The 72089-nt window shown below is 38.4% G+C and overlaps 2 pseudogenes; both read right to left on the minus strand.

Moving 5' to 3' along the window:
* Positions 1-12853: 12853 nt before the first annotated feature.
* LOC149229527 (uncharacterized) lies at positions 12854-14127 on the minus strand (annotated as a pseudogene).
* Positions 14128-21965: 7838 nt separating this feature from the next.
* LOC149229528 (uncharacterized) lies at positions 21966-39374 on the minus strand (annotated as a pseudogene).
* Positions 39375-72089: the final 32715 nt, after the last annotated feature.

Here is a 72089-nt window from a genome sequence, read left to right on the forward strand (position 1 = left end):
CATGTTAGTATTTCATATAAAAGTATTCAACAGAAAGCTATTATGAGTTTAATGCCAACATGAAGCTATTTATCGTCATAAGAATCCTCCAATCGATTCTCGAAATGTGTCTCACAATGGTCCCTATTTTCACTCCATTATTCACCAATATCTTCACATTTTACCTTCATGTCACCTCCATTCCACCTCCACATCATTCCATTTACTTCATTATTGGGTTATAACTATGCTTTTCCAAAGTTTATTAATTCTTAACATTTTTAAGAGAATTTATGGCTAAACTTTAGAAAATAAGATGCTTATACTTATACCTAACAATTAGAATGAGTTTGTTGACATGTGTAGGCACAAAGGAAGCTTCCAGGGCATCTTTATGAGGCCTTGAATGATCAAATTCGAATTTGATAAGATAAGCCTCATGGAAAAGATCATGGAGAAGATCATGGACCTCATGGAGGAAATCATGGAGGATAGGGTTATGTGTCTAGATGGTTGAGAAATGTATGGAACTAAAAGAGAGATTAATGGATCATCATTATGAGTTTGTTATCTCCTCTCATTGTATAAATAGGAGTACCTCCTCCATTCCAAGGAGAGGACTCTTAGAGCATTGTATCCAATTGATGATGGAATAGAATAAAGCTTCATTTTGCATATATTTCTATTATGTAGTTATAGATATAAGTTTTACATATATTTCCATTATGTAGTTTTAGATTTAATTTTCCTTAATGTAGTATATGGAATAATTTGTCTTGTTCTTAAGAGAATTGAGCTCACTCTAAAAGGATGAGAGAAACATGTTATTTCATATTAGATCTTATTTCATTTATTTGTCTAGATGTTTGAGGATTTGTTTGTGATTGATGAATGAGTTTTAAATTAGAATGTAATCAGCATATGAGAGGACAACTAAGGGTCTAAGTTAGGCTCTCTCTCTCTATTTGATTTGTATGATAATTGGAATTCATTCTTTTGCTTTTATGTTTCAAGTATCATATGAGGAGATACCAAGAGTCTAAGTTAGGCTCTCTCTCCAATGATTTATATGGTAATTGAAATTCATTCTTTTGTGTTTATGTTTCAAAGTTATTTCATTTCTTATGCTTATGAATGAATCCTAGTTTAGTTTGGATTAGTACATGAGAGGACAATCAAGAGACTAAGTTAGTCTCTCTCTCTACTTGAATCTAAACAATAACTAAGTTCATTCTCTTGTTTTCATTTCAAGGTTTTAGTTTTATGTAATTAATGATTTCTCTATGATACTGTAGGGAAGGACAACCAGGACCTCCTTAAGTTAGGAGCCTCTTCCCTTGCATATTATATTGAATCGTAAATAATTTAGTTAGACATAGGTTAGTTGCCTACTCCTGCATATATTGTGCTGGCATCATCACAAGCTTACGAGTTTCCCTGGTCGATAATTTATGCAGCAATTTAAGCCCAATAAATTGCCCAACATTTTGGCGCCGTTGCCGGGGATGGTGCTAAGGGATTAGGCATTAGGAATTTAATTCAGTACTAGTATTTTTCTTTAGACAAAATAATTTGTGAGACCTGGTGACAGCAGGATCTTCACAAAGGAGTTTAAGTTTGAGTTTTCTAATGTTTCAGTATTTAGCTAGTTTTAAATTCAATCCTTTTTGAAACCCCCCCTCTGCATGAATAAAAACGAATCAATCGATTAGTATGCTCTCTTCCTGCGCTTCGTGCGATCAGGAAGATCAGAAAATCTATTGATTTCGTTCGAATAAAAATACTCTTGCTGGAGAACTAATGTGCAACATGACAATAAAGAATTTTGTGAATGAAAAAAACATCTTTAAATTTTTTAGATGAAATTTAGTTTTTTAATTTTAGATTTAAAAAATAAAAAATAAAACATTTAGTTTGTTAGTTTTAGATTTTTAAAAAATAAAAAAATTAATTTTTAATTTTAGATTAAAAAAGAAAAAATCCACAAAATAATAATACTATATGTATCATAACATATATTATTATTATTAAAAAAAAAAAAAAAACTAACCATTTTGTTTTTGTTATTTTTAGATATTAAAAAAAATTAACCATTTTCTTTTGTGTTTTAAAAAAAAAATAAAAAAAATAACCCTGTTTTTTCTCTTTTTCCTTGTTTTTTGAGATATTTAAAAATGCAAAACATTTTAAAAAAAACAACTTTTTGAAAAAAAATGCAAAATATTAAAAAAAAAAAACTTCTTTTTGGAAACTAACCATTTTTTATTAAATATAAGTTTAATTTCATTAATTTTATTTATTAAAAAAAAGAAAAAAAACTTAAAAAATAATGAACGTCATGGCCATCACAATTTAAACCTGTTCATTTATTGAATAAAAAAGTCAGAGAAGAATTGCAGTTTGACCATGATTTTGACTCGATTTCTGGCGGAATTCTTGGACTTTGCAATGATGCTACTGCTGGTGTGTTCTATGCTTATGATGAAAACCCCATATTTGAGATATCTGTGCATGATGAAGGCCAAGATATGTGGCAGGTTTATTGTTGAAGGAATATGCTGTTGCTTTAGAGCACTGTAAGAATGCACTTCAGAGAGACCAAGTATACTTGGCACAGCTGTGATTCTCCTGCAGGCTGAAGCTGCCTTCTCTACTAAAGATTTCATGAGAGCAGCATCCTTTTATGCCAAGACAAATTATATCTTGTCATTTGAGGAATTTCTTGTTCATGTTATTTATCGACAGATTCTCTAGAGCTCCCAAAGCTGACGCTTTTGATTCAAGATTACCTGAGATCATTTCGATAAGGGGAGGAATTGCTCCTTCATCTCCCAAGAGCTTTATATTTTGATCAGTCAATTTCATACTTGCAAGTGCTTTTGCCATTTTCATCTTTGATTCCGCTGAGCCTCTATAAAGACGACCAATTAGTGGTTCATACCAGTTTGCAGCAGCTATCTGCACTATATTATCATCATTGTCACAAAGCTGCTGCAGGATTACCCGTGCTTTTTCTGCTGATCCTTCGATAGTGCCATTTAGCAGAGTTACGAGAAGCAGTATGGCACTTTTCTCTTGACTAAGCTACCTGTATATAGATACATTATGTTCCGGCCCATTGTGCAATAGCTCAAAGAGCAATTCAACAGCTGCGTTTGAAAGTTTTGCATCACGTGCAAGGCAGCGTACCACTTGCTCTAATCCTCCAGCTTCCACAAGTTTATCCTTATTCTGAGCATGACCAGTGACGAGAGCTTTCAAGTGGAGAAGCAAAAATAACACTGCAACCAGGGTTTTTAGGGTTTTGTTGCAGAACATATAAGGTTTAACCTCCAGCACCTGAAGATTATCGTTCGATTCCCACGTTCGAAGCTAAGAATAACTTTGTGACGGGGCCACGATCCTGAGCAAGATGGAAGTCTTGCAGCCCGATGCAAAGATGCTGGTGGAGCTTTCCAAGTCCCAAGACATCGTGGCCGACAATGGCACTACGACGGTCGTGGTCGTTGTGAGGGCGATCTTGATCGTGTGCTGCCGAAGCTCAAAAATTTGTGGTGTCAAATCCACACCTCAGGATTCGATCACCACATTTCAGAGGTCGACATTATGGGAGGAGACATTGTTGACAGCATTCGCAGATTGGGAGAGCGAAGGTGGCACCGTATGGCCAAGGCCTAGCACAACCTGCAGAGATGAAATTCGTAAAATCTCCACTTGTAATATTGTTTCTGCTTATCACTGGTATTTCAATGGTGCACGCATTTTATCCATCAGGGGTATTGACTTCATTCGATACTGAAACTACTGCACCTGACCGATACTGTTGTCAAGCTGCGATTTCTACACAACTCGGGAGACCAACGGGATCTACTCGAAGGCAAGTTGTGGATAAAGCCCTGGACGATTTGTGAATTGCGTTGCTTCAATCCATGCATCACCAGGTTCTGTGCTGCGGCCATGGGTATGGATGACTAAGGAACTTAGTAAAGAACCCTGACGGGCAGCGCCTCCATATCCCTTCACCTGCCAGCATGCACGTTTTGTTTGGATTTTGTTTCCATTTTTAGTTTAAACTGGTTTTGTATTTATTGTAATATATTATATTTTTATATTTGTTTTATGTATATATATTTTCATTTAACGATTGGATTTCTTTTGATTTGGATTTGTATATTTTTGTTTGTTTTGATTTATAAAGGTTGGATTTCTTTTGATTTATATTTGTATATTTTTAGTAATAATTTTTATTTTTTTTGATTTGTTTTGATTTACATTTATATGTTTTTAGATTTGTATTTGTATATATTTAATTATAATTTCTTAATAATTGATTTGTTTTGATTTATATATTTAAGTAATGTTTGACTTGTATTAATATATATTATGATTTATTAGTATATTAATTATATTAATATATTAATATGTTATAATTATATTAATATGGTTAAAAAAATCAAAACAACATTTTTATTTTACATTTATTTTTAATTAAAAAAAAATGGATTTTCTTTAAACAAAAAAAATAAAAATAAAAATAAAAAATAAAAAAAATACTAACTTCATTTTAGTGATAGTTTATTTTTAGGTTTTCCTAAATAAATTTGGTTGATTTTACAAATGGTCTCATTCATCAATCACAAACAAATCCTCAAACATCTAGACAAATAAATGAAATAAGATCTAATATGAAATAACATGTTTCTCTCATCCTTTTAGAGTGAGCTCAATTCTCTTAAGAACAAGACAAATTATTCCATATACTACATTAAGGAAAATTAAATCTAAAACTACATAATGGAAATATATGTAAAACTTATATCTATAACTACATAATAGAAATATATGCAAAATGAAGCTTTATTCTATTCCATCATCAATTGGATACAATGCTCTAAGAGTCCTCTCCTTGGAATGGAGGAGGTACTCCTATTTATACAATGAGAGGAGATAACAAACTCATAATGATGATCCATTAATCTCTCTTTTAGTTCCATACATTTCTCAACCATCTAGACACATAACCCTATCCTCCATGATTTCCTCCATGAGGTCCATGATCTTCTCCATGATCTTTTCCATGAGGCTTATCTTATCAAATTCGAATTTGATCATTCAAGGCCTCATAAAGATGCCCTGGAAGCTTCCTTTGTGCCTACACATGTCAACAAACTCATTCTAATTGTTAGGTATAAGTATAAGCATCTTATTTTCTAAAGTTTAGCCATAAATTCACTTAAAAATGTTAAGAATTAATAAACTTTGGAAAAGCATAGTTATAACCCAATAATGAAGTAAATGGAATGATGTGGAGGTGGAATGGAGGTGACATGAAGGTAAAATGTGAAGATATTGGTGAATAATGGAGTGAAAATAGGGACCATTGTGAGGCCCAACACCAATGACCAAACATAACCACACAAACACATGCATATGCCATGAATGTAAAAACTAGCAAGAAATCATACATGCAATTTGATACCTGTAAAGGAAACTAATTGTAGCTCTTGATCCAACTATCCCCTTATGCTTTCCTAGCCTTTCTTTGCCTCCTTTTGCCAAATCCAAGGTATGCCAAAATCCTCCAAGAGTGCTCTAGGAAACTCTAAGTTTGAAAGAGTATGAAAGAGAGATAGAATAGCATGAGAGTGCCAAACAATGAACTGAAAAAAGCTACGAAATGATCCTCATAAGACTTTTTATCATTAGGGCCTATATTTTCTTCATTTTCCTTGATTTTTCCTCCAATTTTCCTCACATGAAATTATGTCTCCTTTCACCTTCCTTTTCTCCTAATTTCCATTATTTTAATAAATAAATGCCAATTGATTTCACTTTTCCTTTGCCATTTCCTCTGCCAATTTTCATAGCCATTATTTAATCACAGGTAATCTGAATCACTATGTTATTTTTCCCAACATTCAGCTTGGAATACATGTCCCATGACCTTGGTCTTATTTTTACTTTATTAACTTTGTTACATGGATTTTTCACTAGGGTTGTTACAAAACCCTCCCCCTTGGGGGAAAACCCTCCTCTGTGTTTAATAACACCTATAAATCAGCAAACGTGTGTTTCCTATGGATATTTATAACATAGCTCGATGCAACATTTACATCATATCCATCTTCTAAAACCTAACCAACCTATCATGAACACCATACCACTTATTAGAGCTTTATAACATAGCTCGATTTGGTATTTACATACATATGCATATATAGACATAACTAAACAAAAACATCAAAATATATATCAAAGCACATCCACTCAACCATCGAATAGAGAAGGATTCATAGCCCGCATTAGATCAACCATCTCCCTTGTAGCTTCATCAGGCCCAAACTACTTCCACAGCACTTTATCTTGCTCAATGTGAAGCAAGAGCATCTTTCGCTACAAAATGCACTAAGGTTCTGACTGGAATTGTCCTTCTAGTTCCACCTATAATACAAACCATTCAATCGCATGATCAACATATTTCACACACTTATTAAAAAGAACACATGGAAAACATCATGGACTTTCACTATCAGAGGTAGTGCAAGTCGGTAGGCTACTGGTGCAGTCCTCTCAAGAATATTGAAAGACCCACAATATTAAGGTGCCAACTTGGTACATGATCCAATATTAAAGGATCACTTCTTATTCCTGGTGCTCATGTACAATTGTTCCCCAACTTGAAACTCCTTAAACACCCTATGATGATTTGCAGAACTCTTTTGCATGTCCTATGCTACCTTTAGATTCATCTTGATTGCCTACATTTCCTATTCCATTTCTTCTGACATATCTACTCTAATCAACACCCTACTTACTGGATCAATCCAATTAATAGGAGTATTATAACTTTTCTCGTAAAGTGCCCTAAATGTACTCATCTTCAAAGATTCTTAATACCCATTGTTATATCCAAACTCCACCTATGGAAGAGACTCTTCCCACTTTCACTGCTAATGCATAACATACATTCTCAACATGTCCTCCAAAATTTTGTTGACCCTCTCTGTTTGTCCATCTATTTGCGAATGACAAGTTGTGTTGAAGGCCAACTTTGAACCCAAGCCTACAAACAAATCCTTTCAGAACCTAGAAGTGAAATTGGCATCTCTATCGGATATAATCTTCTTTGGAACACCATGCAACCTCACTATATCCATGAAGACCTGCACTACTTCACTAGCTAAATTTATAGACTTCACTGGAATGAAGTGCGCTAAATTTTTCAACCTGTCAATCACAACCATGATAGAATCATGGTGTCTAGATGTCCTCAATAAACTTGTAATTAAGTCCATGTAAATGACCTCCCATTTCGACTCTGGAATCAAAATCGACTTCAATAAACCACCTGGATGCTTACACTTTTCCTTTTCCTATTGACAATTCAAGGACATTGCATCAAACTATGCCACCTGTTTCTTCATATTCAACCAATGGTACAACTTCTTAACCATTGTCAATGTCTTCTAATACCCCGGATGACCTGAATATGTATTAGCATGACATTCCCTCAATATATGATTATTGAGCTGACTATTGTATGGCACATAGATCTTGTCCCTAAATCTAACCAAACCATCTATAATGACATGATAGTCCTTATCATGTTCATTTGTACCTTGTTGTTATAACATGTGCTTAAGATGATTATTCCTTTCATCCTGTTATCCTTCCTGTAAGATCTGATCATGTAAATATGTCCCATATGAACTCATAACTGCTATGTGATTTCCATATACTCTTCTACTAAGAGAATTTTCAACCCTATTCTCTTTCCAAATAATGTACCTGATATCAAAGTCAAACTCACTAATGATGGCCAACCACCTAGCTTGCATGGAATTTAGATTGTATTGGTCAAATAAGTATCTCAATCCACTCTGATCACTCATCAAGAAAAACTTCCTGCCGAGATGGTAGTTTCTTCACATATTCAATGCATGGATGATCATTATCAACTCAAGATCATGTGTCACGAAATTCTACTCATTCTCATTTAGTTTCCTTCACTCATATTACACCACCTATCCTTCCTACATCATAACCCCAGCAAGTCCTCTTTTGCAAGCATATATACATACCACAAACTCTTTATCCAGACCCACAATATTTAGACTTGGAGCATTTGTCAGCAACTCCTTCAACTACTCAAAACTCCTTGCACATTCCTCTGTCCATTTAAATTTATTTCCTTTCCTCTCCAATGATGTGATAGGATGGGAAATCCATGAGAAGCTCTTGATGAACCTCTTGTAGTAACCTACTAGCCCCCAAAATGATCTAACCTCATCCACATTCTAGGAGTTTCCCACTCCATGACAACTCTTACCTTTTTGGAATCCACTATTATTCCTTCCTTGGAGACAACGTGTCCCAAGGAATGTACCTATGTCTGAAATAAATTTGATTTACTATGATTGGAATACAATTGATACTCTCGTAGAAATGTCAATACCATTGTTAAGTGTTCTGCATGCTCTTCTTGCTTCTTAGAATATATCAATATATTATCAATGAATATAAGAATAAACTTGTCCAAATACGGATGCAATAAACTATTCGTCAAGAACATAAAAGTAGATAGGGAATTAGTCAAATCGAAAAGAACTACAAAAAACATATAATGCCCATACCTTGTCTAGAATTTTTTTTTTTAATTTCCTCTTCTTTAATATGTACGTGATGTTATCCTAATCTCGAACCAATATTTGATAACATTATTGCTCCCTTCAACTGGTAAGAAAAGTTATCAATCCTCAGCAAAGGGTACATGTTCTTGATCGTCACCTTGTTCAGCTTCCTGTAATAAATACACACCTTGATAGTTCCATCCTTCTTCTTCAGAAACAACACTGGTTCACCCAAGGCAACACACTTGGCCTTTGTGTATCCCTTGTCATGAATTTCCTTCAACTACAACTTGAATTCCACTAACTATGGTGTGCTCATCTTATAAGGTGGCTTTGATGTTGGTGTTGTCCCTGGTACCAACTCAATAGAAAAGTCCACTTCCCTGTGAGGTGATGACTCTAAAAAATATATGAGGGACACATCCTAAAACTGGTGCAAAACCAGGTACCTCTTCAAGACATCCACATCTTGAACATAGTTACCTTTATCACTAGAAATATGTAGTGCAAACAAGACACACCCTTTCATGTGACTACACTTTTCCTGCATGGTTGTAACCATTCTAATTGATGTTGCCTTCTTCCTAGCCTGCAAGATTCTTTGTTCTCCATTGCCATACAAGCACTCAATATCCTTTTCATAATAATCCACCTTAGTCATGTGAAGGTACAACCAATACATAACCAAAAATTTATTCTATGATCCCAACAAAATCACATTTAGATGCGTTGATGTATACATACCATTCAACTCAAATGCTCAAGCCCTTAGCCGATGATGAACCCTTTTCTTAGTATGTATAGCCAACTCCACTAACCAAGACTATGCAAGCACTTCTTTATTCAAACAAAAAATATCCATGAGGTCATTATTAACATAAATATAAATAGATCCAGGGTCAATCAAAATAGAAACAAATTGATCACAAAGCTTACCATCCAACACGATAATATATGCTTGGTGATCCGCCTACCTATTATCCAATGCTGCATAAATATGAGGAATAATCTGTCCAACATCCGCATTGTCTGTGCCTCCTGAGAACTGTATATCTATGGTCTACCACCATGATGTTGTGAACAATCTCTCCTATGATGCTCTCCACCAAAAGTCCAAAATTGTAAAGGCTTCATGTCATCACCCTTGTTCTATTCCTCATAATTAAATCCCTATCCATTATTCAATGAATTTAACTTCTTATGTGGTGTTTCATTCTCCTTGTCATCTGTATCATGTGGTTTTCCTCTCTTCTTAACCCACTTTCCTTTATTCTTCTTGTTACGCTTCCAAACCTGTATAGTCTCAGATCTACACTTTGATTTCTCATGACAATGTTTCAACTTTCTTATAGCTCTTCCAACGATCTAGTCTCATAAAACTCAATCATGTCTTTGAATGACACTAGAAATACACTAATGAATCTCTGAATCTTTGTTTTCTCTTGCTTAATATAAGGAACATACCTAAACTACTCTAAAAATATATTAGTATACACCTCATCAGTCATAGATACCATCTTCAACTCATAGAACCTATTGATGGGTCGACATATGCTGCCAAAAACTAAGGGGTCTCCCCGGTGTGAAGTCCCAATTAGACCTCACACTGTTTGGGATAGGATCCCCATCCAGTATGTGGGCCTGGTTGCCACCATGAATGTTTATGCTCTTGGTTATCAAATGAGAAGGTGTCAGAGTGTGACAGGAATAAAATTCTTAGGTAGTGAAGCAAAATTAGCCCAAGATTAACTAACTGCAAAAAGAGGTACAAATAAGTCTCACCAACAATAAGAAGAGATATACCATGAGAGGGATTAGTGAGAGAAAACCCCATCAGACATAATAAACAGGAACATGCCAGAAGTCAATTACAAATTAGTTCACAATAGGCCACCGACATGGAAATGAATAAGTAAACACAGATTTGTAAGCGAAACATACATGCAACGACTATGTATCAGTCCATAACATATTGTGTATATGAAAGCACACATACAAATCTAGTGAAGTACCAGAAAACTAATAAAACAACCGTGAGTAAGCATGGAAATTAGTGCCAAAGATAAACAACATCTTATTAATATCGTTATAACATCAAATACATATCACACAATTGGTCAAAACACAATAGTGGAACATGGGTTGTTCATACCATTTCCCAATGCAAAACCTAGCCCCACTGCAAATCCACTCTACTAGCTTCCAAGACTTGAGTGGCTCTAGCTATCAAGCATAAATCAACTATCCATCCTGGCCTCAACTCAAGCGCTAAATTCCCCCCTTTTGGATGTGGGATGAGGCACATTTTTAGAGGTCAGGTGACCGTTCACCTACCGTGACCTTTGGCCTTCCCTCATACCCTTTCATCTACCTTCATGCCTCTTCAACTTCCTTACTGCTCTCTCATGCCTACTACTTAGTAGACGGTTAATTGATCTCAGCCTAAGTGCTGACATCATAGGAGAAAATTTACATTATGATGAAAAAGAAGAAGAATATGTAGAGGGTTCTTGTAGACCCTAGAATGCTTGTCACCAAGGCGGTTTCCAGAGTACAAGACCAAATTGTGTGGTTCATGGTTACATGGAATTCCATCACGGTTTCCATAGTGTCTTGATTAGCTATGTGGAGCCAACTTGTTCACTAGTTGGGAATCCTAGCTACAGGGCTTCCCACAAGTAACCCTAGATCTCTCCTCATAGGTTGAAATTCTCGCTCTCCTATACCCTGTAAGAAAATAACCATAGTTATACATAATGATAATCAAAGAACCACACCATAAATGTAAAAATAGATAAATAATTAACAATAATCATGAAAAACCAAAATCAAATTTGGATCCCTGAATAGTCATATTTGGTGCTATGGTAGTGTTAGAGCGAGTGGATTTGCAGGGTCTTCCTAGACTTCGATATAATCTTTTATGGGTTTAATCATAGTGAAACCAAAACCTAACTCCTTCCTTTCTTTCACAAATCGGCTTTATACAATAGGTTCTTTGGGCAAGGGTGTGAGGAGTGCATGGTTAGCCATTGCATTTCAATGCTTCATGTCCCTTCAACTGGTGCACAGTAGAAAAGGTCCCTTATGCTCATTACAAGACATATATCTAGATTTGGGTTTGGTAGGAAAACTAGCAGGACCTATGTTCATCAGGCATTGACCTCCTTCCTTCAAGCTCTCAGGAATATTTTCTTAAATACAAATCACCAAACTCCCTGAGGTTTGCCCTTGGGTGAGAATTATGCTTCATATATAGGGAAGCATGGCCAATCCACATTGGCACCTAAAGTGCATATAGATGGACCAAAATTTCTGATTCTTGAGTGTGGAATATCATCACCGAAAAGAAGACATGTTTTATATGAGAGGCATTTGCTTCTCTTTCATCAACCAACCATCAACTCTAAGCACCCGACCTTTACATTCAGTTTCATTTTCAGCTTATGATCGGGCCTACATTCCTTGACATAGTTTGACAAGCCATGTTGGGTCCAATCATTAAAAGGAAATTCACTTAGTTTCTTCATAACAACGTAGAGTCACACTTCAACATTCTCCTCCATCCCCAGGGAATAATCTTCGTGCTCTATTGTATACAGAGTAAGCCTAAGAATTTTAATGAGGCCCGAGGAGAGATTTGTGATTTTCCCAAAGTTGCATAGTCTCACCTCTAGTAAGTCACATCTTTGGCTACTTTCACTGAGGCACAAAAATGCAACCTCACAAACTATGTGGGAGCACAAGTTACTTAAGGTTGCATGGTTCCAGTAGAAGGTTGGTCACACTTCTGGGGAGCTCACCTAAGGAGTTGTAACACGAACCGATGACTTGGTCAGAAGTGCGACCCCCCTGGAGGTAACCAACTCGCGACATAGCATAGGTCGCATCATTTTATTGTTTCCAGAGCTCTGCAACCTGCGAATAGTCGCACTTGAATGAGATCGTACATTGCGCTCTACTTTCCTGATGCCCTGTGGTGCGAATGTGCGACCTCGGAGGGGTTGCAACCTCTGGAGATTACATAGCCTCAATCCTTAGATATTAGTGCTTTCAGTTGGAAGTCCAAGCATGACACTATTACCTGTGCATAAAACTACACTAGGTGGGTGACTTACGATCAAGAACTGCTACTTACAACATTCTTGGCCATTTGGAATGCCATGCATTCACCTGTCGATAGAGGTCTTGTGTTTCACCCTTTCACGTCCATCATAACTGCCACGGAGGTCCCTATATCAAATCTATGGGTTGCATAGCATATTATTTAACCAAACTGCTTTAGTCTTGCGTGAGAGAGGACAACGAAAAATACTGATAAGATCATCCCAACCCCTTGTTTTGATCACCATGAAAATAAAGAGAAAACTCAAATATGTTGCCACTGCTAGCAAGACAAGTAAGTTTAAAGTATGCTTGCAACCTAGTAGATACTAATATTTTCCTATGTTACATCATAGAAAGTGAACATGCCCTCCATCGATTCATGTTGCATATTGACCTCAATAGTATGATCAGAAAATTCCTTTGTCAAACCAGTAATAATGGGATCCTTTTTTGTGAGAAAAGGTGAAACTCAAGGAGTTTGAGAAAGTAGGTCCAACCAAAGCTTCACATAGGAAGGATTCACAACCAAACTACTCCCATATGCAAAAAAAAATCAATATAATTTCCTTCATGATCATAAATATACCTAGTGAGGCTTTTAGCAATCAAATTGATGGTTTTAATCATGACAATATCCTTTACATGGTCTCTGCTATCATATAAGCCTCCAACATGTTCTAAAAATTTTGGAGGTGAAGAAAGTTTTGATAGATTGACAATAGTAACTCTGTGTCTTGAAATTTGTTCATGTTCCCATGCCACTCAATTATTTGAAATATTTACTTTTTGTGTCTAGCACCTAAAGTAACTCCCAACACGTTTGTAACATCTGAAATACCATCAAAATTTTATTTTACGTAAACATTTTCAGGTGGTTTGAAACATGAAGCCAAATCTCATTCTTCCATTATCCCACACTATTCAAGAAAATAGCATAATCAATGCTTTCATAGACACATTGATCATAACTCCTTAGCCACTTGAAAATACCATTATAATTATAAGGTCCACCAGAGGTTAATACAAACATCAAAATGTAACTTCATCTTGTCTTTGGATTTGTATAAAGGCAAGAAAATAAACTTGCAAGTTCTAACAAAACCACTACTCCACTTCCATTGTTGTCACTACCTACAGACAAAGTTGTTGCAGCACCAAGAGTATCATATTATGCCACAATAGCAATGGTAGAGAGCTGGGTTGAATATCCATCTCCACGTAGTCCTAACAACCATCCCTTAATATTTGTAAGACTTGGAGATGCCAACTTTCTCAATTCCTGAACTAGAAACACAACCTTATAACCTCCAGTTGTGGCAATTGCAAGCTACCCAATAGCATCATTCTACTTGATATCAGTTAATATTGCATTTAGCTTCTCTTCCTCAAATGAAAAATAAACAAGGTACATGGTTTGGAAATAATTCATGAGGCTCGACTAATTTCATTTCAGGGTATTTCTAGTGTAGGTATGCATCGATCGGTGTGTCTACGAGCCCACTCCAGATTCCCTGAATAGTCAATAAAAAAAAAAATAGCTTACACATATGACAAATGAATAAATGTCTAATTTAGTTCAAGAGAATAAATAATGAATTATCCAAATCAAGATGTTACAAATTATATGGGTTGGTCAAGTGTGCTCAAGTTTGGAGACCAACTCAAAATCCAAGTGCTTCCATGGATCTATTAATTGTAGTTGTCTTTGATATTTCATGATGCCTAAGGTGATGATGCACTCATAGAGTGCGTTCCTTGAAATTCTCATGACTATGCATTTGGAGGGTGGAGATTAATGCAAAGCAGGGCTTCAAAGACACATGGGAAAGGTGACAAACTTACAAACCCTAATGTGCATGTTGAGATGGGGAACCAATTATGAACATAGGGGAAACATGACATACAATGATTCTTACCATAATGCCAAGTGATTTCTATGAGAATGAAACTCTAGAGGTAGATGAATTAGGTTAAATCATGAAGGGAATCATTCTTGTGCCAATTTAGGGTTTCTCCCCAAACCCTAGTAAGGTCAACATAATGAAAGCCAGACTGGAGTCTTATCTTCCCACACACGGTGCCTCCACTGACTGAAAGGCACATTAAATAGGTATAATCTCTTAAGCCATGGGAAAGACATCACACTTTCAAAACCCTAATGAAATGGTAGGTTTGATGCATGATATTAGGCATGACAAAATAATGCAATATATATCGCACAATTGCACGAGTCAGTGCATCGATAGGGTCTGATAAGAACAAGCCATGGGGGAATTAGCCAATGAACAACTAGAGTGTCCCTTAATGGCTTGAGGTGAGCAGAGGGGGACCTGAAATTTTAGATATGCCCAATATTTTGGGTGGTGTTCTAGCAGATACAAAAATTGGTGAATCACTGGAAGAATCCAGTATCTCTATCAACATCCCTGTAATAGTCTATGTCTGGATAATGATGTGAGGGAATATTTAGTAGTTTCTATGGTCATCTCTTGCGTTACCTCGACCTTTGCAGATATGCCTTCCCTTTGTGTCTCATCTAGGTCTTTCTAGTAAGTAAACACCTAATTGAAATTTCACGCATGCTAGTAGTTGATGATTATGCAAAGAACGGGGGTAGAGAGATTATTGTATTCAGAATTTCAAAGTAATTTTTTGGTGTTGCTCCACCTTCAACAGGACTAGATAGTACCCTAGTGGAGTCACTATAAGAAATCACAAATGTTTCTCTACTGCCAGCAAGCCATGTCAGTACCCTGGCGGAGTTGTTGCATTACCTATCTGTGCAGGAAGACTTTAGTGATCCTTTACCCTTTATTTAATTCCTTTTTCTTTTATGCATGCATTTGCACTTATTACTAGGCATTCATTGCGCCATGGTGGGTGAGGGATCTTGACTTATTTTACGAGCAAGATAGGTTGTTTCTTGTTTGATAGAAACTAAGGTATATCCTGATTTAGGTTTTCCCTGATGTCAAGCTTCCCATCTCATTTCCAGTTAACAAGTGAACAAATAACATAAGTCATTGAAACAATCAAGACCACACTGAGCACGAGGTTCAAGTTATGGGTATAGGTCATTCAAACTGATTAGGGTTCCCCACGAGAAATTTGTTCTTATATTCCTTGTTAATAAATTAGACTTGTAGGAGATATATCTAGGATGAAATTTTGATGATTGGTTCTAAGAGAAGCTACCCATTGGTGTAACCATCACAACTTCACACAATCATTAGGGCTAGGGTTTTAGTTCTAGGGTTGGGTGACTAGGAAACTCTCCTACAGTTTCAATATGTGTGAAGAGATCAAAGCAACACACTTTAAGGTTTGAGCAATTGCAAAAAGGTGTGAGAAAGTTATTCATAAAACCTAAGTTTCAAAAGCTTCAGGTTCATGAAGGCTCATGCAACAGTATCCAACATAGAGGGAATTTCCAAGCTAGGTCAAAGGTGAGTGTGTGCCAAGCAAGAAGGAAGGTGAATTTTCAGTTGCAGCAGACAAGGCTTATGATGTAATATAATTCTATGTGTAGACAAGATCAACTAATGGAAGATAAAATAATTATGCAAACATGTTATGAATGTTATGTAGCAACGAGTAATGCAAGGATGTGAATGCAAGACAATGGAAAATTGAAAAGACATAAACTAAACCACCTATGGTAAGGAAAACAAAACATAACAAATTTAAACCATAAAGAAAATTGTAATCAGAAAATGAATAATAAAAACCTAAAACCTAACTAATCTAAACTCTAAATCCTAATTTAACCAAAGAGGAGGTCGGATCATGTGAAATAAAACTTCCAATGTAGCCACTGCAACAGTTCCTAACCTACAAAAAAAATATGAAAACAGTTAGAATTTTTTAAAAGAGTTGTGCAAAAATAAAATGCTTACCCATAAAGCATGCACAACAAAAAGAAATCTCGTCCACTTACATGGAAACGTGCCAGAAAAGACCTTTCAAGGAAAACTGCAACCCAATCATGGTAAACCGAATCACAGACATTAAATTTATAATCATCCATCCATGACATACATCTGGTCATGCTTAACCCTAAATTCAATGCAAGTGAGTCAAGATGATGCCGACTATCAAAGGGATCCATGAGATTAATCTGATCAACAACCCTATCATGATGTAGAGGATGATCAACTTGATGACTCTGAAAAGAGGAGCTTCTATCGGGTGTAACTGAGATCCCTAAGGATTCAAATGTAGAAACCCTAATCTCAGGAACCCTATTTTGAAGTTGTTCATAGACTTCGTCAAGGACATGAGGACCTGACCTAACCATCAGCGGAAGCTAAAGTGCCTCATCAACCTGACTAAACTCTGAACCTTCAAACAAAAAGCAATCAAACATCGGTAACTTTGCAAGGTTTGTAGGTGGATTTATATGGTTATCATTGGTTGTGACCGAAAAACTATCAGTGAAAATATTTTGGATTGGATCCGATGTCTGAAAATTGATATATTGGTAGCTCGATAGATCAGATTCTTTAGATTCCCAATAATTAACTGAATCAACTGAAAGATTCTTAGGCAAGTGAGAGGTCAAGAGATTGGAACCTTCCCATATAGGGGATTATAAGAGATCATCAGATTGTGTATGTTGACAGACTATTCTAGCTGGGAAAGAATTGAAGAGATTTGAGACAATGGGTATAGCACTCCCTTCATCAATTAAATTAGGATATAAAGGTTGACGCCCATCAGTTGAAAGGTGATAGAAATATTTTCTCAAAGAGACATCACTGGAATCCGAGGATTTCCAAGATGAGCTCACATCCAGCAATATGATGTTGAGAGGAGTGTGATGTGAAAAAACCCTAATTTCAGAAACCCTAATTCAACTTGTTTAAGGGGTCTCCTTAACAACGTGAAAACCTGACATAACCATTAGCGAAAGATGAAGTTCCTCAACTTCTTGATGAGTCCCCAAACATTCAAAGGATGGATCATAAAATTATGGTGGCTTTGTAGGATCAACAGACGGATATGTAGGATAATCGCCAGAGGTGTGAGTGAATATATTTTTGGTAGAATGAGAATCATCGAAACCACGAGTTTGTTCTAGTTGGGTATTTGGCACATAAGGCTCTTCTTGGATTGAGAGTTAAGAAGGATTAATGAGACAACAAGCTTGAGTTGGGTGAGATGCAAGGCCCTCTTCTTCACCTATTAAATAGTGTAGGTGGAAAAGATGAGGGATAAGAGATTCAAAATGCACATCCCTTGACTATGAAACATCACCCCCATGTATGTGATTGCAATCAATGTGAGAAATATAAATATGTGAATGATTTGTCGGAACTGTAAGTTTAGTAGATCCGTGGAATAAATCAGGGTATAATGGATTCACAGGGTCATATGAAGGGGCATCAATCGAACCTAGACTTACATCCTTCCCATTTATGTTTTCCAAAGGGGGAGATAGATTTCTAGGCATGATGTCATCCATGGATTTGATGGGATAGTCAAATTTACCTGAGACACGATCAATGCCATCATGGGTAGGTGAATGAGATCCAGGAATATAGTGAGATATGTTGAATGGACTCAATCTGGGTTCCATCAGTAGGAAGAGATATTATATAATTTTTAGATTCAAGATCTGAAGGATGTACGAGGGATTTAGAGCTTAGGCCATTAGATTCATTTCCTTGAAATCAATTTTCATCGTCTGAACCATTTATGGCCAAAATCTTATTATGTAACAAGTCAAGAGGATGATGAGAAATGCCATAAGGAGTAATCTCTTCTTCGAAGGCATGAGGTTGTTCGAGATTTAGAGAGATAGGAAAAACAAGATTAGGGGTAGAATCTGGACGCTTTGTAATCTGAAAATTATGATGAGACTCATGTGAAGATGGATTTGTTTCTAGTTGAAAATGTTGTAAAGAAATGAGAACCAATCATTGAAAATTTATATTCAAATACACCCACTCAACATCTATTTCAAGAAATTCAAAACAAAGATGTACAAATCTAAAGGAAAAGTCCTCTAAAGAATCTTTAGGTTTAATCCTAAGCTCATTCATCCTCTTCAACACATATTCAAAATTGTACCTTTGAAATTGTTGTTGGAGCTTACGGATGAGTTGCTCGAACGAATGAATGGACATTGTTGGAAACATCTGACACCATTGCTTGACGTGACCTTCAAGGGTGAGGGAGAAAAGCATACAAGAAAACTACTCGTGATCGATCTCAAAATATTCACAAAACTCAAAGAAATAAAAAAATTTCTCGGTTATGGATGTTCCATCCTCACCATCAAACCTTAACTAGGAGAAAAATTTGCTTGAGACCCATTTACAGATATGAGACTAAACTGCAGGCTCCAAGGGATGAACTTTTCATCTGGCCCTCCTTCTAGTGCCAATTTTTTCATGGGTCGAAATTTACCACCAACAACTAAGGGGTCTACCCGGTGTGAAGTCCTAAATAGATGTCAAACCGTTTGGGATAGGACTCCCATCTGATATGTGGGCTTGGATACCACCATGAATGTTTTTTCTCTTGGTTATCAAATGAGAAAGTGTCAGAGTGGGACAAGAATGAAATGCTCAGGCAATGAAAAAAATAAGCCCAATATTAAAAAATTGCAAAAGGAGGTATAAATAAGTCTCAGCAACAATAAGAAGAGATATACCATGAGAGGGATTAGTGAGCTAAAACCCCATTAGACACAATAAATAGGAACATTCCAGAAGTCAATTGCAAATTAGTTCACAATAGGTCACCGAAATGGAAAGGAACAAGTAACGACAGATTGGAAAGTGAAACGTACATACAACCACTCTGTATATGTCCGTAACATATTTTGTATATGAAAGCACACATACAAATATGGTGAAGTACCAGAAAGTTAATACAACCACCATGAGTAAGCATCAGAATCAATGCCAAAGATAAAGAACATATTATTAATATCACTGCAACTTCAAATACAAGTCATGGAATTGGTAAAAACCCAATATTGTAACATGGGATGTTCATACTGTTTCCCGATGCCAAAACCCTAGCACCACTGCAAATCCACTCTACTAGATGCCAAGATCTAAGTGGCTCTAGCTCTCAAGCATAAATTAGCTATCTATCTCGACCTCAACTAAAGTGTTAAAGTCCCCCCCTTTGAATGAGGGATAAGTTCACATTTGTAGAGGTGAGGTGATCGTTCACCTACCATGACCTTTGGCCTTCCCTCATGCCTTTTTAGCTACTTCATGCCTCTTCAGCTTCCTTACTGCCCTCTTATGCCTACTCCCCAGTACAAGCTTAATTGATGTCAACATAACTACTGACAACATAGGAGAAAATTTACAGTATGATGAAAAAGAATAAGAAGATGTAGAGGGTTCTTGTAGACCCTAGAACACTTGTCACCAAGGAGATTGCCAGAGTACAAGACAAAATTGTGTAGTTCATGGCTACATGGAATTCCATCACGGTTACCATAGTGTCTTGATCATCTATGTGGATCCATCTTGTTCACTGGTTAGGCATCCTAGCTACAAGGCTTCCCACAATTAACCCTAGATATCTCCTCATAGGTTGAAGTTCTCACTCTCCTATACCCTGTAAGAAAATAACCATAGTTATACATGATGATAATTAAAGAACCACACCATAAATGTAAAAATAGATAAATAAATAACAGTAATCATGAAAAACCAAAATCAACTTTGGACCCCTGGATAGTCCTATCCCGTGCTATGGCAGTGTCAGAGGATTTGCAGGGTCTTCCTAGACTTCCATATCATCCTTCATGGGTTTAATCATAGTGAATCCAAACCCTAACTTCTTCCTTGCTTTCATGAATCAACTTTATACAATAGGTTCTTTAGGCAAGGGTGTGAGGAGTGCATGGTTAGCCATTGAATTTCAATTCTTCATGTCCCTTAAACTAGTGCACAATAGAAAATTTCCCTTATGCTCATTCCACGGCATAAATCTAGATTTAGGTTTGGTAAGAAAATTAGGAGGACCTATGTTCATAAGGAATTGACCTCGTTCTTTCAAGATCTTGGAAATACTTTCTTAGATACAAATCACCAAACTCCTCGAGATTCACCCTTGTGTGAGACTTATGCTTCATATATAGGGAAGCATGGCCAATCCACATTGGAACCTAAAGTGCATATAGATGGACTAACATTTATGATTCATGTGTGTAATATCATCACTGAATAAAAGAAGACATGTTTTATATGAGAGGCATATGCTTCTATTTCGTCAACCAACCATGAGCTCTAAGCACCCGACCTGTACATTCAATTTCATTTTTAGCTTATGATCAGGCATGCATTCCTTGGCATAGTTTGACAAGTCATGTTGAGTCCAGTCAGTAAAAGGAAATTCACTTAGTTTCTTTATAAAAACGTAGAGTCACACTTCAACATTATCCTACATCCCCGAGGAATAATCTTCGTGATCCCTTGTATATAGAGTAAGCTCAAGAATTTTGTGGAGACATGGGGAGTGATTTGTGATTTTCCCAAAGTCGCATAGTCACACTTCTGGTAAGTTGCATCTCAGGCTGCTTTCACTGAGGAACAAAACTGCGACCGCATGACCTATGTGGGAGCGTGACTTACCAAAGGTTTCATGGTTGTAGAAGATGGCTGGTCGCACTTCCGGGGAGCTCGCTTGAGGAGTTGTAACGCGACCCAGCGACTTGGTCGGAAGTGCAACCCCCTAGAGGTCACTAGGTCGCAACATAGCACAAGTCACATCATTTGATTATTTCCAGAGCTCTATGACCTATCAATATTAACCCATGAATGAGATCGCATGTCATCCTTTGCTTTCCTGATAACACATATTTCATTAAATTTGGAATTAAATGATGAATCTAGAATTTCAAAATAACCAAAAACCTCAATTCTATTGATATCATTATAATAAAAAAAATCCAAATTTAATGAAATATGTGTTTGATACCCTGTGGTGCAAATGTGCAACCTGGGAGGGGTTGCAACCTCCAGAGATTACATAGCCTCAATTCTTAGATAAGTAATTCTTTCAGTTGGAAGTCCAGGTCATGAATCTATTATCTGTGTGTAAAACCACACTGGGTGGATTTCTTATGATCAGGAGCTATCATTTACACCATTCTCGACATTTTGGAAAGCCATGCATTCACTTGTCAGTAGAGGTTTTGTGTTTCAGCCTTTTGTGTCCATCATAACTACCACAAAGGTGCCTATATTTGATATGTGGGTTGCATAACATATTCTATAACTAGGCTTCTTTAGTCTTGCTTGAGGGAGGACGACAAAAAATACTGATAAGGTCATCCAAACCCCTTGTTGTGATCACCAAAGAAATAAATAGAACACTCAAATAAGTTTCCACTGCCAGCAAGATAACTAAGTCAAAAGTTACACTTGCAACCTCATAGATACTAATATTTATTTGTGTTACATCGTAGAAAGTGAACATGCCATCCATTGATTCTGTTAGAGTCGGTCTAGTCAGCCCTCCGTCACAGATCATAGCTCTTTGCGAATTTCAATTTTAGGTGTCCCACTCCATTCACTCAGCTGCATTTTGCTGGGGACATGCCATGATCTGACGGAGAAAGTCATGCTAGTCATTTCCCCTCATGTCTGGCTCCTGTTGGCTCAGGTGTTTTGTAAACAATCACCAAAGTCCATGACAGTCAAGGTCCGATCCTTTACAGGACAAAGTCATTTTTATGTTTGGGTCTAGGAATTCATCAATTTGGCCTTTGAAAACATGTCCAAAACAAGCCATGCAGGCCAGAGGGAGGCCCTTATACAACTATGGTTCAGAGAGCTTCATCATCACTTGGATAGACATCGACTCTTCTTCAAAACTCTGTTTTGAAGAAAAGTCAAACAAGGTCATTTATGACAAATTTTCCAAAAAATCACCCGTTGACTTTTCAGATGCAGTTATGATCTACATGGTCAAATGCTCTGTCATACAGTCCCTACGAAGAGGTGCCGAAAATTTCATCATTTGAGCCAAAATGTCAAAGGGAAAGTGAAAATTAGTGTTTTTAAAGGTCAATGAAAAAGTGCAAAACTCAACATTAGAAAAGGGGTTTTCAAAGAGGAAAAAATCAAACCCATCTCCTCCAAGGCTATAAATACATGTTTTGACCCAAATCAAAGGCATTGTGCTCTTGCAAGACTTGGAGAAAGGATTTCAAAGGTGTGAGGGTGAATTGGAGAGTTTGAGTGATTGGAAGCAGGTTTTAGGAGCGCACGGTGCACATAACCAGTGGCGCGGTGAACTCACCGGGCATTGCACACACGCAGCCGGCCTGCCGTTGAAAGATTGCACAGGTGTGGCGCACTGGGAATTGCGTGCGGCACACACAGTCCAGCGGTCAAGAAATGGTGCCAAACCACTTCAAACTTTGGGGAAGGCTATCAAAGTGAGAGGTAAGCCTATGACATGACTTGCTCATCAAATTGTGTCGAGGATATGGTGCTTTTGAAGAGGTCGAACGTCACCCAAAATGCATAATATTAACCATGAGAAAATAACCAAGAAACGAGGGCTGTGATTGTAAATTTGTGTTGATATTGCCAAGGTTTCACTCCACCCACTTATTCCCATCACCTATCATTTTTTCCCATCCTCCCTTGTCATTTTTCCTAAACCCCTGCCCTAAGTCACTACCAAACCCTCTCCTTTTCCTTCACTGTTTGGTTAATGCAAAATCACCATAGGACCAGCTTATTGGGCAAGCAAAGCTTTGGGAAAGGGATGCATGGTCAAAGGGTCCGAGAGTTAAAGATTAAGAGAAAATTTGAGTGTTTTCATAGCGCGCAGCGCACACACCAAAGAGCGCGGTGCACTCATTGTGTGCGGCGTACACAGGGCTTGTCCACTATGTAAATATAACACATACCCAGCGCGCGGTGCACTGGGAAGAGCGGGCAGCACACAGAAATACAAGGCCCAGAAACTATCCAATCTGCCTAAAAACTTTTGGATGCTCACCAATTTTGAAAGGTAGGCCACCTACCTCCATTCTTGCACCAAAATTGAAAGGGATAACATGGTTGTAGTGGTAAAAATCAAATGCAAATTGTTTTTGTAAAGAAAACGAAAGGGAATCAAAGAAATCATTGATCCTAGGGTTTATGCTACAGTGACAAGGTTGCCAATATGTTTCAAACCCTACCCCATCAACCCTATACCCAAACTACTCCTAAATCCCTAATAAATCTCTCCCTTTAAACCCCTATTCCCATTTCATCATTCCCCTCCTAATACTCCTTGTTTTATTTTCCCCTTGGTGGCAGATTTTCAGAGCAACTACCAGCTTCATTGGAATTCGAAGGAAACATAAAACTCAGGGTACAAGCAGCATTAATGAAATCCGAAGTTTCATCAGAGTATGAGGAGAAGACCCACAATGACACAGCTTCGGGAGAAAGGGCCCAAAGGAGACATCACCGGAGTGCCAGACACCTTAGAGACGAGCCAAACACCCTCACCGAGTTGCATGCATGCCCTCTTGCTATGTCTTGTTTCTAGCACTTAGCATGTTTTGAATTTTGTCAGAGGGTGGCAAATGTCAGAGTTCATCATGAGTTGGCCCGACTTTTTTCACTTCAACTACATGGAGGATAGTCTATCTTGGCTGGGGTCACTTTCACATTGACACCCGAGACCATATCAGTGGAAACAGGCATACCAAACATTGGAGAGCAGTGGCATAAGAAAAAGAAGGTAGAGAGGCATCATTATGAGCCTTACGTCAAAGACAGTTGTTTGAGCCACCTCACGAGAGTTTTTCTGTTCAGATTTCTGAAAGATGAGTATGCCCCGCACATGAAATTGATCATGAAGTACTTCAATTGCGAGGGGAGGTTTTCTCGCCCTTATGCCTATCACATCAGGTTGCTCATGCACTTTACCAGGGTGCGGATGATGAACCTCCCATTTTTCATTTGCGGGAACATAGAGAGGATGAGAAATTTCATGCAGCACAAGACCCCTCGACAGCAGCTCAACAGTGTGTATCACTTTGCCCTTATCCGGATTTTGGTAGACCATTAGTTGGGATTGCAGGGTATTGCTTGGGAGGACTTCATCTCTCGTGACTTCTTCAGTGCTCCACAGGTGGTTTCAGAGGCAGAGCATGAGGTAGGGGGCCCATCTCATTAGTATGAGCGACATTAGACTGCCACTATGCCAGTATACATCACCTATCAGAAGGGCAGTAGACCCTTATTTGCAGCAGCAAGGCGAGTGTTATCTCCACCTGAGGCAGAAGGGGCCTCGCTTCCAACATCAGCATCACAGGAGCAGGGTAAGGGTAAGGAGCCAGTGCAGGAGGAAGGGCCATCAGGTGAGCAAGAGACCGAGTTTGTTCTCCTCCAGGACGATGAGACAGATGCAGAACCAACAAGTGAGGAGCTCACAGAGATCATCAAGGAGTAGCAGGCAGTGATTGACTCCTTGTCCCTTGAATTGGAGAGGGCGAAATGGAACGTGAACTACCTTGAGTGGAGAAACAAATAACTTCAGGACCAATAGACGATCATGGTGCTGCAGAACATCCGTGAGCATCGCCAAGCTGCTCAAAGAAGAAAGGTTGCGCTCACATCTTTGGAGCAAGCAATCAATGAGTATCGGGAGGCCAACCTTGAGAGGGTCAACATGCATTTGGAGAGGGTACTAGACAAAGCTGACCAAGACCTTGCTCTATTGAGACATATGGCTTTCCGTTACAGGGTGCGAAACATGAGTGCACAGGCGTGGATAAGGAGTTTAAAAGCAAAATTGAGGAAAGCAACAAGAAGGGCAAAACGGGCAAAAGAGCAAGATAGGCTTAGAATATTGGCTGAGGCTTCCTTGTCTCAGCATGGCACCCCATAGAGAACCTCTAGCCCAAATTTCAAAAAATTTGGGAAATTTTTGGTCACAGGGAAATTTTTTGGGTAAAATATAGGGATTTTCTCCCTGTGCGCCGTGCCACTGGCATGACGCTAAAGTTCTAGGGATCCAATTAAGAAATGGCTTACAGATTTGGATTCAGCATCGAAAATTATGACTACTGGTGTCCGGGGAAGATATTTGGGCAAGGTCTGGTTCTCCTAAAGGTCAAAAAACACCCAAAAATGGCCTCTCTGCCACTTTTTTGACACACAGAAAGAAGTCGTGGGAGAATGAAGATTTGGAGGGGCAAATGAGCACAAAATTCAGAATTTCTAGTTGGTTTAGAAAGAAGACAGGACAATCTTTCCAACAAGCCCACTTGGGCACATTTTGGACACCTGAAAGTGCCCCAAAACAGGTACCAAAGTAGCGCGACGGACAGAAAAAATGGCGTGGCGCACAGAGGAAAAAATTGCCAATTTGCTTTTGTTTCGCGAAATTTCGGTTCGCGACTTCTCCAACTGGGCCCGGTCATCTACACTTCGGGTTTTTGGCACCAAAGGTGGCGTTTAAAGAGTTTTTTCTCCAGATTGGCTTCTATCCAACTGGCGAAGGAAGGGAAACGGTCACCCCAATGCCAATTGTCATGTTTGCAGCGCTACACCTGTAGCTGATGGTTGGCTCTCCATCTCCATTTTGTAATGATTCGAGAAACTTCCCAACCCCTGGGCATTCTATCTCTTCCTCACACATTCTATATATTGTATGCAAGTTATTTGCAAAGGGTTGGTTGGCTTGTAACTTCTGGGAGACTGTGGGAAAGAAACTTTGTTTCTTCACTGTGTATTTTTTACAGAGAATTAATGAAAGGCAGCGGCTCTGTTTCATGAGATTCTTGTGGTTGTGAGTGTAGCAAATGTGCCTGTTATGTTTTCATATGTATTTCATTATGTTCCATAATTCAATTCATGTTCATTTCTAGTGAAATTTTCTGAGTGAGAATAGGTAGAATTCAATTTTATTGCTCTGCCTGTTGGAAAATTTCATGTTCAGTGTTATTCTTCTGTTGAAAAGGATTCATGTCACTATGCCCTTTTCATTTCCTTCAGCAATCTTTTCATGCCATGGTACCTCAAAACTAGCTTGTTACATTTTCCGCCTACCTTGCCTCACGAAATAATCTGCGCCTTTGTATTAAATTCTCTGTTCTTTACTGAGCGCCAGTCTTGTAACATCCCAGAAGCTCGGTCATTCATAAAATTGTTTCCAGAATCCCTATTCACTTACTAGCCTAAGGTAAATATCACATTGTAAGTCATCTCAGACAGTTTTTGATCATCTATTCATTGAGCGTGACTCGGAGAGAGACCTCTCCTGCTTTGGTAGGGATAGCTACCAGACTGAGCATGGTTTGTGGTTACCCTAATTTTTTCCTTCCTTCAGCCTGAGGCAGATTTAGGTGCTAACATAGTGGCGACTCCGCCAGCGAACTAAGTTGAAATCAAATCCCCTTGTTTCAAAAAAATTCTAAGCTTCCGGATGATGAGCTTAGGATTCGAGAGGCTGAGTAAGTTGGTCGTGCCCTGTGATTTTTCTCAATAGCATGCTGGCTTCAAGACGATATACTAGAGCCAATCCAGACCCGGATCCTCCTCATACTTACGAAAATCCTAATTTGATCCCAAGACTCCTTCATCAAGAAAGCACCATAACTCCTATGTTCAAATCCCATTCATGTCCCAACATTTTTGAGTATCTTGAAGAGCTTGAGTTTGACGAACGATTTGAGATATCACTGTTTGAGTCTAAATCCGAAAGGGCTGTTGATTATACCGTCCCCAATCCACAATTTCTCGTAGACCTTGAAATAGAAAGAGCTAATAGATTAATTGATAACTACATTGCAACGCAACCCCAAACTCCGATTGCAAGCCCCTTGCAACTTGTGCACACTCCTCCAACACCTCCAAGGCCAATTCCACCAAGAATGATGCCTACCCGTTTTGCACCCCTTGTTTTACCCCAAGTTCTAGATGATATGCCAACGGATTATCAAAGTAAAATCTCGTTTTTTGATGGAACTCCTAACAGCATTACTGCTCAGCAACATGTAGACAAAATGGCAGACTTCTATGAACTTCATGATATTGATGCAGAGAATGTAGCAATGAGGCTCTTTGTACAAACATTTGCAGGTGATGTGAGGAAATGGTTCAGAGTTTTATAGGCAGCAAGTATCACTACCTTGGCTGAACTACAAAGACAATTTTTGAACCGGTGGGAAGTGAAAAAGAATCCCCTTCAAATTCTGGCCGAATATGAACAAATCAAACGGAATGCTGGTGAGTCAGTCCAAGACTATTGTGTTAGATTTAATGCAGTCTATAACGAAATCCCAGATCATCTAAAGCCGCCTGTGGGACTAGCAATGATGAAGTTTCCAGATGGTTTCAATGCTGACATGGAATACCAATTAAGAGAAAGAGAACTGGCCACAATGGAAGACATGCAGAAAATTGCGGTCAGCGTAGAGGCAAATCTGCTGTCCAAAAGAGCTAGAGCGAAAGCAGAGAAGAAAACCACTATGAAAGAAGAATCTTCTTCAATGGATCAGCTTCTCAAAAAGGTAGAGCAGATGCTTGAAAGGGTAAAACTTGATAAGCCAGAGCCACAAGTTAGGAATCCTAACTTTCGTGGCCAGCAGCAGCCACAATATAGAATACGACAGAGAGATCAGCGAACTCAAGAGCAGACAGCACAACAGCCGGTACAAACACCTTTGCAGCAGAATTTCGTGCATGGACCAGAGTCAGATGAGGATGGAAATGTAATAGGTGAAGAAAACCATCTCTTTACTCCAGATGAGTTGCCTACTTACATTACCGAAGAGGAAGAATGTGCAGTGAATTCAGCTGCACACCAAGATACTGATTTTATTCTAGCTAGCGACACTGTGTTGGAAGAAGAATTAGAAGAATATTAAAGGGGATATATGAATGCTCTATCCGCACAATAGCAGCGATATTCTCTTAGAAACAGAGATGTGCTGGCCAAACCAATTCAGAAAAAGAAGGAGGGTGAAACAACAAAAAATGATTCATCAGCTACACAAAGAAAAGGAAAGGAGGTAATTGGTCTGGAGAGCAGCAAATCAAAATCAGCAGAACAATCACAGCAACCAACGACATCTAAAGAAAAGAAAAGGAAAGAGATCCCAGTCAAAGAGGTAGAAAAGGCTCCCGCTTTTAGCCTAGAGAACAAGATTTCTAAGTTAAAGGTATCCATCCACTTGACTGAAATAATGAAGAACAGCAGTTATAGAGGATAGATTTCTAAAATGTTGAATTTGGACCCAATGTCTGACATGGTAAATGGAGAAGATGATTAGCCTGAAATGATTTTTGGACCAGCAACGAATGGTGAGTTTCCTGATAGTGATGTGCCACCCTTCTATATCAGTTTATGATTGCATGATTTTGTGTTACACAATGCCATGTTCGATTCTGGAGCTTCTCACAATCTCATGCCCAAGGCTATCATGGATAAGCTTGGTCCGGACATCACCCAGAAATATCATGATCTCTGTTCATTCAATTCCAGCAGAGTAAGGTGTATAGGCCTCATTAAAGACTTGGTTGTGAGTTTGGATTAGCTTCCTATGAAAAATGTTTTGATGGATGTGGTGGTAGCAGATATTCCTCCAAGGTTTGGCATGCTTCTTTCCAGGTCTTGGGTAGTGAAATTGAAAGGGACACTACAGCTAGATTTCTCCTATGCAACAATCCTAGTGTTTGGGCAAATGAGGAAGTTATATCGGGAACAAAAAATGAAATATATGATCACAAGCAAGGAGAAACCTATAAATCATCCTATCAACTATGTACATACAGATTTAGAGTCTTTTGTTTTGTTTTCAGATAGTTTAAATGAGATAGATAGTCAGATAGTAGAAGCAGATGACATTCTGGAAATAACAGAAAATTTTAGAGAAATTTTGAAGAAAGAAACACAAGAAAAGCAGGAAAATGTTGGGAAATCGGCTGAAAGTAATGGACAGCAAGCAGACAAGGCACGACAAACAGATTTCCAACACTTACAAGAGGAGGAAGAAGGCTTGTGGACCATGGATTTCAATCGAGAAGTAGGGAATGATGGCACTGGAATTGGAATTTGGGTACGCAGTCCTTTCTTCGCCCCAAACAAAGTGCCTAGCAGGGTGAGAGTTTGCTCTTACAAGCTGGCCTTTGAATGTTCAAATAACGAAGCTGAGTATGAAGCTCTGATTGCTGGCCTGAAGATTCTTAGAAATCTAAATGCAAATAGGATTTCGGTATATGGCAACTTCGAGTTGGTAATAAAACAGGTTAGAGGTGAGTACCAAGCAAAACATCCTAGGATGCGGGCCTATCGTAAAGCAGTTTTAGACATCTTGAAGTTATTTTCAAAATACGCCTTGACATGTGTGCCTTGTATACAAAATAGTATTGCTGATGCTCTTGCCAAGGTGGCGAGCAGCTTGAAGATCCCCATGAACTCCAGCAATAAATTTGAAATCCATGTCAAGCATCGTCCAACCATTCCAGACAATTAGCGATATTGGCAAGTGTTTCAAGATGATAAGGAGATTAAAGATTTTCTGCTCAACAAAGGCAAGTTCAAAGAAACCTCAATTGATGTAGAAAACGATGAAGGCAAAGGGAATGGCACAGATGAAGTGCAGATCAATCAAATGGATGTCTTGCAGCTGAAGAATAACATCATTCCTAAAGGCTTGATACCTCTAGAGGAACTTTTTGATCAAGATGATGTAGCCCACAAGCCAACATTGCAGGCAACGGAAAAGGGTGTAGAAGAAGTCAACATCGGTACAACTGCCCATCCAAAGTTGGTAAAATTATCCAAAGCATTACCGCCAAAGATCAAGGACAAATACATTAGTTTGATGGCTTCATTTGCAGATGTGTTTGCTTGGGATTATTCTAATTTAAAGACCTATGATATAAATATTATTCAGCATACAATACCCATCAAGCCCAATCAAAAACCATTTAGATAGAAGCTGAGAAGGATAAATCGAAAGTTGTCGCCATCTATCGAAAGGAGGTAAATAGGTTGTACAAGTCAGGTATCATTGTGCCCATCATATTTTTAGATTAGATATCTAACTTAGTGCCTGTACGCAAGAAGATCGGTGAGATCCGCCTATGCATTGATTTCAGAAATCTAAATAAGGTCTCATTGAAGGAAAACTATCTGCTGCCCAAGATGGACCATATACTTCAGCGAGTAGTGGTGGCATCTCGTATGTCACTGCTTGATGGTTATTCCGGATATAACTAGATTTCAATCCATGAAGATGATAGAGACAAGACAACATTCACCACTCCATGGGGAACCTTTCACTATGCCAAAATGCCCTTCGGTTTAAATAATGCAGGTGCCACATTTCAGCGGGCAATGGACTTGGCTTTTTCAAATGAGAAGGATGTGTTTTTGGTGGTGTACTTGGATGATTTGATGGTATTTTCCAAATCTGATGAGGAGCACATGCATCACCTAAAATGTGTCTTTCAAAAGTGCAGAAAATATGGTCTATCGCTGAATCCTAAGAAGAGCTTGTTTGCCATGGAGGAAGGAAAATTACTTTGGCACATCATTTCAAAGGATGGCATTCATATAGACCCAGCACATGTGCAAGCAATTCAGAAAATCGATCTGCCTAGGAACAAAAAGGAGATACAATCATTCAATGGTAAGATGAATTTTCTGCGTCGCTTTATGCCTAATCTTGCAGAACACTTAAGAGAAATGACCAACATGCTTAAGAAGGATAGCCAAGTGAAATGGACGGAGGAGGCTGTAAAATCTTTCAACTTGGTCAAATTGGCCCTTTCTTCAGCTCCAGTTCTAGTCAGCCCGGACTACACTCAGGATTTCATATTGTTTTCATTTGCTTCTGAGCACACTATGGCAGCGGTATTATTACAGAAGAGAGATGATCATGAAAGACCCATTGCATTCTTCAGCAGGGCTATAAGGGACGCAGCTTTAAAGTACAACATCATTGAGAAGTAGGCCCTGGCATTGGTGAAGGCATTGAAGGATTTCCGGGTATATATCCTACATTCTCACATTCTGGCCTATGTTCCTAATACTGTTGTAAAAGATGTTTTAGTGCAGACCGATCCGGAAGGGAGAAGAGGCAAATGGATTGCAGCCTTGCTGGAATATGATGTGGAAATAAAGCCTACAAAGCTCGTCAAAGGACAGGGATTGGTGAAACTAATGGCCGAATCAAACTTGCATGCCCTGGACATAAATCTGATCGCTAACATGTCCGATGAGAATGAGGAAGGAATATCAATTCAGGTATCCGAAATGTTTGCTTTGTCACCATGGTATTCAGATATAATATATGTGCTGAAAAATCTATCACCACCGCCTGGCATGACTAGAAACAAAGCGAGAACACTCAAATTGAAGGCTGCCAAGTTTTGTATTTTGAATTTTGCACTGTATTGGAAGGATCCCGGTGGCATTTTGTTAAATTTTCTGGTGGAAGAGGAGGCAAAGAAAGTCATGGAGGATTTCCACGGAGGAGAGTGTGGTGGTCATATTTTTTGGAAGTCAACAGCGAACAAAATTTTGAGAGCAGGGTACTACTGGCCTACTTTGTTTGCTAATGTGCATAAGATGGTCAAGCGCTGTCATAAATGTCAGATTTTCGAAGGAAAGCAGAAATTACAGCCTTTTCCACTTAAGCCTATTGAAGTGAGTGCTCCCTTCCAGCAGTGGGGGTTGGATTTCATTGGGGAAATTCACCCCACCTCTTCCGGACAACATAGATGGATCCTTAGAGCGATGGACTATTTCACAAAATGGATTGAGGCAGCCCCTACCAGACAAGCCATGGACATGGTAATCATTTCATTTCTCGAAAATAACATCTTGTCTTTCTTTGGTTGTCCAAACAAATTAATCACTGATAATGCAGCAACTTTCAAATTGAAAAGGATGGTAGAATTTTGTCATAAATATCACATAATTTTGGGTCATTCAACTGCCTATCATTCGCAAGGCAATGGATTGGCGGAATCTTCAAATAAATCTTTGGTCAACATCATCAAGAAGCTGCTAGAAATAAATAAAAAGAGCTGGGATAAGAGGTTTGTCCATGCGCTTTGGGCAGATCGGATCAGTCGGAAAAAGTCTATTGGTATGTCACCATTTGAGCTTGTTTATGGATTTGACACAGTATTCCCCTCCTCTCTTGCTGCCCCAGTGGTCAGACTTCTTCAGGAGGCTGACAGTGAAGAAGATCCCATGCAGAGAAGGATGAATCAAATGATCCACTTGCAGCAAACAAGAGAAGAAGTTTTCAAGAACACATCCAAGTTACAGGAGAAGATAAAGAAAATCTATGATAGAAAGGCAAAAGCAGATAAATTTTAGTTAGAGGATGTGGTGCTGAAGTGGGATGCAAGGAATAAAGAGAAAGGCAAGCACGGAAAGTTCGAAAATCTGTGGAAAACTCCTTTCAAGATTGCAGCATATAGGGGTCAGAATGCCTTTCTTCTGAAGGAAATGAATGGGGAAGATTGTCCTGGAGGGCCGATCAATGGTCGGCTGCTCAAGCGGTATCACTGCTGATCTATTAATGCTGCTTCCACTGTCATTGTAAATACCATTTTTGTTTTAGTTTGGTTTCAGTCTGTAAAGTTAGTTTTTGAGTTATTTCAATGTCAAGTAGAGCCAATTTCTTGGTCATTTCAGTTTTATAAATAAGTCAGAGTCCTATGCTGTTTATCGAAATGATGACTCCATAGCCCAATGGACAAAAGGCACTATCTAGCTCCTCCAGAGATCTGCTGTTCTTGGCACCTCCAAGGAGCTACCATCCCCCATTGGAGCCAATGTTAGAGTTGGTCTAGTCAGCCCTCCGTCAGAGATCAAAGCTCTTTGTTCATTTCAATTTTAGGTGTCCCGCTCCATTCACTCAGCTGCATTTTGCTGGGGACATGCCATGATCTGATGAAGAAAGTCATGCTAGTCATTTCCCCTCATGTCTGGCTCCTACTGGCTCAGGTCTTTTGTAAACAATCACCAAAGTCCATGACAGTCAAGGTCCGATCCTTTACAGGACAAAGTCATTTTTATGTTTGGGTCTAGGAATTCATCAATTTGGTCTTTGAAAACATGTCCAGAACAAGCCATGCAGGCCAGAGGGAGGCCCTTATACAACTATGGTTCAGAGAGCTTCATCGTCACTTGGATAGACATCGACTCTTCTTCAAAACTCTGTTTTGAAGAAAAGTTAAACAAGGTCAGTTATGATTTACATGGTCAAATGCTCTGTCATACAGTCCCTGCAAAGAGGTCCCGAAAATTTCATCATTTGAGCCAAAATGTCAAAGGGAAAGTGAAAATCAGTGTTTTTAAAGGTCAATGAAAAATTGCAAAACTCAACATTAGAAAAGGGGTTTTCAAAGAGGCAAAAATCAAACCCATCTCCTCCAAGGCTATAAATACATGTTTTGATCCAAATCAAAGGCATTGTGCTCTTGCAAGACTTGGAGAAAGCATTTCAAAGGTGTGAGGGTGAGATTGGAGAGTTTGAGTGATTGGAATCAGGTATTAGGAGCGTGCGTCACATAAAACCAGGGGTGCGGTGCACTCACTGGGCGAGGCGCACACGCAGCCAGCCTGCTATTGAAAGATTGCACAGGCGCGGCACACTGGGAATTGCATGCGGCGCACACAGTCCAGCAGCCAAGAAACGGTGCCAAACCACTTCAAACTTTGGGAAAGGCTATCAAAGTGAGAGGTAAGCCTATGACATCACCTGCTCATCAAATTGTGTCGAGGATATGGTGTTTGTGAAGAGGTCGAATGTCACCCAAAATGCATAATATTAACCATGAGAAAATCACCAAGAAACGAGGGCTGTGATTGTAAATTTGTGTTGATATTGCCAAGGTTTCACTCCACCCACTTATTCCCCTCACCTATCATTTTTTCCCATCCTCCCTTGTCATTTTTCCTAAACCCCTGCCCTAAGTCACTACCAAACCCTCTCCCTTTTCCTCCACTGTTTGGTTAATGCAAAATCACCATAGGACCAGCTTATTGGGCAAGCAAAGCTTTGGGAAAGGGATGCATGGTCAAAGGGTCGAAGAGTTAAAGATTAAGAGAAAATTTGAGTGTTTTCATAGCGCGCGGCGCACACACCAAAGAGCACGGCGCACTCATTGTGCACGGCACACACAGGGCCCATCCACTGTGTAAATATAACACTGGCGCGGCGCATACCTGGCGCGCGGCGCACTGGGCAGAGTGCGCGGCGCACAGAAATACAAGGCCCAAAAACTATCCAATCTGCCTAAAAACTTTTGGATGCTCACCAATTTTGAAAGGTAGGCCACCTACCTCCATTCTTGCACCAAAATTGAAAGGGATAGCATGGTTGTAGGGGTAGAAATCAAATGCAAATTTTTTTTGTAAAGCAAACAAAAGGGAAACAAAGAAATCATTGATCCTAGGGTTTATGCTACAGTGACAAGGCTGCCAATATGTTTCAAACCCTACCCCATCAACCCTATACCCAAACTACTCCTAAATCCCTGATAAATCTCTCCCTTTAAACCCCTATTCCCATTTCATCATTCCCCTCCTAATACTCCCTGTTTTATTGTCCCCTTGGTGGCAGATTTTCAGAGCAACTACCAGCTTCATTGGAATTCAAGGGCAGCATAAAACTCAGGGTACAAACAGCAGTAATGGCATCTGAAGTTTCATCAGAGTATGAGGAGGAGACCCACAGTGACACAGTTTAGGGAGAAAGGGCCCAAAGGAGACATCACCAGAGTGGCAGACACCTTAGAGACGAGCCAAACACCCTCACCGAGTTGCAAGCATGCCCTCTTGCTATGTCTTGTTTCCAGCACTTTGCATGTTTTGAATTTTGTTAGAGGGTGGCAAATGTCAGAGTTCATCATGAGTTGGCCCAACTTTTTGCACTTCAACTACATGGAGGACAGTCTATCTTGGCTGGGGTCACTTTCACATTGACACCTGAGACCATATCAGTGACAACAGGCATACCAAACATTGGAGAGTAGTGGCATAAGAAAAAAAGGTAGAGAGGCATCATTATGAGCCTTAAATCAAAGACAGCTGTTTGAGCCACCTCACGAGAGTTTTTCCGTTCAGATTTCTGAAAGATGAGTATGCCTTGCTCATGAAATTGATCAAGAAGTACTTCAGTTGCGAGGGGAGGTTTTCTCACCTTTATGCCTATCACATCAGGTTGCTCATGCACTTTACTAGGGTGCGGATGATGAACCTCCCATTTTTCATCTGCAGGAAAATAGAGAGGATGAGAAATTTCATGCAGCACAAGACCCCTCGACAGCAGCTCAACAGTGTGTATCACTTTGCCCTTATCCGGATTTTGGTAGACCATCAGTTGGGATTGCAGGGTATTGCTTGGGAGGACTTCATCTCCCGTGACTTTTTTAGTGCTCCAAAGGTGGTTTTAGAGGCAGAGCATGAGGTAGGGGCCCATCTCATCAGTATGAGCAACATGAGACTGCCGCTATGCCAGTATACATCACCTATCAGAAAGGCAGTAGACCCTTATTTGTAGCAGCAAAGCGAGTGTTATATCCACCCGAGGTAGAAGGGGCCTCGCTTCCGACATCAGCATCACAGGAGCAGGGTAAGGGTAAGGAGCCAGTGTAGAAAGAAGGGCCATCAGGTGAGCAAGACATCGAGTTTGTTCTCCTCCAGGATGATGAGATAGATGCAAAACCAACAAATGAGGAGCTCACAGAGATCATCAAGGAGCAGCGATCAGTGATTGACTCCTTGTCCCTTGACCTAGAGAGGGCCAAATGGAACATGAACTACCTGGAGTGGAGAAACAAACAGCTTGAGGACAAACAGACAATCATGGAGCTGTAAAACATTCGTGAGCATCGCCAAGCTGCTCAAAGAAGAAGGGTTGCGCTCACATCTTTGGAGCAAGCAATCAATGAGGATCGGGAGGCCAACCTTGAGAGGGTCAACATGAATTTGGAGAGGCTGCTGGACAAAGCTGACCAGGACCTTGCTCTATTGAGACATAGGGCTTTCCGTTACAGGGTGCGAAACATGAGTGCACAGGCCCGAATAAGGAGTTGAAAAGCAAAATTGAGGAAAGAAACAAGAAGGGAAAAACGGGAAAAAGAGCAATATAGGCTTATAATCTTGGCTGAGGCTTCCTTGGCTCAGCATGGCACCCCATAGAGAACCTCCAGCACAAATTTCAAAAAATTTGGGCAATTTTTGGTCACAAGGAAATTTTTTGGGTAAAAAACAGGGATTTTCTCCCTGTGCGCGGTGCCACTGGCGCGATGCTAAAATTCTAGGGCTCCAATTGAGAAATGGCTTCCAGATTTGGATTCATTATCAAAAGTTACGACTATTGGTGTCCGGGCAAGAGATTTGGGCTAGGTTTGGGTCTCCTAAAGGTCAAAAAACACCCAAAAATGGCCTCTCTGCCTCTTTTTTGACACACAGAAAGCAGTCTTGGGAGAATGAATATTTGGAGGGGAAAATGAGCACCAAATTTAGAAATTGCAATTGGGTTAGAAAGTAGAGACGACAGGCTTTCCAACAAGCCCACTTGAGTACATTTTGGACATCTACAAGTGCCCCAAAAAAGGTCCCAAAATAGTGCGACACACAGAAAAATGGCACGGCGCACAGAGGAAAAAAATGCCAATTTGCTTCCATTTCGCAAAATTTCGGTTCGCGACTTCTCCAACTGGGCCCGGTCATCTACACTTCGGTTTTTTGGCACCAAAGGTGGAGCTTAAAGAGCTTTTTCTCCAGATTGGCTTTTATCCAACTGGTGAAGGAAGGCAAATGGTCACCCCATTGCCAAATGTCATGTTTGCAGCACTGCACCTGTAGCTGATGGTTGACTCTCCATCTCCATTTTGTAATGATTCGAGTAACTTCCCAACCCCTGGGCGTTCTATATCTTCCTCACACATTCTATATATTGTATGCAAGTTATTTGCAAAGGGTTGGTTGGCTTGTAACTTCTGGGAGACTGTGGGAAAGAAACTTTGTTTCTTCACTGTGTATTTTTGACAGAGAATTAATGAAAGGCAGCGGCTCTGTTTCATGAGATTCTTGTGGTTGTGAGTGTAGCAAATTTGTATCTTATGTTTTCATATGTATTTCATTATGTTTCATAATTCAATTCATGTTCATTTCCAGTGAAATTTTCTGAGTGAGAATAGGTAGAATTCAATTTTATTGCTCTGCCTGTTGGAAAATTTCATGTTCAGTGTTATTCTTCTGTTGAAAAGGATTCATGTCACTATGCCCTTTTCACTTTCTTCAGCGATTCTTTCATGCCGCAGTACCTCAAAACTAGCTTGTTACATTTTTCGCCTACCTTGCCTCACGGAATAATCTGTGCCTTTGTATTAAATTCTCTGTTCTTTGCTGAGTGCCAGTCCCATAACATCCCAGAAGCTCGGTCATTCATAAAATTGTTTCCAGAATCCCTATTCACTTACTAGCCTAAGGTAAATATCACATTGTAAGTCATCTCAGACTATTTTCGATCATCTATTCACTGAGCGTGACTCGGAGAGAGCCTCTCCTGCTTTGGTAGGGCTAGCTACCAGACTGAGCGTGGTTTGTGGTTACCCTAATTTTTTCCTTCCTTCAGCCTGAGGCAGATTTAGGTGCTAACAGATTCATGTTGCACACTGAACTCAACAGTATGCTTAGATAATTCCCTTTTCAAAAGTAATAATGGGGTCATTTTTTTGTGAGAAAAGGTGTAACTCGAGGAGTTCGAGAAAGTAGGTCCAACCAAATCTTTACATACAAAGGATTCACAACCAAACTACTCACATCCGCAAAAAAAACAATCTTGTTTCCTTCATGATCATAAATATTCCTAGTGAGCTTTAAACAATCAACTTGATGGTTTTAATCATGATAGTATCCTTTACATGGTCCCTGCTATCATATAAGCCTCCAACATGTTCTAAAAATTCTGGAGATGAAGAAAGTTCTGATACAGCAATAGTCGTAACTCTTTGTCTTGAAAATTGTTCATGTTCCCATGCCACTTAGGGATTTGAATTTTTTTATTTTTTTTTGTCTAACACCTATAGTGACTCCAAACTCTTTTGTAACATCTGAAATACCATCAAAAATTTGTTTTACGTAAACATTTTTAGGTGGTTTTGAAACATGAAGCCAAATATCATTCTTCCATGATCCCACACTATTCAAGCAAATAACATATTCAATTCTTTATCAGACACATTGATCCAAACACCTTAGCCACTTGAAAATACCATTATAATTATAAGGTCCACCAGAGATTAATCCAAACATCAAATTGTACCTTCCTCTTGTCTTTGGATTTGCATAAAGGCGAGAAAATAATCTTGCAAGTTCTAAGAAAACCACTACCCTTCCATTGTTATCACTACCTACAGACAAAGTTGGTGAAGTGCCAAAAGCATCATATGATGCCACAATAACAATGGTAGGGAGATGGCTTGAATCTCCATCTCCTCGTAGTCGTGGCAACCATCCCTAAATATTTTTAGGACTCAGAGATGCTAGCTTTCTTGGTCCCTGAACTGGAAACACAAGCTTATAGCCTCCAGTTGTTGTAGTTGCAACCTGCCAAATGGCATCATTCTTCTTGATATCAGTTAATATTGCATTCATCCTCTCTTCCTCAAATTCAAAATAAATAGGGTACATGGTTTGGAAATAGCTGACGAGGCTCGGCTAATTTCATTTGAAGCATTAGGGGAATTTTGAGGTCTAAAATGGGCCTCGTAAGAAAAATGTACAAAAAAAATAAAATTTATAAGGAACAAGAGGATTCAAGATGATGATATCAACCATGGGGGATGATTCACCATTTTTGGAGTAAAAAGGTAAAAATATTAAAAAATAATAAAATAATAAAACTACATTTTTTCAACTCATATTTTCAACTTAAGTCCCTAAGGGTTTACTCAAATTTCGAGTGGGAGTACTTGGTGGATGCAAAATTTAATTTCGCATCCAACGAGTACCCATGCTTCATACTTTTGATGGATCCTGCTACATGAGAAATGAGAAATACATGAAAAACGTGATTGCAATCACATTTTTCATGTATTTATCATTTTTCATGTAATAGGGTCTGTCAAAAGTATGCAACATAGGTACTCCTTGGATGAGGAATCAAATTTTTCATCTAACAAGTGTTTTCACTCAAAATTTGAGTAAACCCATAGGGAGATAAGTTGAAAATATAAGTTGAAAAAATAGTTTTTTTTTCCCTCTAAAATCTGATGATGTAATCTAATCTTATTTTATTATTTCCACTATTATTTTATAATTTCCTTAGGAGGCCCATTTTAGACCTCAAAATTCCCCTAATGGGTATTTCTAGTGTAGGTATGCATTGATCAGTGTGTCTCCGAGCCCATTCCTAATTCCCTGAACAATCAATTAAAAAAAGAACAAATTAGTTTACAGATATGACAAATGAATAAATAACTAATTCACTTCAGGAGAATAAATAATGAATTATCCAAATCAAGATGTTGCAAATTATATGGGTTGGTCTAGTGCGCTCAGGTTGGAAGGCAGACTCAAAAACCAAGCGCTTCCATGGATCTATTAATTGCAGTTGTCTTTGATATTTCATGACACCTGAGGTGATGATGCACTCATAGAGTTTGTTCCTTGAAATTCTCATGTCTATGCATTCAGAGGGTGGAGATTAATGAGAAGCAGGGCTTCAAAGATGCGTGGGAATGGTGACAAACTTACAAACCCCAATCTACACATTGAGATGGGGAACCAATTATGAATGTAGGGCAAATATGACACACAATGATTCTTACCATACTTCCAAACAATTTCTATGAGAATGAAACTCTAGAGGTAGATGAATTAGGTTAAATCATGAAGGGAATCATTCTTGTGCTGATTTAGGGTTTCCCCCCAAACCCTAGTAAGGTCAACATAATGAAAGCCAGACTGGAGTCTTGTCTACCCACACACAACACTGTCACTAATCACAAGGCACATTAAATAGGTATAATCTCTGAAGCCATGGGAAAGACATCACACTTCCAAAACCCTAATGCAATGGTAGGGTTGATGCATGAGATGAGGCATGACAAAATAATGCAATATATATCGCACGATTGCATGAGTGAGTGCATCGATAGGGTATGATAAGAACAAGCCATGGGGGAATTAGCCAATGAACAACTAGAGTGTCCCTTAATGGCTTGAGGCAAGCAGAGGGGGACTCAAAATTTTAGATATGCCCAAAATTTTGGGTGGTTTTGTATAGGCTACAACAAAACCCTTATGCCATGTCATCAGAGTATCTCTTGTATAGATACTTCTTCCTTAAAAGTCTCTTAAATTTGCTCCAATTTAGCTCTTCTTACAAAATACCTCTGACATTATTTACATCTTCCCACCAAATGTCTCCTTTCCCTTTAAGACTGAAGGTAGCTATCCTAGCTTTCATGTTCTCAAAGTAATCATGCAATCGGAAAACATATTCATCCTAAGAAACCATACATTTTCATCCTTTGACATCTTCATTTCTCTGTCAAATGTAGGTCGCTTGGATTTCTAAAAATCATCCAACAAATGTCCCTTATCACTCCTCCAATAAGGATTACAATGATGATGACCATGTCAGCGATCTAAACTAGAACTAGAGTAAATCCCATGTCCATTTCCTCTCCTATCAAGTGTATCCAAAAATATTCCATGAGACCTGCTACCATATTATCCATCAGTCCTATCCTCCTATTCATGAATGATCATAAGTGGTCCCTGTCTCTAAAGTTCTAACAAACTATAAAGGATAACTACATTGAACTCTGCTTGTTTCTCATGTGCCCTGGAAAGTCTCTCTTATGATTGAATGATCATGTCATTATCTGCTTTAAAACTTCATATCTTCACCTTGAAAAATCTCAAGATGTCTACTATGTTAAGAGAGTGTCCATCACGATGCTGCTCATGTGATCTCTAAGCAGAATTATGTGAATTTTGGTCCATCATTTTTCTTGTCTTCTTTGATCCTCTACTTCCAACAATAATACAATTTCAGGTAAACCAAATACAAACATAATCAACACACCTCAGTGAAGTTTAGGGGAGGGTATCTCGTTTACAAGATCAATCTAGATTAGCGTGATATATGTATATATACATAATCATATCAATATTTTGACATTATTCATGACAATACCAACCACATGCCATGACCTCATGCTCGACGACGATGACCATAAAAATGCATGCATAATAAACATATATAAACTGACATGGATAAAAAATACATATACAACCAACATACATACATGACAAATACAATCTTCCCATCAAGTCCAAGTGTTCAACCTTGGAGCTCTGATACCACTTTGTAACACCCTCCTCCCACACAGGTCCATGGGTCCACCACAGTAAATATATGATGAAGAGTTACTATGATATGGCTCAACCTCATAAACACCATCAATGAAGTGGAATCAACAAACCCAACAATGCCTAACTTTGGTAGGCATTCCATCAAACACATAGTGAAGATGTAATCTATAGGTCATAATTACATATTTGAAAATAGGGGTCTAATACTTATTTGAGAATCGTCATGAAGGTCTGGTGCCCTCTCACAATAGTTTCAATATAATCTATTACGTTATGCATTCATTAACCATTCATTTACTAATCAAAACATGATGGGAGGCATAACTAAAGTTTTTCATAAAACCATGCATATAACCAACATATAACTAAAATAATAACAATGATATAGAAACTATAAAAGCCACATAGTAATAAGAACAAATACTAATGATTTACAAGACGAAAAGAGATCTCACATATGAAAAACCAACCAAGTCATGGACTTCCACATACCACCCGACCATAAATTGGGCTCCAAATCTCTCTTTCATCCAATCACCCTCATGCCATATTCCAAGTATGAATGTGGGATCTCATGGAATAAGACAACCAAAACAAAACCAGGCCTTCCAAGGGCCAATCCACCTCGACCCTCAACCAGTTAATCCACCTCACCGTTGGACATCACTAACCATACCTGTGTTGTTATGGGATCCAGAGCGTTTATTCCAACTTGACTTGAGGACTAGTAACTCAACCCACAACTGTCGCAGGGCTACAAAGAGTTTTTCCAAGAAAGGCTCCAAGACTAGTAACTCAACACACCAAGGGCTCCATAGTGTTTTTCCAACTAAGGCTTCTATGACTATTAACTCAGCCCAAGTTGTTCTAGCTCTTCTAGAGAATTTGTCCAGCCAAGGATCTAGTAACTAATAACTAAACCCACATCCATAAGGAACATGAGAACCAATGAGAAATAATCAAGTGGAAAAAACACAAAACCATGGCCATCCAGGAAATGAGAAGGCTAGGAAAACCACTGTTAATCTAGGAAATCATCCATGCCAATGAAAGATCATAACCACACAACCACATGAATATGTCATTCATTTCAAAACTAGAAATAAAATCATACATGCAATTCGATACTTGCAAATAAAACCCATTGTAGTTGTTGATACCCCTATCCCCTTGTTATTTCTTGCTCTTCCTTTGCCTTCCTTCTTCAAATCAAAGGTATGCCAAAATCCTCGAAGAGTGCTCCAAGAAAATTTAAGTGTGCAAGAGTATGAGAGAGAGGGATAACAACATGAGAGTGCCAAAGACTGAACTGACAAAAGTTGTGAATTGATCCTCATAAACCTTTTTATCATTGATGCCTGTATTTTCTTCATTTTCCTTCATTTTTCCTTCAATTTTCTTCACATGCATTTATGTGGCCTTTCACCTTCCTTTCTCCTAATTTAAATTATTTTCATAAATAAATACCAATTAAAGCCACTTTTCCTTCTCCGTTTCCTTTGCGAATTTTCATAGCCATTATTTAATCACAAGTGATCCCCATCACTATGTTTTTTGCACAACATTCAGCTTGGAATATGTGTCCCATGAACTTGGTCTTATTTTTCCTTTATTGACTTTGTTACATTTATTTTCAACTGAGGTCGTTACAGGACCTTCCCCCTTGGGGGAACACCATCCTCAGTGTTCATTGACACTTATAAACCAGCAAAGCCATGTTGCCTATAGATCTTTATAACACATCTCGATGCATCATTTACATCATATCCATCTGCTAAAACATAACCAACCTATCATGAACACCATACCACTTATTGGATTTTTATAACATAGCTCTTTTTTTCAAAGCACATCCGCTCAACCAATGAATAGAGAAAGATACATAGTTCGCATCTAATCAGTCATCTCCCATGTAGCTTCATCGGGTCCAAAGTGCTTCCACTGCACTTTAACTTTCTTGATTGCTCAATTCCAGAACATGAGTATCCTTCGCTACCAAATGCACTAAGGTTTTGGCTAGAATTATCCTTCTGGTTCCACCTGCAACACAAACCATTCAATCACATGACCAACATATTTCACACAATTCTTAAGAAATGATACATGGAAAACATCATGGACTTTCAATTTCGGAGGTAGTGCAATTCGGCAGGATGTTATTCTATTCTTCTTAAGAATCTTGAAAGGCCCACAATATTGAGGTGCCAACTTCATACATGATCCAATATTCAAGGATATATTCTTAGGCTTGATGTGAAAGTACATTATTCCCCAACCAAAAAATCCTTAAAACACCTTATGCTTATCTAGGAAACTCTTTTGCCTATCCTATGCTACCTTTAAATTACTCTTCATTACTTGCATTTCCTACTCCATTTCTGCCAAGATATCTTGTCTAGTTAAGACTTAATTGGATCACTCCAACTGATAGGAGTATTACAAATCTGCTCATGAAATTCCTCAAAATGGACTCATCCTGAAATATTCTTTATACACATTGTTATGTGCAAACTCCACCAGTGGAATTAACTCTTTCCACTTCATTTCTGATGCATAACATAAATTCTCAACAAGTCCTCAAAAATCATGTTTACCCTCTCTGTCTATCCATTTGTCTGCAGATGATAAGGTGTTCTATAGGCCAAGTCTATACCTAAACCTACAAACAACTCCTTCCAAAAACTAGAAGTGAACTTGGAATCTCTGCCGGATACAATCTTCTTTGGAACATGATGGAACTTCACTATACCCTTGATGAATAATTGTGCTACCTCACTAGCTAAATTCATAGACTTCAATGGAATGAAGGGAACTATCTTTGTGAACTTGTCAACCACAGCCTTTATAGGATCATATTTTCCAAATATCCTCAGAAATCTTGTAAAGAACTCCATTGAATTGACCTCCCATTTAAACTCTAGAATCAGAATTAGCTGTAATAACCCAACTCGATTCTTATACTTTGCTTTTACCTTTTGACAATCCAAGAATCTCACAAAAAAATCTACCACCTCTTTCTTCATATTGAACCAATTGTAGAACTTCTTAATCGCTTTCAATTTCTTCTTATATCCTAGATGACCTGAATACAACTTACCATGACATACCCTCAAGATAAACTTCTTGATCTCACTTTTTTCTGGCACATAGATCCTGTCCCTAAATCTGACCAAACAATCATTTGTGAGATGATAGTCCACATCTTGTTCACCTGTACCCTATTGTTGTAAATTGTGCTTAAGCTGTTGGTGCATGTCATCGTGTTGTCCTGTCTGGAAATTCTGATCCTGTAAATTTGTCCCATATGACCTCATAGCTACTATGTGATTTACCTATACTCTTTTTCTAAGAACATTTGCAACCATGTTCTCTTTTCATTTAATGTACTTGATCTCAAATCCAAACTCATTGATCATGTCCAACCATCTAGCTTGTCTGGCATTCAAATTTGGTTTCTCAAATAAGTATCTCAATCCGCGATGATTACTCATCAAGATGAACCTCTTGCCAAGTAGGTAGTGTCTCCACATATTCAATGCATGGACGATCACTGCCAACTCAAGATCATGTGTCACATAATTATGCTCATGCTCATTCATTTTCCTTGATTCATAGCACACAACCTATCCTTCCTACAATGGAACCCCACCAAGTCCTCTCTTGCAAGCATCTAGACATACCATACATTCCTTATACAGATCCGTAATCTTTAGAACTGGAGAATTTATCAACAACTGCTCTAACTACTCAAAACTCGTTGCACATTCCTTTGTCCATTCAAATTTCTTTCCCTTCCTTTGCAATAATGTCCTAGGATAGGTAATTTGAGAAGCCCTTGATGAACCTATTGTAGTAACTCGCTAACCCCATGAATGAATTAACCTCATCTACATTCTAGGAGTTATCTACTCCATGATAGCTCTTATCTTTTCTAGATCCACTGATATGGATTTCTTGGAGACATTATGTCTCAAATAATGTACCTTTGTTTGAAAAAAATGCATTTACTAAGATTGGGATATAGTTGATTCTCTCTTAGCTATCTCAATACCATTGCTAAGTGCTCAACATGCTCTTCCTCATTCATAGAATATTTAAATATATCATCAATGAATACAATAACAAACCTGTCCAGATAAGGGCACAATAAAATATTCATCAAGCACATAAAAGCAGCTAGAGCTTTATTTGAATCGAAAGGAACTACAACAAACTCATAATTCCCATACTTGGTCCAAAAACTAGTCTTGTAAATGTCCTCTTATTTAATGTGTACCTGATGTTATCCTAATCTCAAATCAATCTTCGATAACATTGTTTCTCCCTTCAACTGGTCAAACAAGTTATTAATCCTTGACAAAGGGTACCAATTCTTCATTGTCACCTTGCTCAGTTTCTTGTAACCAATACACAACCTAAGAGTGTCATCCTTCTTCTTCATAAACAACACTCGTGCACTCGAAGACAACAAGCTTGGCCTTATATATCCCTTGTCAATAATTTCCTTCAACTGTAACTTCAATTCCACTAACTCTAGTTGGTCATCTTGTAAGGTGCCTTTGAAGCTGATTTCGCCCATTGTATCAACTCAATAGAAAATTCCACTTCCTTGTTAGGTAGAAACTCTAAAATATCTTCTGGGAAAACATCTTGAAACTGTTGCAAAACTAGGTAACTCTTCAAGACATCTACATTGATCCAAGTAGCTCTAGACACATGCAGAAGTCCAAGAGAGCTAAAAAATGGTCAAAATTCAAAGTGGTCAAATTGTGACAAACCCAGAATCAGATTGTAGTGCTCGTTGCCCAGATTCCAATGGCATGAATGACACTCAAATCCAATCTTGTATGGAGAAGATAGGGCTAGTCAAAGTTGAAGGTTGACTTGGCCAAGTGGTAGGGTTAATGGAGCTACAAATAGAACCACAAGCGGTCACTAGAATCCAGCCAATGGGTGGGAAAAATTTTTGCCTCTCTAAAATGCCCAATGACCCTTAAATTTAGCAAAAGAAAAAATGTATTCTTTGTTTTACAAAACAAAAAAACAATATTAAATTAGGGGGAAAGCCATAACCCCCAACACCCCCATCGTATAATACACCAACATGGTGTTGGGCAGGCCACTATAAGCAGGCCTGAACCACACCCCTCCTCTGGTTTCCACTTATTATGATCCGAGGGTGGCGGGACTCGAACCTGCTCGGCCAGCGTGGTTGGTCCACCTCCTGGGCACCCCCACAACAGATGCATCAAACCACATACAAAAAACAATAAAATGACCACCGTTATATATGTTTTAGTACTAAAATTGGAGCAAGCAGGTTTTGAACTTGACCCACCTCAGTTCAACTTCGGGCTCCTTCCAACAGGTGGTGCTACCAATGCACCACCGGCCCATTCCTTGAAGATTTTGTCCTCCAAACATTACTTAAACCATGAAAATCCAAGAGGAGGAAGGGGTTGAGCAAGCAGAGACGTGGATGTGTGGAGAGAAGGAATGAAGGTGGGAAAAAATGTGAAGGGGTCTTCCCTAGGCACAAAAACTGAGGCAGGTTCCAAGAATATTTTAGGAGAATATTCTCATGCAGATTCTTTAAGGAATCTTGGAGATTCTCTGGGAGGTAAATTTTCATTTTGTCAGAATGATACAAAGTTTATAGTCATTTTAATTGGAATTTCATAAGGAATGCAATGGTGAAATCATAATCGCCATCTGAGCAGCAAATTTGAAAATTCCCAGTAGAGCAGAATATTTGAAGAACCTTGAGGCAATCCTCTAAATTCCTTGGAGGCTGAAATTCGCCAGAGTCATAATGAAGCCAACTTTATACTCAAAACTATTAGAATTTCGTAAGGATCATGATGGAGAGATGAGATTTTTGATTTGAGTAGTAGATATCGATTCAGCTCACAGGACAAAATCTTTGAAGAATCACGGGGAATCTAAAATATTCCTACAGGCCCAGATTTTGACGGTGTCGGAATTCGATAATTGGATAGTCGATTTTACACCTCTCGATGAGAGAAATTCAGTGGTGCTGTCAAATTTTACAGCTAAGGCTTCCATATTTTTTCGAACATCAGAGGGTGGAGGTACATGAATCAGTCATGTCATGTTTCCTACATAATTGTTGAGATGTTGTATTATGTTTTGAGATCCCTATTTGATGTTGTGGTATTCATTTTGGCACATTACGTGAGATGTTCTTAGCTTTCATTTCTATGTATTTTTATTGAGATCCCTGTGTAACTATGTTGAATGGATACATTTCCACATTGTGTGAGATCATGTTAAGTCGGCATGTTAAGAGGAAGCCTTCTTGAGTGAGAATTTATGTAAGCCGAATGTCTCATGGAGGGACAAGCCACTCTTATTTGAGGGCATATGACCTTGCTATGATAATGTGTTGTCCATGTACATCATCATCATTTCCAGCATTATATGAAGTAGCCAACACCATCTTGACATCGGGCCTGGAGATGTAATCCACACTAGACGAACTCCATTATCAAATGTCTCGTATTTTGATTTGTTGATAATTATCATGTTTCCTCTTGCTTAAGCATGCATATGTGTTCTTTTATACTCTTTTAAATTCAATTCTAACAACATCACAAAAGTAAAAGATATTGGATAATTCTAGTTGCTGAAAAAACCTGGATCAAGTTTGGTATCAGAGCAGTCTTCTCACTGATGTGGATTGCGAGCATGAACAATTGACCGTGTAGCAATGGAGGATGAAAAATACATGTATGAGGCCATTCTCGGGATGTCAAAAATGGTATACATGTTGTATGAAACCTATGAGAGATGATAGAAATAAAGAGTATAGAATGATGCTCCATCCACATCTTCCAGTGTACATTCATCGTCGTCATCACCTTCTCATCATTCAAATGAGGAGATCAACTAAAGTATTCATGAAAATAACACTAAACTGAAGATGCTTCTACAAGAAGAGAAAGAGGAGAAGCAACGATTGCAGCTTCAGTTGCAAGCCACAGAGGCAGCCTTGGAAGAATTGAAGTGAAACAACTGAAGCCTTCAAGCAGAGCATGTTGAATGACACAGGCTTCTACGAGAAGAAAAAGAGAAGAAGCAGAGACTGTAGCTTCAGCTATTAGCCACGATAGAGGACTTGGAGGACTTGAAGCTCAATGAAGGCTTAGGGAAGCCCTCATCACCTGCTTCTGAATCAACAGTTAAGGTAAACCATGTTGATTTTCCTTCAGATTCATCTTCACATGACACTATTTCTGTTGGAAATGTGGAAGTACTGATTATAGGAAATGGTATGAGACTCATTTTGAAGATGGGGTACAAAGGAGGAGGACTTGGTCTTAGTTTCCAAGGCATAAATCAGCCACTGGAGATTGTGAAAAGACCTCGATTTGAAGGTTTCGGATACACCGAAGGAGAATGCTCAAAGGTTTCAAATTCTTCTGAGACATTGTTGAAACCGTCGAGGAAAGAGAATGATGAGAGCACATCACCATCATCCCATTGCAGTGCCTATTACAAGGAAAGAGCTGAGGCAAGCTTTCATTACCATAATTACACCAGAGACAACCAAGAAAGGTATAAACAGTCTGAGTATGCTAATGTTCATTTCGATTACAATCATGTTATTAATGATGAACGTAAATCACGGTGTCGAAAAACATGTACTTTTTGTGGTTTACATAACCATGTATTTGCTGAGTTCTGGAAGAGAATGGTAGCATGAAAGAGGATGAGGCATGTAAGGCCTTCTCCTCAACATGGAAAGAATAAGGTTATGAAGATCTAGACGAAGAAGACTTATTGCAGTCATTGTAACATAAGTGGTCATCAAAGAGCTACATGTTAGAGGCTCCATCCAGAGCAGCACCCTACGGACCAAGTGCCCGTGTAGAAACCAGTCAGTGAAAATGTTCAACAAGAAAACTTGCCACATTCATTGTGGTTGACTTTTTTGAGTAAGAAATGGATTTTCTAGATTGGGTAGCTTATAATGGCCTCATTTTGTAAATCAATTGTTGCAGTTTACATTGTCAAAGTGATGATGTGTTTTCCATCATGTGTTTAAGCAACAGTGATATTTTGGCCTTGTTTTGATAGTTGGGTATTTGTTTCCCTTTTGATGTAAACTTGACCATAGAGTATTAGTTATAAACTTGTGGCGACTATGGGATGCTTGGGTCATTAGTTGGTCATGTAAATTAAGCATGTAATTTGCATAATTGTACTACAAGTTTGTACAGGGTTTAGTTGTCAACTCATTGCGTATGGCTCCGAAGGACAAAGGTGAAGAAGAATGAAGTGCGACCTGTCAAGACACTTGTGGTGTAGGAAGGTACAAATAAGTTAGAAATTATTTTCATGCTTTTGGAGAACCAAAAGATCCTCAGTGGGGAGGATTGATCCAAGAGGGATCAGAAATGGTCAAAATTCAAAGTGGTAAAATTGTGAAAAAACCAACTTCATATCGTAGTGCTCATCACTATGTGAATGGCACTCAAATCCGAGCTTGTATGAAGAAGATAGGGTCAGTCAAAGTTCAAGGTTGACTTGGCCAAGCGGCAGGGTTGATGGACCTACAAATTGCACCAGCAGCAGCCACTGAAATCTGGCTAATGGGTAGGGGAAATTGTTGCCTCTTTAAACTGCCCAATGACCATTAAATTCGGAAAAATGAAAAATTTATTGTTTGTTTTACAAAACAAAAAAATTAATAGTAAATTAGGGGGTGAGCCATAACCCCCACCACCCCCATCGTATAATACACCAACATGGTGTTGGGTGGGCCACCATCAGTGGACCTGACCCAAACCCATCCTCCGGTTACAACTTTTTATCATCTGAGGGTGACGGGGCTCGAACCCGCCCGACCATCTCAGTCGACCCACCTCCCGAGCACCCCCACAATAGATACATCAAACCACATGCCAAAAACAATAAAATGACCACTGTTATATATCCTGCTATTTTAAAACTGGGGCGGGTGGGTTTTGAACCCAACCCAATTTCATGCAACTACCCATTCCTTCCACTAGGTGGTGCTACCAATGTGCCACCGGCCCGTTCCTTAAAGATTCTACCCTCCAAACATTACTTAAAGCTTGACAGTCTAAGAGGTGGAAGGGGGGTTGAGTAAGTAGAGACGTGGACTATGGAGAGAGTGAACGAAGGTTGGAAAAGACATGCAGGGGTCCACCCTGGGCTAAAAAATCGAGGCGGATTTCAAGAATATTTCAGGAGAATATTCTCATCCAGATTCTTTAAGGAATCTTGGAGATTCTCTGGGAGGTAAATTTTCATTTTGTCATAATGATATGAAATTTACAGCTATTTTAACTAGATTTTCACAGGGAACGTGATGGCAAAATCAGAATCACCATCTAAGCAGCATATTTTCAGCTTCCTAGCATAGCAGAATCTTTGAAGAATCTTGATGAAATCTTCGAGATTCCTTGGAGGCTGAAATTTGTCAAAGTGAGAATGCAGCCAACTTTATACTCGAAAGTCTCATAATCTTGCAAGGATCATGATGGAAAGATCATATTTGTGATTTGAGTAGTAGATATCCAACTAGCCCAGAGGACAAAATCTGAGAATCTCGGGGAATCTAAAATATTCCTACAGGCCCAAATTTTTACTGTGTTAGAATTTGATAAATGGATAGTCGATTTTACACCTCTCAACGACATAAATTCAGTCATGCAAACAGATTTTATAGCTAAGCCTTCCATATTTCGGCCAACTTCAGAGGTGGAGGTACATGAATCAGTCATGTCATGTCTTCCTTCATAATTGTTGAGATGATGTATTATGTTTTGAGATCCATGTTTGATGTTGTGGGATTGATTTTTCCACATTATGTGAGATGTTTTTAGCTTGTATTGCTATCTATTGTTGTTGATATCCCTATGTAGCTATGTTTAAGGGATACTTATTGCCACATTGTGTGAGATCATGTTAAGTTGTCATGTTGAGAGGAAGCCTTCTTAAGTGAGAATTCCTGTAAGTAAAACGTCTCGTGGAGAGACAAGCCACTCTTGTTTGAGGGCATATGACCTTGCTATGCCAAAGTGTTTTCCATGTACATCATCAACATTTTCAACATTATATGAAGTGGCCAATACCATCTTGACACCGGGCCCTGAGACGTAGTCCAGACTGGATGAACTTCGTTATCAAATACCTTGTTTTTTGATTTGCTAATCGTTGTCATGTTTCCTCTTGCTTAAGAATGCATATGTGTTACTTTATTCTCTTTTAAATGCAATTCTAACAACATCATAGAAGTAAAAGATCTTGGATAATTACAGTAGCTGAAGGAACTCGGATCATGCATCCTCAACATCCTTAACTTTATTAATCGAAATATGCACTACAAACAAGACACACCCTTTCTTGTGACTACGCTTTTCCTGTATGGTTGTAACCATTCCAATTGATATTGCATTCTTGTTACCCTTCAAGATTCTCTATTCTCCACTATCATCTAAGCACTCAATAGTCTTGTCATAAAAAATCTAACTTAGTCTTGTGAAGATACAACCAATAGATACCCAATAACATATTGTATGATCCTAACTAAAGCACATTTAGACATGCTTATGTAGACGTAAAATTCAACTAAAATGCACAAGACCTTACCGAATGATGAACCCTTTTCTTAGCACTTGTAGCAAACTAGAATAACCAAGACTCTGTATGGACTTGTTTATTCAAACCATACTTATCGACTAGGTGAGGATTAACATAACTATAATTAGATCGAGGCTCAATCAAAATAGAAACAACTTGATAAAAAATCTTACCATCCATCTCGATAGTAGATGTCTGGTGATCTTCCTACCAATTGTCTAATACTGCGTAAATCCAAGGAATACTCTGTCCAACATCCCCCATTGTCTGTGCCTCATGTGAATTGTAGATTTGCAGTCTACCACCCTGATGCTGCAGACAATCTCCCCACCACAAGTCCAACACTACAAAGGCTTCCTAACTGTTATAGATCCATTTTGGCACATCACTCCCATCATCTAGATCAGTGTTTTAAGGCTCATAAAACCCTAATTTCAATTGTTACATGCCCTAAACAAGTCACCCTTTTGAATGCCTCCTTCCCAGACAGTTTCATGACTTTAAGATGTGACTCCTAAAATCACCTCTAAAGGGACCAGTAGGTAGGCCCATGTAAGGGCGCGTTGCAAAGTAGTTGAGTCGATGCCAGGGTGATCTACAGAGCACTTAGGCCCTCTTTCACCTGTGCTGGGTGAGATTGAGTGAAATTCACATAGGATTTGGGGAATATTCTTATCTCTTGGTGTCATATAGAAGCTTCCCTCAGTTATCAACTCCTATGAGCTCAAAAATGGATGAGGAATGAGTTAATATGCATCCTATCCTCTCATTCCTTCCTCCATGGAACTAATTCTAAGTATGGAACGTCATTCAATACCCCCATTTATGACATAACCTCCTTCATCCTCCTATAAATTGAACACTCATCTATGTGACCAGGAGCTGGACTATGTTGAATTGTAAGGAGATAATGTTGCTATGAGAATTGGCTTTGAAACAAATATTGTTATGTTACAAGTTTGTCATGCTTTTGATGTGATGTGGATGGGATCCAAGCTGGAGGAGTGACTTCAAATCAGACATGATTGTTGTAATTCCTTCTTCTATTCAATAAAATATTTGAACCTTTTTCCCATATGTTTGTATCGATATATGATGCTTATATGTGTGAATGTATCCGATTCCATTTACTTGTATTCAATAGATCTTTTGCTCTGATTGGTTCTTTGTCTTCTGTTTGTGTTTACAGGTACTTCTCAAGTGTGTTAAGTACGAGAAGGAGCGACAGGATCGATACAAGAGAGACAAGGAGAAAGTAGAACTACAAGTGGGTCTTCTCATCTTATTTTTCTTATCTATTTCTTATAGAAAAAGGCTAAAGTTCTTTAAACTATTGTTCTAGATATGGCTAATTATCTAGGGAATTAGTATTTATCCGTAGATACCAAATTCTCCAAAACAAATTGGTGACTCTACTAGGGAAGATCATCCCTCCTAGTAGTTTATCCACCTCCTAGGACACTCTTGCAGACCCTACTTGTGTTCATTGATTTTATTTCAACTCTTTTTCATTGAATTTTGGTTAAAACCGTGTCAAATTTCCTTTTGAAATGGCTCACTGTCACCAGCGTAGGCTTGTGAGGGACACAGTGCGCTGCAGAGCACCCTTGGCTTAGGGAAAGTGCTCTGAAGTGCACTGTCTCCCATTCAGGGTTGTGCTGATTCTCCTAAGGTCAGTTCCCCACCTTTGGATATATTTTTTTTTGCCAACTTTCCTCTGTTAGGTTTCTTGTCAATTGATCAATGAATTTCATGTCTCAGAAAACAATTTTTTCTATCTCCTTTGCTAGCCCTATTTTGACTTGGTTGATTAATGTTTCTTAATTGTTTTCTTTGTCATTATTGATCCATAGTCAAAGTTAGATTATAATCGATTAATATTTGTTCGAAAGAAAGTGTCATAAAAGTCTTCTTTTCCTTCAAAACAGAACTGTCTTATAGTCTTCGTTCTTGTTAAAGATTGATTGATTATATGTGCATTACTTTCCTTTTTGTTCACATTCACATTAAGGAAATAGAAAAGAAATACATGCATTTTGCATTAAAAAAAATTGTGTGTGATCATAGGAATAGTTTAGGGAAATTGCATTAGATTGTGATCTTTTCTCTTTGATCAAAATAAATCTGATTGCTATATCCCTAGTAGCTAAGATTTGCATTGTTGAATTGAATGGAAAGAATGCTTATCATAATAGTTTCATTCCTAGGAATGTCAGAATACATCACGTGGTGAACTTGAAAGGGAAATTCCTAAGCAAGATCAACTTAAAATTAACATCAATTTACCTAATGGAGCATTGTCATTAACGAAAAACATTTAGTGGTTCTAGGCTAGAGACATGTTCTGGCATCATAGAAAAAGAAGATGTCGCTAACTTATGTGCAATACATCCCGAGTGTGATACCTCATTCCACATACACGAGTATATCGTAGCTCGCCCATGTACCTTTGGGTATATAGGGCAATGTTACAGTATGTAAAGTATATGGGAATGCTCTCGCTGTATGGTTTTGCATTAGACAACGCTTGTATGGATTGGGCCTCCACGTACTTTCAGGTATATATGGGAGGACAACACTAGGTTGATATCCATCCTTAGGTAAGCGAGTCAGCTGCCTTGTACACTGTGATACACTGAACATAACATTCGAGGAGATTTCCTGCTCGTACTTCTTGGTTCGCCAGGAGGTAAATATGAAGTCATTGTTGCTTGGTAAACCTTTTGTCTAACTTACCCATTTTTGTTTATTTCTTTCTTGTAATAAAATTAATCAGCAATCGTGGAGGAACATTATCCCTTATCCCATCGCTCGCAGAGAAAAGTGAGTAAACTGCCTTTACCACCCAAAGCTACACCTATTCGGTCAAAGCAGTCTCGCTTAACTGAGTCAAGTACATCATGAACTCTTGGTTCTTCACCTAAATTACTAGAATTATCCATTTCGATAAGTATTGAGACTTCAATTACTCCAACTATTTCTGGTACATCAGGTTTTGAAGAAGAAGCTTCACAATTACCTAAGAACATTATTATTGATATTAGTGAAACAATAACTGCAGTTGTTCAACAACAAGTTGATCCACAACTTGAAGTTGCTCAGCAAGAAATTACTTCTAAACCTAAATTAGTTCAACCAAAAGTTAATCTAGAATCTATCACAGTTCAAACAGAAGTTACTTCTAAACCTGAAGTTGTTCAAGAACCTCTCCTTGAAATTATTGTTCTTTTACTAGAACATCTAGACTTTGAATTTGAACATTCAGAAGTTTTTACTTTACTGAAAGACAATCAACCAGTTAACCCTCAGACATCAGTAACTACTGAAACTTCCACTTTACCAACACTAGAATTCTATTACAGACCCGACGATGAAGTTCTTCCACCTGGTTTAATTGCTGTCGAGGAAGAACTTGAAGAAGATACTACACCTGGAACCCCATTCCATTTTGGAACTAGGCTTTATCTTTATCCTTATACTCCTCATTTTACTGCTCCTTTTGATCTTGCTTCTTTTCAAGTACTCATCAATTCTTTATGACATCTATTGGCTCAGTTAACTATGGCTGAACAACTGTCAACATCCTCGATTGTATCATGCAGTTGCGGAAGAATCTTCTGTCGCAACCTCTTCGATGTTTTCTACTACTCCTAAGTCACACCTATATGGTGAATCGTCCGTCCTAGTTGGTTACCAATCTTTATCTAGAACCCACTCAGGGGTTACTTCTACACCATGGTCATCACCCATGTCCTCAACCAGAATTTTACCTGGTTATTCTTTAATGGGAACTCAACAGTTCGATCCTACATATCAATATCAAACTGGGAAATCTACTAAAAAACAACCTATGTATCCATTACATAATGTATTGCCACCATATGGAGAGAAATATGTTTATTCACCTTATCCTCCATATCCTGGAGGACCATCATATGGTAGTATCCCGAAGTATTTAGGTCAACCTGGAATGCGAGTCTGTCAATGGCAACCAACAATGCCAGTTCAACCAAGGCTTGTGTATCCAACACAACGAATGCAAACTGTGTCAGGGATTCCTACTACACCTGTTGTTACCACTATACCGCATTCACAAGTTCAAACAGTTGTATCTCAACTTGTACAAACTGGTCCTTCTACCTTGCAACCACAAGTTTCGAGTCAAGAGGTCCAAGTTTCACAAGTTGTTATACAACAACCGCTTATGTTTGGGGATCAACAACCTCAGGATATTATATCGTTATCCGGAGTGACTCAGGCTTACAATGGTATAGTTTATTCACAACCTGATCAACCTTTCATTGCTGGGCAATAATAACTGATAAATCAACAACAGTTGTACCAACAACAACAACATCTGATTCAACAACTGTGGCAGCCTCAATTCCAACAATCCCAACCCCAATTTGGACCTACCCAATAGGCTCAACCTGGGTTTGGACAATATCAAGATTACCAAGGTCCTGGTCAACAAGGCTTTGATGGTTATGGACAACCGCAAATTCAACCTGGTTATCAATGAACACCTTACGCCGAATTTTTTCAACAACCACCTTATCAAGGTTACCAAATGTAGATTCTGTTGGGTCCCTATAATACTAGTGATTACGCCATTACTATTGTAGTTGTACCCCTTATTAATATTGTTGTGCCCCTATTTCCCCCATATTGTTATTACTGTGCCCCATAGAATCCCTCTATTGTTATTTTTGTGGCTTTATATTATTATTGTTAGGTCGGCTGGATTATATTGTGACTCCTTAGACTCCTATATATAGAAAGGAGGTTTTGTCATTTGAATCATCCAAGAATTGTTCATTTATGTAATGTAAAGGAGGTTGCCCCCTCGAAGAAGCTGAATTCTAAGGCGTTGATCTATATTTTCTATCTTTTCTTGAGCTGGTTTGATAACATTTGGTATCAGAGCTTTAGATTCTGGGGTTTCGCTGCTCCAAACAGGTCATCGTGGTATTTTCACTATAACTTTTTCGTGACGTTTCAGAAGTTGCAAAAAAAAACCATTTGAGAAGAAATCGCGCTGAACCTTGGGTCCGAATTTCAGATCTTTTCGCGCGATATTTGCGGAGATATGCTCTGAGCAAGTTGGTCTTTTTGCAGACTCCTGAATTACATTCAAAATAGGTGACCTGGGGAAAATCGTCATAACTTTCTCTCTGGGGATCAGATTGAAATTTCGTAAGAAGGTACAGAAAGAGGACAGATTTTAGTTTCTTGTATGGATGTTTTAGATCCAAAGGTCAAAACAGGGACTCGTGGCATGTCGTACAAGTTCGCTCTACTGAACTAGCCTATAAGCAAGTCATTGTGGGAGATTTCACATAACTCTTCCTTGGAGAATCCAATTTGGGTCAGACTTGTGGCATTGGAAAGAGGACACAGAGGGCTACTACAGCTAAGAAATTTAGAACTAGATGATTGGAAAGTATAAAGATACATCAGAGGTAATATCGAGCTCCTACAAAGTGAAAAAATGTGTGTATATTTTCCTAAATTTTTGCTTAAGCTTGGTTTGGAAATTTATTTTGAAGGATTTCAAAGGGCATAGTAGAGCATTATTATCAGTAACTGATGCCCCGAGGAAAGAAAATGCAAACACCTAGTAAGGAATCTGAAAGCTCTAGCATGACTCATGAAGAAGAGGAAGAAATGCAACATGATATATCAAAATTACAAGACCAAGTGCAACAACTGTCCCTTGCACAAAAAGGAATAGAATCTAAGATGGATGGTTTAAAGAAAGATGTAGAAGCTAAGATGGGTGGTTTAAAGAAAGGTGTAGAAGCTAAGATGGACTATTTAAAGAAAGGCGTAGAAGCTAAGATGGATGGCATGGAAGCTAAGGTGAATGGCATGGACACTAAAATTGATGGCATGGAGGATAAGATGGAAGAATTGAAGATAAATATGAATAAGTTGCTACAAGAAATGGTCACTAAGGGTGAAAGGGTACTAAAGGAAACTCATGATGAGAACAAAAGAAATGTTAATCATGATTCCATAGACTCTAATGTTGGATCGAAGACTCACCATGTTCCAAAAATCGATATGAGGAAGTTTGATGGCAAGGATCCCACCACATGGATATTACAGATGGAGCAATTCTTCGATCTCAATAATGTGCAAAACACACAAAAGGTACGTATGGAAACTTTATATTTGGAACCAAATCAGTTTGTATGGTATCAATGGCTTTGCTCTTGTAAACAATTTATCACTTGGGCAATTTTTACGGAAGAATTGATAGCACATTATGAGGATACAAAAAGCAACACTTTTTTTAGCCAATTGATAAGTCTCAAACAAAAGGGTTCAATAATGGAGCACATTGAGGAGTTCCAAAAATTGAACATAAGGGTAAAAGATATTCCAGAGGAGCATAGGATTGATGTGTTCATAGGGTCTTTAAAGGATAATATCCAACATGATGTTCGCCTTTGGGAACCTGATTCATTAGAGAAGGCATTCAGGTTAGCAAGAAAAATGGAAAGCAAAATTATGGCAACCAGGAAGCATACCACTCACAACTATAAAGATGGAAGTGTTGTTGCCCCTAGTCTTCCACAACCTATAAGGTTGACACCACAACAATTGGAAGAAAAAAGAGCAAAAGGGCTTTGTTACAATTGTGATAGCAAATACACTAAAGGTCATAAGTGTGCTGAGAAGAAATTATTCTACATAGATTGTGAAGAGGAAGAAGAAAAGGAGCAAGAAAGGTCAAAAGAAGAGGATATACTCCAGGAACAAAGCCTAGATGAAGAACAAATAAATCCTACCATATCTTGTAATGCATTGGCAGGAATTACCACTCCTCAAACCATCAAGATAGAAGGACAAATCAAGAAGAAAAAGGTAATAGTGTTGATTGATTCAGGAAGCACCCACATTTTTATTCATTGTAAGGTAGCAAAAGAATTGAATTGCTTCCTATATCCAGCACCAGAGTGTCAAGTGATGATTGCAAATGGAGGAACAATAAATTGCTTCGGAAAGTGCCATAATATCAAGCTATCCATGGGAGAATATGTATTGACTAGCCCAATGCTTTCCATTCCAATGGGAGGTGCTGATGTTGTACTAGGAGTCCAATGGCTACAATCCTTGGGTACAATAGCTTTTAATTTTCAAGAACTTTTCATCAAATTTTCTACGGAAGGAAAGGAAGTTGAATTAAGGGGTATTGCAGGGAAACCAGGAAAGATAATCAGCTCTAATGGTATGACAAAGCTTCTAAAAAAGGAGCAAAGAGGTGTAATTGCACAATTATGTTCGCTAGATGTTTCCACATTGGAATCATCTATTTCTCCAGATCTCCAAAAAGTCTTGGACAATCATTCCAAGGTATTTGAGACTCCCAAAGGTCTCCCACCTATGCGTGATCATGATCATGCTATTCATCTGATTCCAGGAAGTGTTCCTCCAAACATCAGGCCGTACAGATATCCCTATGTCCAAAAGAGTGAAATTGAACGTATGGTTGCAGAAATGCTAGAGGCTGGTATAATTCAACCGAGTCAAAGTTCTTTCTCTGCTCCAGTAGTATTGGTGCACAAGAAGGATGGATCATGGCGCATGTGTCCGGATTATAGGGAGCTCAACAAGCTCACTATTAAAGATAAGTTCCCCATTCCTGTCATTGATGAATTACTGGATGAATTGCATGGATCAATTTACTTCACCAAGTTGGATCTTCGTTCAGGATATCATCAAATCAGAATGAAGATTGAAGACATTTCGAAAACAACATTTAGAACTCATGAGGGTCATTATGAATTTTTGGTCATGCCTTTTGGCCTTACCAATGCACCTTCAACATTTCAAGGTTTGATGAATTCAATTTTCAAACCATTCCTTAGAAAATTTGTGTTAGTATTTTTTGATGATATACTAATCTACAGCAAGTCTTGGAAGGATCATGTTGAACATGTTGACAGGGTGCTACAACTATTGGAGGAGAAACAATTATATGCAAAAAGATCCAAATGTTTCTTTGGAGTCCAGGAGGTGGAATATCTGGGTCATATTGTATCTCATGAAGGAGTTAAGGTAGACCCTAGCAAAATTAAAGCCATTAAGGAATGGAAAATCCCCACATCCATAAAGCATCTGCGAGGATTTCTCGGGTTGACAGGGTATTATCGCAAGTTTGTTAAGAATTATGGGAGAATAGCAGCACCTCTAACAACATTATTGAAGAAAGATGCATTTTCATGGACTCCGGAAGCAACAAAGGCCTTTGAACATCTTAAAGAGGCAATGTGCCAAGCACCGGTCTTAGCTACACCGGACTTCACAAAAACCTTTATTGTGGAATGTGATGCTTCAGGAAATGGAATTGGTGCTTTTCTAATGCAAGATGAAAGACCCATTGCTTTTGAAAGTCGTCCAATCAAGGGAAAGTTTTTAAGCAAAGCTATTTATGAGAAGGAAATGTTGGCAATACTCCATGCACTTAAGAAATGGCGACCCTACCTAATGGGAAGACACTTCAAGGTAAAAACGGATCATGATAGCCTTAAATACTTTTTAGAACAAAGATTATCCTCTGAAGAGCAACAAAAGTGGGTCACAAAGATGTTGGGTTATGACTTTGAAATCATCTACAAAAAAGGGAAGCAAAATGTGGTGGCAGATGCACTCTCAAGAAAGGATGAGGATGTGGAAGCATTGTTGTGCGCCATTTCTATTATCCAACCAAATTGGATAAACGAAGCAAGGGAGGAATGGAAGAATGATGAAGAAGTGTGGGCACTTATTCGAAAGTTACAACAAGATTCCAGTACGTCTGATACATTTAGCTGGCAAAATGATTCGTTATGGTACAAAGATCGCTTATACCTCTGTAAGAATTCCCAGCTAAAACAAAAGATTCTTATGGAATTGCACACTTCTCCCTTAGGAGGGCACTCAGGATTTTTAAAAACTTACCACAGGGTTAAGAAGGAATTTTTTTGGGATGGCCTTAAATCAGATATTCAAAAGTTTGTGGCGAAATGTTTGGTTTGCCAACAAAATAAAGTTGAAACAATTAAGACACCGGGTCTATTACAACCTTTATCCATTCCAAGCCAACATTGGGAGAGGTTTCAATGGATTTTATCACAGGTTTACCCAAGTCTGAGGGAAAGAGTGTCATCATGGTGGTAGTTGACAGACTTACCAAGTATGCACACTTTTGTGCATTATCACATCCATTTAAAGCCAGTACAGTTTCTACTGCATTTATGGAAACAATTCAAAAGCTACATGGAAACCCAAAGATTATTGTAAGTGACAGAGATCCCATTTTCACTGGAAATTTTTGGACAGAATTATTTTCTTGTCTGGGTACTCAGTTAGCTCATAGCTCATCTTATCATCCTCAATCTGATGGGCAAACTGAGATAGTAAACAAATGTTTGGAAGGATATCTTCGTTGCTTTGTATCTAATAAACAGACACAATGGGTCAAATGGTTGCCTCTGGCTGAATGGTGGTATAACACTTCCTTCCATACAGCAACAAAAATGACCCCATTTATGGCACTTTATGGGTATCAACCACCATCCATCACATCATATTTAAGAGAAAATTCTAAGGTTCAAGCAGTGGAACATCACATCGAACATCAACAACAAGTCCTCCAACTCTTAAAGGATAACCTCGTGTTGGCACAGAATAGAATGAAACAACATGCAGATCAACATCGCAGTGAAAGAAGTTTTGATGTAGGTGATTGGGTATTCCTACGACTACAACCATATAAGCAAATGTCCCTCAAGCAAGCTAAGAAGGATAATAAATTATCACCAAAGTATTATGGTCTGTACAAGGTGTTGCAAAAGATTGGTACTATGGCATACAAATTGGAGCTTCCTGCAGCTTCTCGATTGCACCCAGTTTTCCATGTTTCATGTTTAAAGAAGGTTATAGGCAACAAGCTCCCAGTTCAAACAATATTGCCAGAACTTGACGAGGAAGGAAAAATTATATTGGAACCGGAAGCAATCACAAAAACAAGAACTCGACAGCTACGAAATCGATCAATTTCAGAGTATCTTATCAAGTGGAAGAACTTATCCGCTGAAGATTCCACATGGGAGGATGAGAATTTTATGCAGAAGTATCCAAAACTACTCAAGCGTTGAGGACAACACTTTTTTGAAGGAGAGGGGCATGTTGGGTCCCTATAATACTAGTGATTACCCCATTACTATTGTAGTTATACCCCTTATTAATATTGTTGTGCCCCTATTGCCCCCATATTGTTATTACTGTGCCCCATAGAATCCCTCTATTGTTATTTTTGTGGCTTTATATTATTATTGTTAGGTCGGCTAGATTATATTGTGACTCCTTAGACTCCTATATAAAGAAAGGAGGTTTTGTCATTTGAATCATCCAAGAATTGTTCATTTATGTAATGTAAAGGAGGTTGCCCCCTCAAAGAAGCTAAATTCTAAGGCGTTGATCTATCTTTTCTATCTTTTCTTGAGCTGGTTTCATAACAGATTCCCTATGTTGGTATGCAAAGACCTATTGCTCAGGTAATTACATCATATCCTGGGTATGCTCAACATGACTTGAATTGATAGTTTTGTTCGTAGCAACTCTTGAATTACCAGATTTAAACTAGCTCACTAATGATCCAATCTTATATGCACCTTGGTGGCCTATAATTCTGCACAAGTTACCTTCTGACATTCTGAAATTCAATGGAAATCCCAGAGAAGACCCATCAAATCATGTCATGACTTTTCATTTGTGGTGTTCATCAAACTCCTAAAATGATTACTCAGTTAGACTCCGTCTTTTCCAAAGAACGCTTACTGGTCCGGATGCGAAGTGGTACATTGAGTTACCACGAGCTTATTTTGACAACTTTACAAGTTTAGTCACTACATTTTTGACCCACTTCGAATTACCAATCAGATACAAGACTAGAATGGAACTCCTAACCAACTTTAAACAGACTATTGCTACTCATATATCATATCATATCCATGAGTGGCAGCGGCATTGTCGAATGGTTAGGACTTATGTTCCTGATTAGCTTTTGGCTGAGTGGTTCAAAAAAACCTTGTTTCCATCAATCACCGAGGATGTGGTGAAAGGTGGAGTTGTCACAGAAGAGCAAGTAATTTCTCATGCCCAATATTTGGATTTTATTTACACACAATTCGGCACGCTCTACGACAAGATTCCGAATGCACCTCGACCAGATTTTACTATTCCTCCTCCTCCACAATCGAGTAAGAATTCTCATGCCGGCGATGGTGTGATTGGTTCTTCGATCACACAAATGGCAAGTAGACCATCTAGTCAAACACTTTCCCTTTCCAATCAAACGTCCAATGCATCAGAAACCACTCTTGCTTCCGAAGTCAATGTCGTGTCATCTGACAAGGGAAAAAATAAAAAGCAATGAGGAGGCAAGAAGAAGGGGAAAAATAAGAAGAAACAAGATAATCCCCCTTAAGAGAAATCATCTGATTCCTCTACTTCGGAAAGGAAACCTCGTTATCCATGTATAATCTGTAATTATGAGAATTTAAGAAGAGATTGTCCACACTGCTCAGAAGTCTCTAAGCTTCTAAAGACTTCTAACGCATCTGCATTGTTGACTGATCCGTTTCCAAACACGGAGACACATTTGGTTGCAACAGACCATGCTTCCACATCCCAAGTACTTATGTTATCCATTACAAAGCCTCAAAACAAATTTTTGGTGTCAACAAGAAATAAATATTATGGAAATCCATTGTCGTCATTGAATATTCAAGCCACTAATCAACCTATTCCTTCAACTTCGACTTCATCTGAAAATATTCCACCACCTATTGCGCTTGAATTGACAATAAAACCACCAAAGGGAGTTGTTCATAAATCAACATTTAACCCTCGAGCTCAAGCGACTCAAAACTATAACATAGTAGAAGATCTTGCTGAATCACCTTCTGCTATCTTGACACTCGAGGTGTTACAACACTGTCCCTCTCAAAAGCAGGCTTTACTGTCAGCAATTGGTGGAATAAACCCTACAGATTCCAATCTTGTGGTTTTCAACCATGCGGGATATACATCACAATTATCGGCACAACTAGCTTTCCTAATTCAAGTAAAAACTCTCAATAAGAATGTTCACCAAACTATTATTGATGAGGGGGCATCTACTTGCATTATGTCAATGAGCTGTCGAAAAACACTTGGTTCACCACCATTGTCACAATCACCAACAACGTTAAAATCTTTCGACGAACGAACATATACACCTTGTGGGATTTTTAGTAACCTACAAATTGAACTAGGGGGCAAAACAATTACTGTTGAAGTTGAGGTAGTTGACGAACCCTTCGAATACAACATTTTACTAGGAAGGCCATAGGTATATGCTATGGTTGCTTTGGTTTCCACGTACTTTCGTATGATTGCATTCCCTCATAAAGGTGGAATCATAGTTATTGATCAACTTGCCTTCTTTGCATCTAGTTCTCAGGCTACTGGAAGCATTCCATTGGTACACAAACCCCCGCTATCACTTCAAAGTGTTGGTGTAGGTCTCTTTAAAGATCCTTCCCTAATGGGTACTTTTATGCTACCATCATCATCTGATTTGATGGAAGTGGCAAGAGTGGAAACTTGCAACATGATTTCCTGCACCTCATCTTATTTAAGGAGGATTACCAACAATTATGAAGTTGATAGTAATACTTAAGTTATGCCACTAAGCCCCATTGAGCTTTCATAGAAATCAATTTTTTTGGCTTGTGCGGCAAACCCAAATCCCCTTTCACCAATTGTATGGGTAGACCGTTCATTAGAATATGGTACTTCTTCAGATCCCTTTTCACGTATATTTTCTACGAATGAAGGAATCTCCAACCAATGATGATAGGAGAAGAACCTTGGGAAGATTATCATCATCGTTCCCATCTTCCAAATGACATCGAAGATTATTCAAATGAACTTAACCACCCTTCAGTTGTTGATTTCCTTTCGAATTTTGTTTTCATAGACACAATAGATTCCCTGAAAAACATGTAAAATATTGAAGAAACAATTTCTATTAATATTTCAACCAAACCCAATGTTGTAGAAAACATTCATGTCAGAAAATATTGTTCTCCATCAGAACTTGATAATTACCGTACTCTCTTTCATGAATTTCGAGATATATTTGCATGGTCATGGGAGGAGATTCCAGGCAATGACTCTAGTATTGTTGAACATGAAATAAAAATGTATCTTGATGTCAAACCAGATGATAACGGCTTCGACCTGTTCATCCAAAGAAAGCTACTTCCATTAAAGAAGAAGTTGAAAAGCTTTTGCATATTGTCTTCATTTACCCTGTACCTCTTACTGACTAGGTTTCCAACATTGTTCTTGTCATGAAAAAACAAGGGACAATTCGAGTGTTCATTGATTATAGGGATGTAAATAAGGCATGTCCAAAGGACAATTATCCTACTCCTTTTATCGATCAAATTTTAATGAATGTGCCAGATGCGAAATATTCTCATTTATCGATGGATTTTCTTACTACAATAAAATCAATATCCTCCCATAGGACCAATCTAAAACAACTTTTATTTGTCCATGGGGCACATTCACGTATAAGAAACTCCCTTTCGGTTTGAAGAATGCAGGGGCTACATTTTAGAGGGAAATAAACTATGCCTTCCATGACATGAAGCACATTTTTCAACCTTACCTTGACGATTTACCTGCTCATTAATGAAAGCGGACTTATCGCCCGCAACATTTGAGAGCTATATTTTTACAGTGCCAACACTACAAGATACAACTCAATCCATACAAATGTGTGTTTTGTGCTGGTTCTGGTCATTTGCTTGGATTTTTAGTGTCTAGAGATGCAATTTGACTCGATCCATTAAAGGTTCAAGCAATTCATGACTTGCCTCCCCCTTCAAATCTTTTATAGTTACAGAGACTTCAAGGAAAGGCTAACTTTTTGAGGAGGTTCATTTCCCATTATGCTAAAATGGCTAAAGGTTTTACATGTCTTTTGAAAAAGGGAATACCCTTCCATTGGGATCAGGTTGCACAAGCTTCCTTTGATGCTCTTAAAGATACCCTGATTAGAGCATCATTAATGTATTCTTCGAATTATCAAAATGACTATTACATGTATCTCATTGTTGTAGATACAACCATTAGCATGGTTTTAGTCCAAGAGGAAAATGGGATTGAACACCTGATATATTATTTGAGCCGTAATCTCAATGATATAGAAAGTAAGTACTCTTATGTCGAGAAACTAGCTTTGGAAGTTGTGCAAGCTATTCAGAGATTTCGGCACTATATCCTGCTCCAAAAGACCACCATCATTTTGGATTGAAACCCTATGACATACATTTTGTCACATCAAATACTGCGGGGAAAATACTCAAAATGGATAGTCATTTTGTAGGAATTTTATCTAGAATCCAACAAGTCCAAATCAAAGAAATATCTTATTTTCGTCAAGCTACTTTGTGACCTTCCCTTGACCTCCATTGATTCAACATCTGAACCATCGATTTTGGATGACTCTCTATTTCTGATATCATCATCTGGCCTATGATATGGAGATATACTGATCTATCTCTAGACCCAAATTTTATGGCCTGATACCTCTCGCTTGCAAGAACGATGTATTCGATACCAAGCCAAATATTATCTGATCATTGGTGACACTCTTTACTGTCGTGGTATCGATACGATTTTACGAAGGTGCCTCACACATGAGGAAGCGATAAAGCATTGAATGGTTTCCATTCAGGTGCCTGTGGTGGACACTTATCTGGATATGAAATGACATAGAGAATTCTTCGTGCAGGTTACTTCTGGACAACTATATTCAAAGATTGTATTATTGCCGTCAGAAGCTGTCATGCATGCCAAATCTATGACTGCAAAACTAGATTACCACCTGCACCATTGCATCCAATCGTTGTTGTTGGACCATTTTCCAAATGGGGCATTGACTTCATGACATGTAACCCCACCTTGGTTAGGGGGCATGGGTATATTATAGTCGTCGTTGACTATTTTACCAAATGGGTCGAGGTGATGCCAACATTAAACAACAGTGGCGAAACAACTGCTCTTTTCTTTTTTAACCATGAGGTTTCCCGGTTTGGTGTACCACAGGCCATAGTTACAGATCATGGGTTGCATTTTCACAATCACATGATGGCTAAGTTGACTGCTAAGTTAGGACTGTCACATGATAATTCAACCGCTTATTACCCGCAAGCGAATGGACAAGTTGAGGCCATCAATAAAGTCCTAAAGCGAATGTTGCAAAGAATGACAGGGGTTCATAAATGAAACTTGCGTTTAATCCTGTACTTTGCCTTATGGGCATATTGGACCTTGGTGAGAAATGCAACTGGATTCACACCCTTTCAGTTGGTGTATGGTTTCGAAGCAATTTTACAGATACAATGTGAAATTTCATCCCTCAAACTTGCGATTGACCTATTACCTGACAATTCTGAAGAAGAAGCACATTTCCTGGAACTAATCCATCTAAATGAAACCCATCATGATGTCGCATTGGCTAACGAAGTGCATAAGCAATGAATCAAGGCGCAATATGATAGAAATGTCAAGCCTTGTATCTTCTCAAAAGGAAACCTGGTCTTGCTTTATGATCAGGAAGCTGATAAACTTGGAGTAGGGAAATTTGAACCAATGTGGATGGGTCCTTATATTGTCAAGCGTATTTTGGCAAAAGGTGCCTAAAAGTTAGTAGATTATGGTGGGATTCCATTGTTGCAACCCTAAAATAGGTTGTAACTCAAAAGTTACTATTCTTAATTGACTGTAGTAAAAATCATTGTATATATGTTTTCATTGCATGTGTTTGTGTCAGTGTGTGTCTTTTATAGTTTTTATTTGGTTAGTAATCCGCTTTACATTTGTTGTAGATGTCAAAATATTCAGAACCATTTTTGGTTACACCAATGGTGCTAGTCGTAGTACGCAGAACCTATCTTCTACAACATGGGATATTTTCGCTCCAAGTGGCTAGTTAGTGAGTTTTCAAGGGATTTGTATCGGTTGATCGATGAACAACATCACTGAGTATAGCGCATTGATCGAACTTCTCTCTAATTCCATTTCATTTGGCATTCACCGAATCATCATTAGGCTAGACTAACAACTCAATGTACTAAAACTTACAAGTGTGTATACCGTTCGAAACCCAACAATTCTTCGTATGTTCCTTAGACTTTGTATTTTGGAAACACATTTTGAATACATTCAATATCATCATATTTCTAGAAACTTTAACACATTAAATTATTTGTTAGAGAAGTATATGTTAAATAGACATTTGCGACACATGTAAAATTAACATTTTCAATTCACATCATTAGCTGAATAGGATTTCAGATAACCATAGAAAATATGAAAGTAAAATAGATAGGTGTTTTAAAAGTTTTTACAAAATTTGTGTCCATGACACATTTGGTCATCTGACCCAAAAACTCAAAATGCATGCAAAAACATCCTAAGTAGACCTAGTGATTCTCATGATAACAGGTCACAGCCTATGCTATCATGCACAAAAGCATCATCCAATGGTTAGGAACACCAATAGTGTGGCACTGCAGCCCCATAGGTAACTCCTCAATCCGAACATCCAGAATACCAAGGGTTAATCCCTCTATGTGATCCTGCAACTCTGCCAAGGTCTCGACCAAAATCCATGTCTTGGAGAACTGCTCTCCTAACGTTTCTCCATGCTAGCCCACCTATACCCTGTTGGTGTCCCATAGGTTGAACAGTAACCACATTTGCATGCATGAGAATTATTTTACTTTAGTATTAGAAACATTAAAAACACAAGAACATGTAGAAACTTGAAAAATCAAAAAACACTTTGGTCAAACAATTTACCTATAGCACCCCATTGTGCTCCAACTAGTAGAATCAAGTCTGGATCTCCACGGAAATCCATCCCCGAGTATGGATGCTCCTTGACGACAATGTGTTGTTGATTGTAGTGTCCTATTTTTATAGTATAGTTTCGTCACTCCTATCAAGGGTTATATATATATATATATATATGATAGGTTGATCACTTGATTGAGGAATAATGTTTTACATACACAGTTATATTTCCTTTTATGTTTATGTATGACAGATTGATCACTGGATTGGGGAACAATGTTTTATATAGTTATATTTCCTCTTATATGTGGCATCAATGATTATCTGTATTAGATGGTTTTGGTTAAGCAAAATGTTATACATATGTTTTTCTGTTGTATCTGATTTATGAAATAGGTGTATGACATGGATGGTGATCCAAGATTGAGACACATATACCCATGGATTCTCATGGTTATGCGGAATAGATGGTTAATTATGATTTATGGATGATACATGATTTGTGTGATTACATATGTGTAATATTATAATAAGAAGGATGTGGTAGGGTACCTGTTCATTTTCAAACAAGGATGTTCAATTATGAATGACCGTGGAAGTCATTTCTTCAAAACCAAAATGACTGTGGAAGCCATGCACCATTCTGGGTAAAATGTGATTAAGTTAATTTCATTATGAAATTCATTTGATTCCTTTAATCTATAAGATTGTAATGTGTGCAGGTATTTGAACAAGGCCTTACCAACAAACCATTAGATGGGTGAAAGCTCACAATCAGTACCATAAGGAGAAATGCAAAGTTTCAGAGCACAGTAGATGAGAGGGCATGGAAATTAGGGTGTGGAGTCCTAAATCCAAGAAAGATAAAGACATGGAACCTTGTATATTTAGGGCACAGAGTCCTGAATATTTAAAAAGATCAAGTTGTGGAAGCTTGGATCTTTGGAGTAGATCAGGGCACGAAGTCCTCAATCTACTAAGGCACGGAGATGCATGAAATGGGGGTATGGAATCCCTATTCTATAGAATAAAAATACCACTCATGGATGGATTTACTTAAATTAAATTTCATTATCACAATTCTAGAATGACTTTCTAAAAATAAAAAGTCATGTCCAACATCTAAAGCACGACTTTCCAAAAATAGCAAATCACTTTACATAAATTGGTCATCTAGCGGAGTTGAAGAAAAACGAATTAACTTATCATTAATCAATCCTAATAGTTCAGTCTTGATTGAATCCTCAATATTATTAATATTATTATTATCTTTTACGAGACTATGATATTATTATTATTATAAAGGAATTACAAGTCAATTTTATCTCCTCAATCAATTCACACATCTCCTTCATGACTCTCTCTCTCTCTCTCTCTCTCTCTCTCTCTCTCTCTCTTTTAAATAATTCATTATACTCTATTTTATGCACTCATCAAAGAATGGCATATTCCTTTTCACTCATTAAAAATATTTCATAAAATATTCTTCTTACGCTCTCTTTAATGCATATGTTACACTCTCCTTAACTAAGGCATGCATACCTCTCCTTAATGGCATAAGTTACACTCCTATAAATGGAATCCAATGCATGCACATTACTCCTCCTTTATGACAAGAATTGGTTGCTCCTCCTATATATGAGTCTCATGTATTCTCACTTGAGGATTAGGAGGCTAAGAGTGGAAGAGACTTGAGGAAAATAGTGAGAAAGAGAGATATGGAGAGTAGCCAGTTGCTTCCATAATAAATCTGAAATTATTGTTAAATTCCTAAGATCTTTAGCTATTAAGGTTGGCCATGAGTGGTATTGAGAGGAAGTGAAAATTTGCTTCCTTGGTTTGCCTTGCAAATCTCTCTATTGTTGTCTTTTGGTACTGCTTTTGAGCTTTTGCATCTCAGGGGTTCCAAGGGGAGAATTTCTTCCTGGATGTGGTTGGGAGGAAATCCGGGTGGTTCACAATGAGCTGGTAAGGATATTGGAGTTGGATCATACTCTCATTGGAGCTGGAGGATACTCCCATTTTTTGAGTTGTATAAATTCACTGTCAGGTATCTTGACAACATTATATTGTGTTTCCTTTTGTAGTTCATTACATGGCTTTGCTTATTTGGTTGTTGACTAAAACTTAGATGTGTTTCAAATACTGCACACTAAATGATGAAGGAATTTTGCAATAACTGTAGTTTATTTTATGTAAGTTTTTTTTTGTATAATTTTCATTGCAAGTTGATTTACCTCATGTCTTAATGGCTAAAGCATTTAGGCTGCCATGAGTTTTATCAAAACATGTTAATATCATAAATTTGAGTTTTTCTTCTCTTTTTATAGTTGTAGATAAGTTTTTAGAATATATGTTTGACAAGAGGGATAAATGAGATAGTATGAATTGTCTGTGGTTGTGGTTTTAAATAATCGCATTTCTGGGTGTTTTTGTTTCAATTTCTTTTAACTTCAGGGGGTATTTGTACCTTATGTCCAT

This window comes from Pinus tabuliformis, chromosome J (genome assembly GCF_031772625.1).
Source record: "Pinus tabuliformis cultivar Carrire ecotype Pingquan chromosome J, CPIR1, whole genome shotgun sequence".
In the NCBI taxonomy this organism is placed as follows: Eukaryota; Viridiplantae; Streptophyta; class Pinopsida; order Pinales; family Pinaceae; genus Pinus; species Pinus tabuliformis.